Source organism: Vigna angularis, chromosome 6 (genome assembly GCF_016808095.1).
Source record: "Vigna angularis cultivar LongXiaoDou No.4 chromosome 6, ASM1680809v1, whole genome shotgun sequence".
Classification (NCBI taxonomy): Eukaryota; Viridiplantae; Streptophyta; class Magnoliopsida; order Fabales; family Fabaceae; genus Vigna; species Vigna angularis.
The window spans coordinates 12,239,583-12,311,671 of NC_068975.1; positions in this window are offsets into that span (position 1 = coordinate 12,239,583).

Sequence of the window (72,089 nt, forward strand, 5' to 3'; positions counted from 1 at the left end):
GAACCATCATATGAATTGGTAGAAGATTGAGTTACATCTTGTTTGCTTGAGGACAAGCAAAGTTCTAAGTTTGGGGTTGTGATAACAGATGAAAAACTGTTATTTTTATGCTTGAAATTGATACTAAAAGCAACCTTTAACACTTAGAAACTAGCTTGAAATCATGCTTTTGTTCATATTTTCCGAAATAAGAGAGCTGGACAGGTTTATGCTTGATTTTAGTGTTTTTGTGTAGGTTTTAAGGTGAATTTAGTGAAAGAAGTGAAGAAGGAGAGAGATTGAATCAAAAAAGACATCAAAAAGTGCAAAAGGAGAAACCGCAACTGCCGCTCAACGGCAGTTTATCGCTGAGCGGCACTCAGGAGCTCACGGGGGATCCGCTGAGGGGCAAAATGGCCGCTGAGGGGAAGAAACCAACTCATGCACTTACCGTTGAGCGGTACTTTACCGCTGAGCGGTACTTTACCGCTGAGCGGCACACTTATGGGCTTGGGCCTAAATTTTCTGTAATTTTAGAATAGTATATAAGCTTTAGGACGTCCTAGGGTTTGTATCTTTGGCTGGGACAAAGCAAACACTCTCTTTTCCACCCCTTTGAAGGAGGATCTTGGATGCTCAGGCTACCTTTTCACCTTTCTAGGGTTTTATCTTTCATTCTTTCATTATTATTCATCTAGTTTCACCATGAATATGGTGAACTAAACCTTGTATTGTTGTTGGGGAATCAATGTAGTCTTGTGAAACTCTCATATATGGAATTTTTTTTTACATCTTATATTTAAGACCTATGCTTTCTTTCATCATTAGTTAGGGTTTTTCCTCTTTGCTCAATGCTTGCTTTGTTTAACTCATTCAATGCATGATTATTGATTTTGTCGATACGGTAACGTACGGGGAAGTCTAGATCCGGGGAATTTCTCCCAATAGTATATTGGTTGCCGTTAAGCTCCTGCACTAAAAGAACTAATTATTAGGAATGCTAGGAATCGTATGAACTCGTAATTAGGGATAGGCCTTCTTGCAAGGTAATTTAGAGAGTGGCATTAACAATGATGAAAAGAATGTTGAATTCCTAAAGTATATGAGAGTGGATAAGATGAAATTGATAACCCCAACAACATACTCATCAATATATTCCATTGAAGTGTTTGTATTTTGTTTTAGCCATTGATCAAATTCATGCATACATGTTTATTTTCTATTTTGCATATTAAACTCCACTTATTTCGTTCTTAAGTCTTAAATAATCAATAAATCACATAACTAAACTAGGTCGTGAGTCCTTTGGGAGAACGATACTTGGTCTTACCGAGTTTATTACTTGAAACGATTCGGTCACACTTGCTAATTGTTAAACAACTTTATGACGCCGTATTTCGGTGTTCATAAATTTGTCATCAGACACATATAGGTAAATCTAGAACTGGGGAAATTCTCCCGAAAGCAATATTGCCTAGACATAGGGATTGGAGGATTGCTTTCCTTTAAGCTTTTGTGTGAATGTAATGCATGAATAATTTCTAGGAAGACTACACATTGTAAACTAGTGATTAGGAGTAGGCTTTCTTCACCGAGACATCGGTTTTAAGGTAAATTAGAAAGTGGCATTAACATTAATGAAGAAAGATGAATTCTTGAATACATGAGAGTGGATAAGATGAATTGGAAACCCCAACAACATATTCATTCATATTCTACATCAACCGTTTTTGCATCTTTCTATTCCATTGATCAAAACTTTGCATTCATGTTTATTTTTCGTAATTCAACAACAATGTTTTTGTTTACAAGTCTAATTTAATCAACAAATCACATAACTATTTAGGCCGTGAGTCCTTTGGGAAACGATACTTGGTCTTACCATTTTATTATTGCTTGATACGATTCGTTACACTTGCTGAGTGTTAACAAGTTTTTGGTGCCATTGTCGGGGACTCGTGGATTAACTATTCTATTTGTGTGATTATTGATTAACTTTGACTTGATTTTTATCTTTTTTATCTTTCTATCTTTTTGTTTTATCTTTCTATCTTTTTTATTATCTTTTTAGTTTATCTTTCTATCCTTTTTTTTTATCGTGTTATCTTTTTAGTTTATCTTTTCTATCTTTTTGTGCTAACAATTGTTTCTAGGGTTTTGTGTTCTTGTGTATGCAGGACATAATTCGGACTAGGAGCAAGAAAGCTTCAAAACCTCTTCTTGAAGGATTGGATGAAAGTAGAAGGAGAAAGAGGATTCGAACTTCTAGAGAATTATTTCCTTCTCCGGAAACACTTCTACAACCCTCACCACAAAGATCCAACTAGAGTACGAAAGATATGGCCAAAGAGAACAATGTTAGACGTACTCTGGCGGATTATACCACAATTGTTGGCCCTCATCACTTTAATAGCATTGCTAGGCCAAGGGTCAATGCTGCAAACATGGAGGTGAAACCGACATTGATACAATTGGTAAAGAGCAACCAATTTAATGGGCTATCACATGAAAGTCCATATGAGCATCTAACCACATTCAATGAGATTTGGAACACTATGAAGATCAATGGTGTGCCGGATGAAGCTATAAAACTTAGTTTGTTTCCTTTGTCATTGGGAGGCAATGCTAAGTTATGGTTGAATTCTTTTCCAGAGGGTAGCTTTGTTGAATGGGAAGCAATGGTTTCAAAGTTTCTAAACAAGTACTTCTCGTAGTCCAAAATCAAGTAAGGGAAGCAAGAGATTTCTTCTTTTAAACAAGGCATGGAGGAGACGCTAGGTCAAGCCTGGGATAGGTACAAGAGCTTGTTGAGAAAGACGCCTACTCATGGCTTTGACGAAGCAATAGTAGTCATTCTTTTCCTTGGAGGTCTTGGCTCACAAACCAAGTTGATGCTAGATGCCTCAACTGGAGGTAATATTAAATACAAGACTCTAGAGGAAGCCACTAAATTGATTGACAACATGGCTACTAATGATAATGAGATGCATAATGAGAGAGGAGCTCCAATTCAATAGAAGGGAGTTCTATAGTTGCAATCAAATGATGCCTTGTTAGCTCAAAATAAAATCATTACTCAACAGCTGGAAGAAGTGACAAAGAAGCTTTCTTTATTACCACAAGCGATATATAACATTTCAATGGTTCAAAAGCAGTAGAAACAGTGGCATCAACAACTTACTCCAATTGAGAAGACTACAAAGCTTGAGGAGACTTTCCAAAAATTCATGAAAATAAGCGTTTCTTATTGCATGAATGTAGAGGCGACATTTAACACTATGAAGATGCATATTGGACAATTGGTCAACAAGATGGAGGGTTGTGAGAAGAATGCAAAAGGTAATTTGAGAGAAGAGTGTAAAACCATTGTTACAAGAAGTGGTAAAGTGTTAGAGGAAAGAAAAATAGAGAGAAAAGAGAGAGAAAATGAGAGTAGGAAAGAAACACTTGAGTGGAAAGAGAGGGCTGAGGAAGAAAAAAAAGAGAGAAGAAGTAGATGAGAGAAAAAAAGAAAAAGAGAAAGAAGATGTAGATGAGAGAAAAAAAGAAAGAGATTTTGGAAAGTCACTTCCTTATCCAAAGACTTATTCAAGGAAGGAGAAAGAAAAATAGCTAGAGCGGTTCATGGAGATGTTAAAAAAACTAGAGATTACCATACCTTTCTCTGAAGCATTGCAACAGATGCCATCATATGCAAAATTTTTGAAGGAACTCCTTACAAAGAAAAGAAAATATATTGAGAAGGAGACAATTGAAGTGCAAGGTAACTTGATAACAGTTGAAAAACTGTTATTTTCATGCTTAAAATTGATACTAAAAGCAACCTTTAGACTTAGAAACTAGCTTGAAATCAATGCTTTTATCTATATTTTCAGAAATAAGAGAGCTGGACAGGTTTATGCTTGATTTGAGTGTTTTTGTGCAGGTTTTGAGGTGAATTTAGTGAAAGAAGTAAAGAAGGAGAGAAGTGGAATTATAAAAGGAAGCAAAGAGTGCAAAAAGAGAAGTCGAAGGCACCGCTCAGCGGCATTTTACCGCTGAGCGGCACTCAAGAGGTTGCGAGAGTCACGCTGAGGGGCAAAATGGCCGCTGAGGGGAAGAAACGAGTCACGCAACCACCGCTGAGCGGTAAATAGCGCTGAGCGGCACTTTTTGGGCTTGGGCTTTTGTAATCTTTTGTAACTCTAGATTAGTATATAAGGGCTTGCACGTCCTATAGTTAGGTATCTTTGGCAGGAACGAGGCAAACACTCTCTCTTCCACCCCTTTGAAGGAGGATCTTGGATGCTCAGGCTACCTCTTCACCTTTTTAGGGTTTATTCTTTCATTCTTTCATTATTGTTCATCTAGGTTCACCATGAATATGGTGAACTAAACCTTGTATGTTTGTTGGGGAATCAATGTAATCTCTTGAAGCTCTCATATATGGAATTTATGCTTGCATCTTAATCTAAGACTTATGCTTTCTTTCATCATTAGTTAGGGTTTTTCCTCTTTGCTCAATGCTTGCATTGTTTAACTCATTCTATTGCATGATTATTGGTTTTGTCGATACGGACACGTACGGGGAAGTCTAGATCCGGGGAATTTCTCCCAATATTATACTGACAATATTATATTGGTTGTCGTTAAGCTCCTGCACTCATGAACTAATCATTAGGAATGCTAGGAATTGTATGAACTATTTGATTAGGGAGAAGCCATCTAGAATGGTACATTAGAGAGTGGCATTAACAATGATGATTTGAATGTTGAATTCCTAAAATGTATGAGAGTGGATGAGATGAAATTGACCCCCAACAACATATTCATTCATATATTTCTTTGAAAGTGTTTATCTTTTGTCTTTGCCATTGATCAATTCATGCATACATGTTTACTTTTCGTCTTGCATATAAAATCCAAATATTTTGTTCTTAAGTCTTAGCTAATCAACGAATCACATAACTAAACTAGGCCGTGAGTCCTTTGGGAGAACGATACTTGGTCTTACCGAGTTTATTACTTGAAACGATTCGGTCATACTTGCCGATTGTAAAACAAGTTTGTGACATCATATTTTGGTGCTTACAAATTTGTCCATCATAACTGCAGTGCAATCATACCAAAATTACCTCTTAAGTTTAAAGATCCAAGAGATTCAAGTTGGAAGGAGAGTTGCAAGTTGGAAGGACGTTGATTGATTTGGGAGCTAGCATTAATTTAATGCTGCTTTCTATGTTCAAAAGAATTGAGGGTTTGGAACTCAAACCTACTAGAATGACAATCCAATTGGTGGACAGGTCTCTTAAATATCCGTATGGGGAAGTTGAAGATGTGCTGGTAAAGGTTGACAAATTTGTATTTCCAGTGGATTTTGTTATAATGGAGATGGAGGAGAATGGAGATGTGCCTCTCATTCTTGGGAGACCATTTATGAAGACTGCTAGAGTTTTAATTGATGTGGAGAATGGTAAGTTTAAAGTAAGAGTTCAAGATGAAGAAGTGAATTTTGATGTCTTCAAAGCCATGACACATCCTAAAGATGATAAAACATGTTTCCAATTTGATATACATGATGAAGTTTGTATGATGCAAGAAATGATGGTACGTTATTCTTCTCCATTAGAGAAAACTCTTATTGATGCTTGTGAAGACTTGAATGAAGAAGAAGAAAAATTAATTGATGAATGTATGACGGATTTGGAGACATTGAAGGAGATTCCAGTGGAGGATGCTAAGTTTGAGACGATTGATACCAAAGAAGAAGTAAAAAAGAAGAAGTTAGAACTAAAGATGTTACCATCACATTTGAAGTATGTTTTCTTAGAAGAAGATGGAACAAAGTCAGTCATCATTAGTAATTCTCTGATTCCTGAAGAAGAACAAGAAGAAAAGTTGGTAGAAACATTGAAAGCCAACAAAGAAGGCTATAGGCCGAAATAAGAGAGTTGGATGGGTTTTATGCTTGGTTGTCCTTGTTTTCAGAAATTTGGATGAATTAGATGAAAGAAGTTGAAGTAGTAAGGAGCTGGACTCAAGAAAGGAAGTGAAAGTGCTTAAAAGAAGACCCGCAGTCACCGTTGAGCGCAATTCTATTGTTGAGCGGCACTTTGGAGTCTCGCAGCCACCGCTTAGGGCCAAAACTGCAATTGAGTGTCAATTCTGAAGACCCGCACTTACCGCTAAGCGGTAAAAGTGCTGCTGAGCGCCATTAATTTGGGCTTGGTCCTATTTTTTGTAATCCTTAAGAAACAGTATAAGGTTTTAGTCGAATTAGGGTTAGTATCTTTGGACAAAAAGAGGTGAAATCACACTTTCTTCACCCCTTGGAGGAGGATTTGTGATGCTCAAGTTCTATTCTTCAACTTCTAGGGTTCTATATTTCATTCTTTCATTGTTTTTCATCTAGTTTCACCATGTCTATGATGAACTAAACCTTCATTGTTGTTGGGGAACCGATGTAATCCTTTGAAACTCTCAAGTATTGAATTGGTTCTATATTCTATATGCTTTCTTTCATTAATTGTTAGGGTTTTCCTTCTATTCTCTATGCATGCTTTGTTTAACTCATTCAATTGCATGATCATTGATGTTATTTGTATGGACACATATAAGTAAATCTAGAACTGAAGAAATACTCCCAAGAGCAATATTGCCTAGACATAGGGATAGGAGGATTGGATACATTTAAGCTTCTGTGCGAATGTAATGCATAAATAATTTCTAGGGAGACAAGACAATGTAAACTATTGATTAGGAGTAGGCTTTCTTCACCGAGACATCTGGTTTAAGGTAAATTAGAAAGTGGCATTAACATTAATGAAGAAAGATGAATTCTTGAATACATGAGAGTGGATAGGATGATATGGAAAACCCAACAACATAACCATTCATATTCTACATCAAACGTTTTTGCATCTTTCTATTCCATTGATTAAAACTTTGCATTCATTTTTATTTTTCGTAATTCAACAACAATGTTTTCGTTTAAAAGTCTCATTTAATCAACAAATCACATAACTGTTGAGGCCGTGAGTCCTTTGGGAATAGTAGGCCAATAAAATCCTGACTTGAGCAATTTTGTAGCTGTTTTCTCTCCACTAAAATTCCCCCCATAAGGTGAGTCATGACAGTGCCATAAAATTCCTTCCACCTCTTCCGTAGTCACATAGCGCCTTAGAAGGTTATCTGCCCCAATTTTGAACAAGTAAGGATCATCCCAAATAAATTGTTTGGCATCATGTACAAATTTTTTCTTTGTTGCCAATTGAGATCATCTGGGATTACTCCTGCAGTTTTGAAATTAGTCATATCAGCAAATCACGGCCTTTGTTGAATATACATGAGTGTTTCATCCGAGAAGGATTCCCAGATTTCTGCTTCCTTGCTTGTAATTTCACTATTAACCAACCGAGATAAGTGATCAACAATTAAATTTTGACTTCCTTTCTTGTCATGAATTTCCAAATCAAACTCTTGTAGTAGAAGCACCCATATAATTAATCGCGGCTTGGAATCTAGCTTGGTTTGCAAATACTTTATAGCTGCATGATCTGTGTAGATAATCACTTTAGACCCAATGAGATATGGTCTAAATTTCTCCGAGGCATATACAATAGCAAGAAATTCTTTTTCTATGGTGGCATAATTCAACTGGGTTTCATTCAGAACTTTGCTTGCACAATGAATAGTGTGAAATACCTTTTCTCTTCTCTGGCCAAGGACAGCTTCTATAGCATAATTACCGGCATCACACATCAGCTCAAAATCTTGGTTCCAATCAGGAGCTACAATTACTGGGGCAGAAATCAATTTTTTTTTCAAAATATCAAATGCCTGAAGGCATTTATCATTCATCACAAAAGGTGCGTCCTTGACAAGGAGGTTACTTAGTGGTTTGACAATCTTTGAAAAATCTTTGATGAATCTTCTGTAGAAACCAACATGACCCAGAAAGCTTCTGATTCCCTTCACATTGGTTGGTGGCGGAAGTTTTTCAATAACTTCTACTTTGGCTCTATCAACCTCAATTCCTTTGGAAGAAATTTTATGCCCCAAAACAATACCTTCTCTGACCATAAAGTGACATTTTTCCCAATTTAGAACAAGCTTGGATGGGATGCATATTTTAAGTACAATATCCAAGTTAGACAAACACTCATGAAAGGAACTGCCAAATACTGAAAAATCATGCATGAAGACCTCAATGCATTTTTCGATTAAATCTGCGAAGATGGCTTGCATGCATCTCTGAAAAGTTGTTGGAGCATTACATAACCCAAACAGAATTTTTTTGTAGGCAAAAACTCCAAATGGGGATGTGAAAGCCGTCTTCTCCTGGTCTTTTGGATCCCCCACAAAATTAATTTCTGGAGTGGGTACAGGCACCTGAGCCTGGGGATCCCGAATCTCGTCAATCGTCACACGCACGTGGTGGGGTAATATGGGAACACCATGAATAGTCTACCCTCCCTCAAGCACTCGTCCGACAACCACAATGCGTGGGGGATCCCCATCAACCAACAACTCATATTGACCGCTATACTGAGTAGGTTCTACAGCAGAGCATGATCCTCTAGTGCTGACACAAGGTGGTGTGGGAGTTTCAGTGGTCCCCATGTTGCCTTGCGTCATGGAATGCAGCTTCTCTTCAAGCGCTCTTTGTATTTCTTTTTGTTCTTGTAGCTGCTCCATGAATCATTGCTCCATTGATCTCATGCTTTGGTTGAGTCTTTCCTCCCACTGAAGATCCATCTGCCTCAGTGCCTCCTGACTGATTGATGTTGTGGTTTTCTGTGGAGGGCCAAAGTAGTCACGAAGACCAATCGCCCCAGGAACTCCATGTACACGTCCTGGGTGCTCGGGCTTTCCAATGGTCGTTGTTAGAATGTCGTCCCTACCTTGGCCAACAAATGTTCCCTGAGTCTGCTGCTCAACCAACTCATCCTGCACATAAAAAAACCAAGTTACTTAGAAGACATGTTGTAATAGATACACAATCAAACAATGTTTAGAATTTGAACTTACAATTCTTTGTGAGATCAAGGCAGCTGAGGAAGATGTCATGTTCCCATCAGATTTAGTCCGAGCAGCCTTCCACTGCTCGTACTTAGCAGGTACAGGTGCAAGGTCTGGCGACTCAAGTCCCAAGGCATCCCCTCTAGACTTTCTAATTTTCTTTTCCAGTTTTGCATAACCACCTTGTGATAACAAGTGTGGTGCATCGTTTAGCCTTTGTCTTTCTTGGGCGGCTAACCTTTTACCCTGTGAAACCATGTATATAAATAAGTGTAAAATCATAAAAACTCAATGAAAGACTTTTCAGATGTTAAGAAACATACCTTCCATTCCTTAGACTCTCTAGATGCACGAAACTGTATCCAGTCCTCCTCTGTGAAGGTATAATGCTGACATGGATTTTCATGTTGCCTGTCTCGAAAGACATATAGTCGTGTCAGCCTTGTCTTGAAATCCCTCCATCTTATCGCTATATGCGATAACACTTTCTTTCTAATTTGTATTGTGTTTGGAATATCATAATGTTGCTGTTTAAAACAAAAAACATGTTATTGATAAGAAAACATGAAAGAAATAAGTATATCAAAATTCTTTTAAGTAAACATACCTGAATATCTTGCCATAAGAGGTTCTTGTCGACCTCTGGGACGTCATGCCAAGTTGCATGAAGGATAGAGACATGGCTTTTTCCTAACTTACCCAGATAACTGCTAAACCTATCAGCATTTAGCCCTGATGCCTGACCTGATCTGGGGTCAATGTCAACATGTCTCCTCTGCCCATCCACGCGTCTGGATGTCACATCTGCCAAACGTATGACGCCTCGACCACGTCTAGTCTGTCCCGATCCTGAGTCTGAGGCCGACATACCTGAAAAGTTATACAAGGTTAGTAATAATTCAATTATGATGAACATACATATAAAGTCAATACAAAAAATATCACAACCTATTAAGATATTGTTTTTTTCCAAATCCCTTCATTGTGATCACTACGAATTGCCTGGATGACATCGGCAACGTCATCAATTGGGTCTTCAATGGGTCTAGATGCAACAGATGTTGTCTCAAGTATATCAAGAGAATCGTCATCATCATGTCCATGCATGTTTTTTCCTTCTAAAACCACTGACCATTTTTTATTCGCTGGATCATTTACGTAGAATATTTTTCTTGCTTAAATAGCCATGATAAATGGTTCATCAGTATAATTCATCTTGTTCAAGTCTACCAATGTGAAACCAAAGTCATCTGTCATGACACCAGAATTTATATCAACCCATTTACACTTGAAAACTGGGACTCTAAAAGTGACGTAATCAACTTCCCATATTTCTTGTATTATTCCAAAATAACTGATGGATGTTGTGATTGGATTTTTGTCTTTAGAACTAGCAAAGTGCACAGCCTCAGCTTGTAGTGTGACGCCACTATTTTGAACTCTACTTTTGTCATCTTCTACCTTTGTCTGAAAAGAAATATTGTTTATATAGTACCCACCATATGTAATGACATCTGTGTTTGGCCCATAAGATAACCTCAATAAACTTTCAGAAACATGTGGAGTCGCATAAATCTTTTTCTTAAACCATTGTAAGAAGGTTTTCACATGTTCATTAAGATGCCATTTTTATTTGCTGCCTTTATTTCATTAACGTGGTCAGAAATGTAAGGAATCACATCAACAGTGTTGTTTAAGATGTATAAATGAGCTTGGTCAACTTCTTTTCTGCTAACACTTTGAATTCTCACACCTTGAACACCCTTACCTTCACATTTTCCTTCATTTCTACTCTTGGGAAGACGCACGGGTTCACAAGATGTCATATAACTTGAACAAAATTCAATGGCTTCTTCTGCAACGTATCGCTCTATGATTGAAGCTTCTGGTCTATACTGATTCTTGACATATCCCTTTAAGATCTTCATGTATCTTTCAACTGGGTACATCCACCTTAAGAAGACCGGCTCACATATTCGAATTTCTCTGACTAGATGAACAATCAAATGTACCATGATGTCAAAAAAGGAAGGTGGAAAATACATCTCCAATTGACATAGTAGTCTTATTCCTTCATTTTCCAATTCATCTAAACCTCGAGGGTCAACAACTTTCTTGCAAATGGCATTAAAGAACAAACTCAAACATCATAAAATTGATAAGATTTCGGCAGCATTTCGCATTGGTCTCCGAAATACACAAAATGAGAGTAGTCAACGATGACCACAATCAAATATGCATCCGAAGAACAACACAAATACTAAACCGAAATTTTATCAATCTTATCCATAAACTCCAACTTACATGTTATTGCAAATTATGAAAATTAATTTTCTCAAACTGTCCAATCGGACAATTCAAAATTTAGCACAAACGATTAAAAGATTAATCGTTTGTGTTAAATTTCAAACAGGAACTAAGTGTCACTCAATGATTTGATACTTATAATCTAACATGACAATTATAATAACACAACTAATACATGCATATTCAAAACCCAATAACACATGCAGACCTTAAAGTCAAAAACATGCATACACAAAACCCAATAACATGCATACAAAAAAATTATCAACGAAGAAGCTAACCTGAAAAGCAGATTCCAAATGAAATGGAGGGAACTCGAGGAGGGCACGACCTAAAACGTAGGCCAAAAATAGTCAAAAACGCCGCCCAAGAACACGCAAGAAACTACACCAAAACGCACCGAAAACGATTTTTAATCGGTTCAAATCAAAGATATTTCATCATAGAACAATTTAATCAGATTAAAAGTAAATTTAAACGGTCCAAAAGAGCGAAAACGCACCTGGAAATGCAGTGCCGCAGAGTGAAATCGCGGGGAAGACGATGAACAGTGAGTGTAACTCCTCGCGGGTTCGCCATTTTAGTATAAATGGCACTAGACGTCGGGTACTGGGGGGCCCCTCTAACGTACGTTTAAGTGGCTGAAACAATTAACTCTTCAAGTACCCTGTCAGCCGCTTAAACGACCATTGTGGAGGGGCCCCGACGTCTATAATATTATACACGTCGAGGCCCCTCCAACGGACGTTTAAGAGGCTGAAACAATTAACTCTTCAACTTCCCTGTCTGCCGCTTAAACGTCCGTTGTGGAGGGGCCCCAACGTGTATAATATTATAGACGTCAGGGCCCCCCTAACGGACGTTTAAGTGGCTGAAAAATATAAACTCTTTAACTACCCTATCAGCCCTTTAAACGTCCGTTGTGGGGGGCAGACGTCTATAATATTATAAACGCCGGGGCCCCTCTAACGGACGTTTAAGTGGTTGAAAAAGTTAACTCTTCAACTACCCTGTCAGCAACTTAAACGTCCGATGTGGGGGGGCCGGACGTCTATAATATTATACACGTCGGGGCCCCCCACAACGGACGTTTAAGTTGCTGACAAGGTAGTTGAAGAGTTAACTTTTTCAACCACTTAAACGTCCGTTAGAGGGGCCCCGACGTTTATAATATTATAGACGTCCGCCCCCCACAACGGACGTTTAAAGGGCTGACAGGGTAGTTAAAGAGTTTATATTTTTCAGCCACTTAAACGTCCGTTAGGGGGGGCCCGACGTCTATAATATTATACACGTCCGCCCCCCCCACAACGGACGTTTAAGTTGCTGACAGGGTAGTTGAAGAGTTAACTTTTTTAGCCACTTAAACGTCCGTTAGAGGGGCCCCGACGTTTATAATATTATAGACTTCGGGGCCCCTCCACAACGGACGTCTACAGTCCCACTTATTTACGGATATGCCACCAGTCAATTATTTACGTTGGTGTTTTTGTGGACGGACGTCTATTGGGTGACGTTAAAAGGCCAATTCTGCACTAGTTTGGCTATATTTATAATTTGCACAGTCACACAAAAGGCTGTAAACAAAAGTAAAGTGGCTGTAAACACTGGAATTTTTGCTGCCATGGTGGAATTAATCAAGTGGATGATGTTCTGAAGTGTTCACTCCTTTCACTATCTCTCCTCCACATGGATTCAAGATTCATACACTCTTTCTTCACTTATCAACTATCTAGTTTTCATTTGAGAAGAAAAAGAAAGAGTTATTTTAGATGGTATGATTGACGTCATGAATTTTTGTTTAATAATTATATTTTCTTTTCTTGGCAAGATGACATGGTTCTTTGTACTTTATTTGTCCAAGCTAGCTTTTAATTTTTGCAAATGTTGCTTTAGGTTAGCATTCCAGCATGGTTTATTGTGGATACTAGGCTTGAAAGCTTGTTAGGTTATTTGGACTCACCCCACTGTTTTTCTGCAGAAATGTATTATGCAGAAATGTATTATGCAGAACTTAGCATTGTCGGCAAGCCTGAAGATATAAAATCAAACTTTAAACAATTTTTAAATAATTAACATTTTGTTTAATAATTTTAGAAATTCTCATTCACAGATTTTAAACTATGATTTTGCTATCAATTTAATCATAAAGAAATAATTAAATACAATTAAACACCCATTTTCACTCTCCGAGAATGTATTTGTTTACTGTGTCTGACTTAGTGTTTAGGACAATTATTTTTCATATCTTATTTGTAATATGATTTTTTGGTGATAAAGTTTACTTGTGAGTATAGGTATCAAATAAAAAAAGGCTAAGGGTTTGATGAAAATGGGGTCACTTCTAATATGGTTCCTAACCTCTGTCCACCATCCCTCAAGCATATGAAGTTGTCATGGAGGATGGAAAGCTTTTCTACAAGCAATCAGGAGAACTCCTAACACCATTGCAACATAAGAGGTCAATTTGACTCAATCTAAGAGTTGCATGACAATGATCAAGTACAAGATAAAGAATCCTTTAATTTGCTTCATTCTTATTGTAATTATTAGTATTAGAAACATCCAGACTTTAGTTATTAATATGTTTGTGTACTTAGATATTTGAATTTTATAGTATGTGAACTTTATGCGTGAAATTATTGTTTTGAGTTTCTTAGGTTTTGTGGTAATATGGAAAAACTTGATTGCACTTTCCTTGGGTGCTTGTTCTTTAGTCAGAGATGAACTTTCACCTTATTGAAGTTATATGTATTGGATGCGTGAGGTATAAAAATAAAAAAAGACCCTATTGCCTCGGTTCAGGTCCAAACCGAGGCAGTAGAGTTGGACATATTACCTCGATTCAAGGGGAACCGAGGCATAAAGTCCTGCGAAAAAAAACTTAAAAAACAAATTGCATCGGTTGCCTTTGAACCGAGGCAAAATCCTACACTTTTATGCCTCGGTTCGGAACCGAGGCAAAAAGGAGTAGCCTTTTTGCCTCGGCTGGATATGCCTCGGTTCAGGAATCGCTGCCTATGAACGAAAAGAGCCGCTATCGTTTCCCCTGATTGCACTAGTGCATAGACAATACCAATCATCAAAAGTCAAGCTTTTTCATCATCATTCATCAAGAATCAAACTTTTGAGAGATTAAAACACTAGATGGCATGACTTACCTTGTTGAAGTCAAAGGATGAGTAGATAATGCTGAAACAAATGGAAGAAATTTGAACTTCTAGCAGCCACACACTCCAAAACCCCAAACTTGAATGGTTGAATGGTGCAAAATGGGTGAGAACTAGGGTTCTTGGTGGAAGAATGAGGGGGAAAGTGAGGAGAGAACTTAGGACGAGTGTTTAGGGAGGCTAAAGTTGAAGAACTCTGAGCAAGAGGGCTTGGGCGAAACCATAGGGTATAAAAAACGGAAGTGGGCCGAAATCTCGCTTAAGCCCTCTTAAAAGCCCAATTCTGCAGATTGCGCCGCTCGGGCACCCCTCAGGGGGCGCTTGAGCGACACGCAACAGTTTTCTCCCTTTGCGTTTTGGCTTGTTTTGGGTATTCTTGGCCATGGGTTCTCATATTCAACTTAGAATTTTCAAGGTTATTTTCCCTATGTCTCACAACAACACTCAAGTCAAAAAATTAATCTCTCTCCACCCCTCAAACATTTAGTTATTACAGACTATGAACACTGGAATCAAGCAAACACAAACTAAAAAGAAACAAAATTCAAATGTCAAAAATCCAAACTAAAAAGACAAAATAAAAGTTTTTAAAACATTGGGTTGCCTCCTAGTAAGCGCTTCTTTAACGTCACTAGCTTGACCCAATAAGCTCATGTCACATCTTTGATCTTGGTGTCATCTTTTCCTTCTCCACACCAACTGATCTTCAGTAGCTTCCTGTTCACCTAGTTGATTCTCTTGGAAATTGGAGATTCAATCTCTATTAGTCCATCAATTCTGAGTTCTTTCACAACCCACAACTTTTTGTTGAATTTCACTGGAATGCCTTGTTTAAGTTCTTCATGTTTCTCCAAGGAGTCTTGATGAACACTTTTTCCTTTGCTGTCTTTTTCTTATTCCTTTACCTGTGACAGAAAACACTTTTTATCTTTCTTGCCTGGCTTGGCAGCTTTAGTACTAGTCTTTGATGCATCTCCACATGCAGCTTTGAGACTAGTCTTCTTCACTTGGATTTGCTGCTCAACATTGAAGACATTGAAAATCACCTCCTCTTCTTAGTCTTTAAGTGCTATAGTTACATCATCAACATTGATGATCACCTTGGCCGTTTTCATGAATCTTCCAAGAATTATAGGGATCTCCAAATCTTCCTCCATCTCCATTACTACAAAGTCCACCAGGATCTGAGGTTGTCAGTTTGAACCATCACATCTTCCACGACACCATAGGGCTTTTTGGTGGATCCATCCGCCATAAACAAAGTCATCCTTGCAGGCTTGACTTCAAGACCACCAATCTTTTCAAGAACTGATAAGGGCATCAAATTGATACTGGACCCTAAATCAATTAGGGCTTTCCCTATTTTATGGCTCCTAATAGTGCAAGGAATGGTGAAACTTCCAGGATCTTTAACCTTAGGAGGAAGTGCCTTCTGCCAGATCACACTACACTCTCCTTGTACCTCAATTGTTTCCTCCTCTAAATATTTCTTTCTTTTGAAGAGTGTTTTCAAAACCTTAGCATATTCAGGAATCTGCTGCAATGCTTCAGTCACAAGAATTCTAATCCCCAATTTTCTGAAGATTTCTTCAAAGCACCTTAATTGCATCTCTTTCTTTTCTCGAACACTCCTCAGGGTGATGAAGATTTTTCTCAATTTTTTCTTTTTTTTCTCTCAACCTCTTCTTTTTATTTTCTCTCTTCTTTTACAATCTTTTCTTTTTCTTTTCTCTCACCTTCAATTTTTCTCTCTTCTTTTTCTTCTCTCTCTTTTTTAACTCAACTTTTTATTTTCTCTCTACTTATTTCTCTTTCTCCCTCTCATCTTTTACGCTCACAATAGCCTTGCATTCTTCCTTGGGGTTAACTTCAGTATTAGCCCCGAAACTTTTGATAGGTATCTCTTCCAACTTCTTGGCTATTTGACCAACCTGCATCTCCAGATTTCTAATAGCAGCTTCTGATTGGAGAGAGTTGCCTGAGCGCCGGATGCACGACGCTTGGGCCTCATTTCTGAAGCTCGAAGCTTAAGCGTCCTCTGCAAGGCTTGAGCCTGGAAGACCACCGCTCGCCGCCCCGGCGCCCTAAGTGGGGCGCTTGAGCGCCGCTGACTCGGGCTTGGGCTTTGGTTCTGTTCTGTCTCCGCTCTATTTAAAGGACCCAGGAGTCCTCTACTTTTAGGGTTTTGCTATCTCATGCTTTCCCATTATTCATCTAGTTTCTCCATGTCTATGGGGAACTAAACTCTATTTGTGAACCTTGTGAACTCTCATGTATTTGAATTGATTCTTAATTTCATATGTTTTTTCATTAATTGTTAGAGTAATTCATCTATGCTTATTACATGCTTTGTTTAAATCATTCATCGCATGATTTATGAATTGCATGAGTGTCGGAAGGTTCCTTACAATTCAGGTTCTTGTTGAATTCTCCCAAGAGTAATATTTCTCAAGGATGAGGGTATGAGTCTTCGTCGTCTTAAGCTCTTGATCTTCACATTTAATTACTAGGAATGCTAGGAATTGCATGAACTGGTGGTTAAGGACAAGCTTATTCGCCGAGGGATCGGGTTTAGGTGATTTAGTGAGTGACGTTAACATTAATGCATAAAGAAGAATTCTTATATACATGTGTGGGAACTTGGTGAAATCTAACCCCAACAACATACTCATCTCATTATAAACAACATCCGTTCATCTTTGTGTTACTTTGCTATTAATCAAACTGCATTCATATTTAATTTTTTGTCTTTGCATCTTAAACCAATGATCTCGTTTTATTTAAGTCTTAGTTAATCGAGTTATGACACAATTGTCTAGTGTGGAGAGTCTTCAGGGATACGATACTTGGTCTTAACATTTTATATTACTTGTGCGATTTGGTACACTTGCCAATCCATCAACAAGTTTTTGGCGTTGTTGCCGGGGACTCACGGTTTAAACTGTTCTATTTGTGTGATTCTTAATTAACTTTGACTTTATTTTTATTTTTATTTTTTATTTTTGTCTTAATTTTTAAATTTGAGTTTAGTGTCATTTGTTTTTTTTCTGTACTAAAAGTATTTTCTAGGGTTTTGTGTCTAGTGTGTGTAGGATGAAATACAAACAAGCTGATTTCCACCACAAGTGGAGATCTCACTCTAACATGGGATCAGATCAATTTGGACAAGCTGCCAGACAACAACAATGACAACAACAACCTTCCCTCTCAAAAAGAATTGCTAAGACGGATGACACCCTTCAATAGTTAATGCAGGTGTCTGATTCTCATCTTAAAAATAATCAAGCAGCATTCAAGAGGATGGAAAAGCAGCTTTGTCACATAATTCAAAAGCTGGATGATCTGGGGAGTAACATGAAAGCTAACTCTAGAGAAGAATGCAAAGTTTTTGTTACTAAAAGTGGAAAAGTTTTAGATGAGAGAAAAATAGAGAGAAAAGAAAACGAGAGGTTGAGTGAAAAAGAAAAAGATGAAAATGAGAGGGAAAAAGAAGAGAGTGAGAGAAAAGATGAAGAGAGAGAAGAAAAGAAAAAAAGAGAGGAAGAGAATGAGAAGAAAAAGAAAGAATGTGATAACAGTTGAAAAACTGTTATTTTTAGACTTAATTTTGACCTTAAAGACAACCTTTATGACTTAGAAACTAGCTTGTAATCATGCTTTTCCTTATGTTTTGGAAATAAGAGAGTTGGATGGGTTTTACGCTTGGTTTTCCTTGTTTTTATAGGTTTTAAGATGAATTGAATGGAAGAAGGGAAGTAGTCAGAAGTTGGACTCAAAAAAGGAAGAAAAAGTACATAAAAGAAGAGTCACAAGTACCGTTCAGCGCCACTTTTACCACTAAGCGGCACTTTGAAGTCCTGTAGTCAACGCTGAGGGGCAAAACTACAACTGAGCATCAAATTGAAGAACCGCACTTATCGTTGAGCGGTATTAGGCCTTGGGCCACTTTTCTGTAATTTTTAGAAGGCTATATAAGGTTTTAGCCAAATTAGGGTTAGTATCTTTGGACAGAACGAAGCAAAATCACACTTTCTTCACCTCTTGGAGGAGGATTTTCGATGCTCAAGATCAATTCTTCAACTTCTAGGGTTCTATCTTTCATTCTTTCATTGTTTGTCATCTAGTTTCACTATGTCTATGGTGAACCAAACCTTCATGGTTGTTGGGGAACCGTTGTAATCCTTTGAAATTCTCATGTTTTGAATTGATTCTTTATAATATATGCTTTCTTTCATTAAATGTTAGGGTTTTTCTTCTATATTCTATGCATGCTTTGTTTAACTCATTCAGTTGCATGATCATTGATTTTATTTGTATGGACACATATAGATAAATCTAGGCTTGAAGAAATTCTCCCAAGAGCAATATTACCTAGACATTGGGATAGGAGGATTGGTTGCCTTTAAGCTTCTGTGCGAATGTAATGCATGAATAATTGCTAGGGAGACAAGACAATGTAAACTAGTGATTAGAATTAGGCTTTCTTCACCGAGACATCGGGTTTAAGGTAAATTAGAAAGTGGCATTAACATTAATGAAGAAAGGTGAATTCTTGAATACATGAGAGTGGATAGGAGAACTCGGTAACCCCAACAACATACTCATTCATATATTTCAATCACGTTTTGCTTCTTTTGTCCAATTGATCAATACATGCATTCATATTTACTTTTTAGTATTTGCATTTAAATCTCAAAGAATTGGTTTTTCAAGTCTTATTTAATCAAGAAACCACACAATTGTTTAGGCCGTGAGTCCTTTGGGAAACGATACTTGGTCTTACCATTTTATTATTACTTGATACAATTCGGTACACTTGCCAAGGGTTAACACATATGAAAAACCCCTTCCTTACCCAAGCCTACTCGGATGACTCTTCAACTAGCAGATAGATTTTTGAAATATCCTTATGGGGTAGCTGAAGATGTGCTTGTAAAGGTAGATAAATTTTTATTTCTACTGGACTTTGTTATCATGGAGATTGAAGAGGATGTGAATGTACCTCTTATTCTTGGGGGACCTTTCGTGAAGACTGCAAGAGTTTTGATTGATGTGGAAAATGACAAGCTGAAAGTGAGAGTGCAAGATGATGATGACAAATTTATGAACACCGAAAAACGGCGCCAAAAACTTGTTTAACAATCGGCAAGTGTGACCGAATCGTATCAAGTAATAAAACTCGGTAGGACCAAGTATCGTTCTCCCAAAGGACTCACGGCCTAGTTAGCTATATGATTTGTTGATTATTTAGGACCTGTTATCAATTGGTTGTAGGTTTTTAATGCAAAAGACAGTAATTAAACATGTATGCATGAATTTGATCAATGGAAAAGAGGAATACAAACACTTTAATGAATTAGATGGATGAGTATGTTGTTAGGGTTATCAATTTCATCTTATCCACTCTCATATACTTTAGGAATTCATCATTCTTTTCATCAAATGCTAATGCCACTCTCTAAATCACCTTGCAAGAAGGCCTATCCTTAATTACGAGTTCATACAATTCCTAGCATCCCTAATAATTAATTCTAAAGTGCATAAGCTTAACGGCAACCAACCCTCATATTCCTATGCCTAGGCAATATGCTATTGGGCGAAATTCCCCGGATCTAGATTTCCCTGTACATTCTCATATCGACAAAATCAATAATCATGGCATTGAATGAGTTAAACAATGCAAGCTTTAAGCAAGGAGGAAAAACCCTAACTAATGATGAAAGAAAGCATGTATCTTAAAATAAGATGTTAAAACATAAATTCCATATATGAGAGTTTCACAAGACTACATTGATTCCCCAGCAACAATACAAGGTTTAGTTCACCATATTCATGGTGAATCTAGATGAACAATAATGAAAGAATGAAAGATAGAACCCTAGAAAGATGAGAAAGTAGCCTAAGCATCCAAGATCTTCCTCCAAGGGGTGGAAAAGTGTGTACTTGCTTTGTCTCCAGCCAAAGATACAAACCCTAGGAAGACCTAAAGCTCATATACTATTCGTAATATTACAGAAAAGTGGGCTTAAGCCCAAAAGACCACCGCTCAGCGGTAAACTGCCGCTGAGCGGTACTTGCGGCTTCTCCTTTTGCACATTTTGAGTTCTTTTCTGATTCCATCTCTATCCTTCTTCACTTCTTTCACCAAATTCACCTTAAAACGTGCATAAAACACTGAAATCAAGCATAAACCTGTCCAGCTCTCTTATTTCCAAAAATATGAACAAAAGCATGATTCCAAGCTAGTTTCTAAGTGTTAAAGGTTGCTTTTAGTATCAATTTTAAGCATGAAAATAACAGTTTTTCAATTGTTATCAGATGAAGAAGTAAATTTTGATGTTTTTGAAGCCATGTCTCACCCAAAGGATAACAAGGAATGCTTTCATCTTGATCTTCTTCATGAAATTTGCATGATACAAGAAAAGAAAGCAAGTAATATTTTTTCTTTGGAGGAGATGCTAGTTGACACTTGTGAAGAATTGAATGAAAAAGAAGAGGAAGAATTGAATGAAAAAGAAGAGGAACTAATTGATGAGTGCTTGACTGATTTGGAAGAATTGAAAGAAGATCCGTTGCAAAAGACAAAAGAGATCAACACAAAAGAAAAAGTCAAAGAAAGCAAATTGGAGTTGAAGATGTTACCACCACACTTGAAATATGTGTTCCTAGAAGAAGGTGGGAATAAACCAGTTATCATCAACAGTTCTCTCTCTCCCAAAGAAGAAGAAAAGTTGGTTGAGATACTAGAAGCCAACAAAGGCGCTATTGGATGGTCAATCTCAGATCTCAAAGGCATTAGGCCAACATATTTCATGCACAAAATATTCATGGAAAATGATTACAAACCAGTTGTTCAACCACAAAGAAGGTTGAATCCAGTGATGAAGGAGGAGCTGAGAAAGGAAGTGCTAAAGTTACTTGAAGTTGGCATTATTTACCCTATTTATGACAGTGCATGGATAAGCTCAGTACAGGTGGTACCAAAGAAAGGTGGGATGACAATTATTTATAATGAAAGAAATGAGCTCATACCCACAAGGACTACTATTGGATGGAGGATGTGTATCGACTACAAAAAGTTGAACAATGCCACTAGGAAGGATCACTTTCCCCTTCCTTTCATGGATCAGATGCTGGAGAGATTGGCAGGTCATACTTTCTATTGGTTTTTGGATGGATATTCTGGATATAATTAAATTGTGGTGGATCCAAAAGACCAAGAAAAGACGGCTTTCACTTGCCTATTTGGAGTCTTTGCTTACAGAAAAATGTCGTTTGGGTTATATAATGCTCCAGCCACTTTTCAGAGATGTATGTAGGCAATCTTTGCATACTTGATAGAAAAATGCACTGAAGTCTTTATGGATGATTATTCTGTGTTTGGCAGTTCCTTCCATGAGTGTTTGTCTAACCTGGATGTTGTACTTAAAAGATGCACCCAATCCAATCTTGTTCTTAATTGGGAAAAATGTCACTTTATGGTAAAGGAAGGCATTGTTTTGGGTCATAAAATTTCTTCCAAAGCAATTGAGGTTGACAGAGCCAAAGTGGAGGTCATGGAAAAACTTCCACCACCAACCAATGTGAAGGGAATCCAAAGTTTTTTGGGTCATGCGGGTTTTTACAAAAGATTCATCAAAGACTTTGCAAAAATTTCCAAACCACTGAGCAACCTCCTTGTTAAGGATGCACCATTTGTGATAGATGATGAGTGCCTTAAGGCATTTGATGTTTTGAAGAAAAAATTGATTTCTGCTCCAGTAATATTAGCTTCTGATTGGAACCAAGATTTTGAGCTGATGTGTGATGCCAACAATTATGCTATAGGAGCTGTTCTTGGCCAGAGAAGAGAGAAGGTATTTCACACTATTTATTATGCAAGCAAGCTTTTGAATGAAGCCTAGTTGAATTATGCCACCACAAAGAAAGAATTTCTTGCTATTGTGTATGCTTTAGAGAAATTTAAACCTTATCTCATCGGGTCTAATGTGATCATCTACACAGATCATGTAGCTATAAAGTACTTGCTAACCAAGCCGAATTCTAAGCCACGATTGATTAGATGGGTGCTTTTACTACAAAAGCTTGATGTGGAAATCTGTGACAAGAAGGGAAGTGAAAATGTAATTGTTGATCACTTATCTCGGTTGCTTAACAGTGAAGTTATAATCAAGGAAGCAGAAATCTGGGAATCCTTCTCTGATGAAACACTTATGTATATCCAACAAAGGCCATGGTTTGCTGATATGGCTAATTTCAAAGCTGCAGGAGTAATCCCAGAAGATCTCAATTGGCAACAAAGAAAAAAAAAATTTACATGATGCCAAGCACTTTATTTGGGATGATCCTTACCTGTTCAAAATTGGAGCAGATAACCTTTTGAGGTGCTATGTGACTAAGGAAGAAGTAAAAGGAATTTTATGGCACTATCATGACTCCCCTTATGGGGGGCATTTTAGTGGAGAGAGAAGAACTGCAAAAGTACTCCAGTCAGGATTTTATTGGCCTACTCTGTTTAAAGATGCTCATAATCATGCCAGAAACTGTGATAAGTGTCAAAGGACGGGGAATATCTCCAGACGTCATGAGATGCCACTACAAGGCATACTAGAAGTTGAAGTTTTTTATTGCTGGGGCATAGACTTTGTTGGACCTTTTCCACCATCTTTCAATAATGAATATATATTGGTGGCACTGGATTATGTGAGCAAATGGGTGGAAGCCCTGGCCTGTCCCAGGAATGATTCTAGAACTGTTATTAAATTTCTGAAAAAGAAAATCTTCTCCCGGTTTGGAACGCCCAAAGTACTCATTAGTGATGGAGGATCTCATTTTTGCAATTTTCAGCTGGTAAGGGTACTCAAGCACTATGGTGTGAAACACAAAGTAGATACACCTTATCGTCCACATACAAACGGGCAAGCAGAGGTTTCAAATAGGGAGATAAAAAGGATTCTAGAAAATACAGTTGCCCCATCAAGAAAGGATTGGTCTCAGAGGTTAGATGATGCTCTTTGGGCATATAGAACTGCAATGAAGACAACAATTGGATTATCTCCTTTCCAAATGGTCTATGGAAAGGCATGTCATCTTCTGGTGGAGATGGAACATCGAGCTCTATGGGCCTTAAAATTCTTGAATTTTGATCCTTATGACAGTGCTGAAAAGAGAAGAAGGCAACTTATTGAGCTTGAGGAGATGCGGTTGCATGCCTATGATTCTTCAAAGAATTACAAAGAAAAGGTGAAATTTTATCATGACAAGAAACTGGTGAAGAAAGTTTTTAATCCAGGACAATGGGTGTTGTTGTTCAATTCAAGACTAAAACTTTTCCCTGGAAAGTTGAAGTCCAAGTGGTCTGGTCCATTTATGATCAAGAATGTTCTTCCACATGGAGCAGTTGAGCTAACAGATCCTTCCTCTGAAGATCCACAAAGAAGTTGGGTTGTTAATGGACAACGTCTCAGGCATTATTTTGGTGGTGAGGCGAAACGCCTCTCCACAGTCATGGAGTTGGTTAATCTAGATTGAGTTTAATGGTGTCAAGCTAGTGGCGTTAAAGAAGCGCTTACTGGGAGGCAACCCAACTTTCTAAACTTTTCTTTTTAATTATTTATTTTGTATTGTACTTTGCTTTAATGGACTACACTGCTTTGTTTCAACTGTGATTGTTTTGTGATGAGTATTGCTTTATGATATTCCAGTGTGGAAGTTTTGGGCTTCAGAGTTTTTTTGTGAATAATTGCTATTAGATTGGAAGCATGAATGATTTTTCCCAAATTTGCTGTGATTGAACTACATGCTTGCAGGTTTCATATGATCAAGGCCATCTTTTATTTTCCCTAATTCTTTTAGCCTTCACATGATTTTATCCTTTGAAAAGAAAACAATGTGTCTTACACTTTGAACCTTGAGCCTTATGCATGTTGAGAAAACCCTTTGTGAAAATATTTACCTTGAGTTAAGCTGAGAACATTTGTGAGGTATTGATAAAGGTTCAAGTTTGGGGTTGCTGGGAAAATTGAAAAGAAAAAACATTGAGCTAAGTAGTGAAAAGCAAAAGAAAAAGAAAAAGAAAAATGAAAAGAAAAGAAAAGAAAAGTTCAGTGCAAAACAAAGATGGGAAAAAGAAAGAGATTTTGTACTTGAATGATGAAATCATAAATGTCTCTCTTAACTCAAGGATTTTGCTGACTAGAAAAACCAATTTCCTTCTTAGCCCAGCCAAGTTACAAGCCAGAAAAAGTCCTTGTGATGAATACTTGCTTGTGAGTATGTTTGATTGTGGTTAAATGAAAGGCAAAGTTAATTTGTATGACATTGTGATAGTAGAGTGAAAAAGACACCAACACCTCACTATACACCTGTGAGTTGAGTGATACACTTTTGAGTGCTTGAGTGAAACACTTTCTTTGGTGAGGAGTAGTTCTTTGAATTTCTGATTACATCTTTGCTTGGTGTATTGATCATTCTTAAGGATAACATCTGTTGAAGGATATGAGAATCACATTGATTTTGATTGAATTAAGTCATCTGCACATATGCACATTAATATGTGTATGTTGAGTTGATAAAAGTTATTGCTTGTATGAAAAAGTTTTTGAAAAAGGTTGAGTCATTGTAGTTGTTGTCTGAAAAACTGAGTTACAATCTATTTTGCTTGAGGACAAGCAAAGTTCTAAGTTTGGGGTTGTGATAATGGTTGAAAATACTATTATCTGTGATGTAATTTTGATACTAAATGCACCCTTTTCTGCTTAAAAACTTGCTTGGAATCATGTTTTTCTGTTTTTCAACTATCTTATTCACACAACTTAACAGAAAAACATGATTCCAAGCAAGTTTCTAAGCATAAAAGGGTGCATTTAGTATCAAAATTACATCACATATAACAGTATTTTCAACTATTATCAGATATTTCCCCCCTTAAATGAATACATGTAAAACATTTCAATAACATACAATGCTCCCCCTGTCATTATTGATTTTTCAATCTCAAAACACATATGCACAATGTAGTACTCAGAGTGTATAGCAGATCATCTAAAAGCATAGTCCAGCATTGTATCAGACCAAAAGTGTTAGCAAAATGTGAAGATGAAGTTTTGATGATGTACAAATCAAGTCAAGAACAACCAAGACTCATGAAGAATGATCTTTTGAAGACTTGTAACCTTTTGTAATAATTGTATAAACATAGGAGAATTAGTAGTTTTATGTATGTATTCAAAAGTGATGTAAAAATAAATCAAAAGTAAAATTATGTGCAGTGTTAATCGATTAACAGAGGGTGTTAATCGATTAACGTTAATCGATTAACAGAGGGTGTTAATCGATTGTTCCAGAGACGAATGGAGAAGCACAACATTTCGGTGTTAATCGATTAACAAGGGGTGTTAATCGATTAACGTTAATCGATTAACAAGGGCTGTTAATCGATTAACAAGGTGAACGTTTGAAAAACTAGCCGTTTTTAGAGCCGTTGAAGTATCCGTTGGGTTGTTAATCGATTAACCACTGTAGCTAATCGATTAACACTGTCAGAAAGTCTAAAAGCGAAAATGGAGGAGCCTTTGGATGAGTCTATAAATAGACTCTCATTTTCTCTCAAGAAAAACTCTTCCCTTGTGCTCAAATACTCTGAAACTCTTGAGAATTGTGTGCTCTTGCTCAGCTAAGGAAACTTTGTCTGTAGAGTTGGTGAAATACTGCTACGGTGATAGAGGAATAGCTGGTTCATCCTTGGTGTATCTAAGGAAGTGTTTGGAAGAGGAATTCATCCTTCGTGAAGTATTCGGAGGAAGTGTTTCATCCTTTGTGAAGATTCAAAGGAGGTGTTGTTTCATCTCTTGTGGCTTCAAGAGAGGTGTTTTCTAAACTTTTACAAATTGTATCTGTGTGATTGTAGTTTGTAATAGTTTTGTGATTAGTGAAGTGTTTATCTTGTTTTGAGATAAGCGACTGGACGTAGGATTGGTAAGATCCGAACCAGGATAAAATCATCTGTGCAAATTTCTCTCAACCTTACTCTACTTTATTGTCTTTATTATCTGCTAAGTAAGTTTAATTGAGTAGAAATTTTTAAGGCACACGTTTTTAGTAAGAACCAATTCACCCCCCCTCTTGGTTTGTTATTCCACGCTAACCATTCCGCTGCAGCCGCTCTGACAATTGGTATCAGAGCTTGCTTTGATAGTCATTCAAATGGCAGGATCACATCAAACCTTTGCAGAGGGTGCATCAATCAATAGACCACCACTATTCACAGGTGAAAATTACGCATTCTGGAAGGTAAGAATGCAAATTTTTATGGAATCTATTGATATAGATATTTGGGATGCTATTGTATCTGGTCCTTTTGTTCCAATTAACAATATGCAGGAACCAAAGCCCCGTGACCAATGGACTGCTGAAGATAAGAGAAAATTTTGTAATGATGTAAAAGCTCGTAATATTATTTCATCTGCTCTAACTGTTGACGAGTTTTACAGGATTTCTATTTGTAAAACTGCACAAGATATGTGGGAAGTACTTAGAGTAACCCATGAAGGTACAGATGATGTAAAGAGAGCTAGAAAGAATACCTTAATCCAGGAATACGAGATGTTCAGAATGAAGCAAGGGGAAACAATAGTTGATGTTCAAAAACGCTTCACCAACATTGTTAATCATCTCATTGGACTGGGTAAGTCATTTGATACTGATGAACTTAACATTAAAATCTTGAAATCTTTAGACAGGTCTTGGCAACCAAAAGTGACTGCAATTTCTGAGTCACAAAATCTCAACACAATGACCATGGCTGCATTATTTGGAAAATTGAGGGAACATGAACTAGATCTTGGAAGACTTGATGAAGAAGAAGCAAAAGCCAAAAACAACAAGAAGAGTTTGGCATTAAAGTCGGAGGTTGAAAGAAGCAAAGGTAAATCAGAAGATGAAGACTCAGACGAAGAAGAAAATTTAAGTCTTATGATCAAAAGGTTGAACAGGTTCATGAAGTCTAAAGGTAAAGGAAGATTTAGATACGAAAAGAAAGATAATCAAGCATCTTCCTCAAATTACCGATGTTATGGCTGTGGAGAAAAAGGGCATCTAAAAGCAGACTGCCCAAATCAAAAGAAGGGTGAAGACAAGAAGGAGAAAAGATTCTTCAAGAAAAAGAAGGCCTACATTGCCTGGGAAGACGACAATGAGACCATTTCAGATTCAAGCGACTCAGATGAAGAAGCAAACATCTGTTTAATGGCAGATGATGATAACGTCAGCCAAGTAAGTAGTTCACACTATTCTGATAATGATAGTCATATGGATGAAGATGAACTGCATGATACTTATGCTGCTTTATTAGTAGAATCTGAAAAATTAGATATAGCTCATAAGAAATTGAAAAAGGACTTCAAAAAGTTAAAATTGAATTTTGAAAATATTCTTGAAGAAAATGAAAATTTGAAATCTACTTCTGAAAATTTCTCTAAGATAAATGATAATTTGAAAACTGAATTTACAAATTTGTCTGAAGAAAATAGAAGTTTGAAAAATAAATTTTTATTTCAAGCAGAAGAAATTAGAAATTTAAAAAGTAAAGTTTTATATTATGAAAAAGAAAAATATATTGCTAATAATGAATGTGAATCTTGCATAAAATTCAAATATTTTTCTGAAAATACAACCACTGGAGAATGTAGTAAAAATAATGAAAATAAGGTTGTTAAAAATAAGTATGTTCCTAAAAATAAACATAATCATAGAACCCGTAGAACTTGGGTAGAAAAAGGAACAATTTATAGGAACACAAATGTTGCATCATGCTTTTATTGTATGAAAAAGGGTCATACATCTAACAAATGTAAAATTAAGCATTATGGTGTTCCAAGTGGTAGATATGTTTGGGTTGTAAAATGATTTTAATCTTTTTAAATCTAACCCAAAGGACCCATACAAAGTAGTTGGGTACCTAAATAGCTTGTTCTTTTTATGTTGTAGGAATTATCAAAACCAAGGAAGTATATGTGGTGTCTTGACAGTGGATGTTCAAAACACATGACCGGAGATAAAAAGAAATTTACAAGCTTCCGGAAAAAGGAACGAGGCTTTGTCACCTATGGTGATAACAACAAAGGAAAAATCCTTGGAATTGGAGATATTGGAAGTGAAGATACCTTGATGTTCAAAGACGTGCTATATGTGGAAGGATTAAAGCATAACTTAATTAGCATTAGTCAATTATGCGATAAAGGATTCAAGGTAACCTTTGAACAAAATTCTTGCACTATTTATAAAAATGATTCTTCTGAAATTGCTTTGAAAGGAATTAGGCATAACAATATTTATTTGATTGATTTAGAAAATGCATCAAATAGGAATATTTCATGCTTAGTAGTAAAAGAAGAAAATCCACGGTTATGGCATAAAAGAGCTGCACATATTCATATGCAACAATTGAATAAACTCATTTCTAAAGACTTAGTAATTGGTCTACCAAAACTAAAATATGTGAAAAATAAATTGTGTGATGCATGTCAAAAGGGAAAACAAGTGAAATCATCTTTTCATTCGAAAAATGTTGTTTCTAGTTTAAAACCCTTAGAACTTTTGCACATGGATTTATTTGGTCCCTCTAGGATAAAAAGTTTTGGAGGAAATTATTATGCTTTAGTTATTGTGGATGATTATTCAAGATATACTTGGACTTTCTTTCTTACTCTTAAAAGTGAAGCTTTCAAAGAATTTAAAAAGTTTGCAAATTTAGTTCAAAATGAAAAGGACTTGAAAATAAAGGCTATTAGAAGTGACCATGGAGGTGAATTTCAAAATGAATCTTTTGAAACTTTTTGTGAAGAATATGGCATTTCTCATAATTTTTCTGCACCTAGAACTCCTCAACAAAATGGAGTTGTAGAAAGAAAGAATAGATCCTTAGAGGAACTTGCTAGAACTATGTTAAATGAATATAGTGTTCCTAAACAATTTTGGGCTGATGCTGTGAGTACTGCATGTTATGTATTGAATAGAATGCTTATTAGGCCTATTTTGAAATGTACTTCTTATGAACTTTTTAAAGGTAGAAAACCAAATGTTTCACATTTAAGAATTTTTGGATGCAAATGTTTTATCTTAAATAATGGAAAACAAAATTTAGGAAAATTTGATTCCAAATCCGATGAAGCTATTTTTCTAGGATATTCTCTAACTAGCAAAGCTTATAGAGTTTTTAATCGGAAAACACTTGAAATAGAAGAATCTGTGCATGTTGTCTTTGATGAAATTGTGGACCTTGAGGTAAAACCTCTTGAGTCAGATGAATCAGATGCAGGTGAAAATGAAGACTTGCAAAAGACAACCAATGAAGAGAAAATGAATAATCCTCAAGATGATGAAGATCTAAACAAAATATGGCAACAACCTAGAGGATTATCATTGGACAACATCATTGGCGACATATCAAAAGGGGTAAACACTAGAAGAAATTTAGTTAATTTTTGTATGAATGTAGCTTTTATGTCGCAGATTGAACCTAAGAACATTAAGGAAGCTCTTCAAGATGAACAATGGTGTATAGCAATGCAAGAAGAACTCAACCAGTTTGAAAGAAATCAAGTTTGGGAATTGATTCCTGGAGAAGATACTCATCAAGTAATTGGAACAAAATGGGTATTCAGAAACAAACTAGATGAAGATGGAAACATCACCAAGAATAAAGCTAGGCTTGTGGCTCAAGGATATAGTCAAGAAGAAGGTATAGATTATGATGAGACATATGCTCCAGTTGCCAGGTTAGAGGCAATACGCCTACTTCTTGCTTATGCATCTATAATGAAATTTAAATTATTTCAAATGGATGTTAAAAGTGCATTTCTAAATGGTTTTATAAAAGAAGATGTGTATGTTGAACAACCACCCGGTTTTGAAGATTTTAAATTTCCAAATCACATCTATAAATTAAAGAAAGCACTTTATGGTTTAAAACAAGCACCTAGATCTTGGTATGAAAGACTTAGCAATTTTCTGTTGGAAAATGATTTTAATAGAGGAAAAGTTGATTCCACTTTGTTTATTAAAAGAGTCGGAAAACATATTTTGATTATTCAAGTATATGTTGATGATATCATCTTTGGATCAACTAATAAATCTCTTTGTGAGGAATTTGCTAAGACTATGCAGGGTGAATTTGAAATGTCTATGATGGGAGAATTAACATTCTTCCTTGGTCTTCAAATTAAGCAAATGAAGGAAGGTACGTTCATTTCTCAAACTAAGTATTGTAAAGAAATTCTTAAGAAGTTTGAAATGGACAATGCAAAGGAAGCATCTACACCTATGGGAACCTCTTGCTATCTTGACAAAGATGAGTCAGGTAAAGAGGTAAATCAAACTAAATATAGATGTATGATAGGTTCTCTGTTATATCTCACTGCTAGTAGACCAGATATTATGCAAAGTGTCTGTGTGTGTGCTAGGTATCAATCTAGTCCTAGAGAATCTCACCTTACTGCAGTTAAAAGAATATTGAAATATCTTAAGGGAACTGCATCCTTTGGTTTATGGTATCCATCTGGAACGGAACCTAGTCTTGTAGGTTTTTCAGACGCAGATTATGGAGGTTGTAAGATAGATAGAAAAAGCACTAGTGGAACATGTCATCTTCTAGGTAGTTCCTTAGTTTCTTGGCATTCTAAGAAACAAGCATGTGTAGCCTTATCTACTACTGAGGCTGAATATATTGCTGCAGGAAATTGTTGTGCGCAAATTTTATGGATGAAACAGCAATTAGAAGATTATGACATTCACTTAGATCATATACCACTTAAGTGTGATAATACAAGTGCAATAAACCTTACAAAGAATCCCATAATGCACTCTAGAACAAAGCACATTGAGATTAGGCATCACTTTCTTAGAGATCATGTGCAAAAGGGAGATTGTGAGATAAAATATATTGATACTCAACATCAATTAGCTGATATTTTCACCAAAGCATTGCCTAAGGATAGGTTCTATGAGCTTAGAAGAGATCTAGGAATATTGAAAATCTTTTAAAATTGGACATAGGTAAAAATTTGACGTTTTTCGGAAATCAGCGTCAGTTAATCGATTAACACGTCCTGTTAATCGATTAACGTTAATCGATTAACACACCCTGTTAATCGATTAACACACGTTACAGCCTGAAAAATTTTTAAATTTCTAGCCGTTGCAACGGCTAAAAACGGCCATAAACGGCTCTTTAATGCTTCTGAACGTTGGAGGAGCCTTTTTAAGCCTATTTATACCTCTCCAATCCTTCATTACACATTACCATTCACTCTTCTACTCAAAATCTCATCAAATTTCCTTGCTGCCCAACTTTTGGTGCTGTCCAAAATTTATTACTGTCCCATTTTTTTCTTATTGCTGTCCACTATACTTTCACACTCCCATGGCTGAACCATCCAGAAGGAGAAGAAGAAGAAGCTATGGCTCTGAAAGTACTCCTCCCGCTCGCGGTCCAAATATTCATGGTTGGATCTCCGATGAAGGAAGACATGACGAATATTTGCAATGGTGGAAAGAACGCAAGATTCTTCGCCAAAAATTTGTAGATCTCAATTGGTTTGCGGTACATCAATTTCAATTCTCTCAACAATTGATGGAGCAAGGCGTCCAGTACCTACTGCAACTTCAAGGGCGCTATTACCCAGATTTGGTACGAGTATTTTACTATAATCTGAAGTCCCAAAACGGTATTGTTCATACTCGCGTTAAAGGGGTAGATATTATTTTAGATAATGATATCTGGACCAATGTTGCTCATCTTTCCCTTTTTGAAAATGCCATGCATGTGCCCAATGATTTTGGTGAGTTTAACAAAATTTTGGCATATCGCTCTTTTATGAGGAATCCTCAACAGCCTCTACCAAACCGGAGATATCTTCTAGTGGGAAATCTCAGAATGGAGGAGCGGGTACTTCATTATCTCATTGTCTGGCTGCTGTGTCCCAGAGGTACAAATCTTGCTCAATGTTTTGAGACTGATTTGATGATTATGTCCGACATCACTCAACATATCAACATCAATTGGGCAAGTCTCATCTCAGATACTATGGTCCGTGCCAAGAGGTATGACAGAGGTCATCTTCCATATCCTCTCCTTGTTTCATTGATCTGTATCTATAAAGGGGTTGATGTTACCGGAGAAAAATATCTCACTGTCTTACGTACCCATCAAATTGAAGAGTCCGCATTGCATCAAATGGGTTTTATAAGACAAGAAAACCTGTTTGTTCGTGCTGAAGACGATATTGCCCAAGAAGATGATGCATCAGCTGCAGAAGATGAAGATATCCCTATGCCTCATCCAACCAATGTTGCTGGACCATCAAATCCTCCACAAGAATATAGTCTAGAAAGTATTTCTAGACAAATTGAGGCCATGGCCACTATGCAACAAACAAGGATGGATGATATGATGGCATATCACAATCTTCGCTATGATGAGATTAATACTCATCTTAAGGAGATTGATGACAAAATCGCAAAACTATATGTCCCAGATAGTGATGATGATTAGGCATTTTTATGATTATATGTTTTTATTAGTGTGTGCCCTTTATATTTGCTTGTATGCTTGTATGCTTCTTTAAATTCAATAAAAATGTGTGTTATCTTATCTTAATATTTCTATGCATCATTGCTTTTATTAAGGGGGAGTATAGCTTCTAATATATTAAGGGGGAGCACTTATACATCACTTTTTAATAATGATCAAAAAGGGGGAGAAATAAAAGCCTTTTAAAATATTTTTTCTAAGTTCACTAACAATTTTTTCCTCCTTAAGTTGTTTTCTAAATACAGATTATTACCAAAAGCTTTAAATCAAGAAGGTTTTGATCATCATCAAAAAGGGGGAGATTGTTAGCAAAATGTGAAGATGAAGTTTTGATGATGTACAAATCAAGTCAAGAACAACCAAGACTCATGAAGAATGATCTTTTGAAGACTTGTAACCTTTTGTAATAATTGTATAAACATAGGAGAATTAGTAGTTTTATGTATGTATTCAAAAGTGATGTAAAAATAAATCAAAAGTAAAATTATGTGCAGTGTTAATCGATTAACAGAGGGTGTTAATCGATTAACGTTAATCGATTAACAGAGGGTGTTAATCGATTGTTCCAGAGACAAATGGAGAAGCACAGCATTTCGGTGTTAATCGATTAACAAGGGGTGTTAATCGATTAACGTTAATCGATTAACAAGGGCTGTTAATCGATTAACAAGGTGAACGTTTGAAAAACTAGCCGTTTTTAGAGCCGTTGAAGTATCCGTTGGGTTGTTAATCGATTAACCACTGTAGCTAATCGATTAACACTGTCAGAAAGTCTAAAAGCGAAAATGGAGGAGCCTTTGGATGAGTCTATAAATAGACTCTCATTTTCTCTCAAGAAAAACTCTTCCCTTGTGCTCAAATACTCTGAAACTCTTGAGAATTGTGTGCTCTTGCTCAGCTAAGGAAACTCTGTCTGTAGAGTTGGTGAAATACTGCTACGGTGATAGAGGAATAGCTGGTTCATCCTTGGTGTATCTAAGGAAGTGTTTGGAAGAGGAATTCATCCTTCGTGAAGTATTCGGAGGAAGTGTTTCATCCTTTGTGAAGATTCAAAGGAGGTGTTGTTTCATCTCTTGTGGCTTCAAGAGAGGTGTTTTCTAAACTTTTACAAATTGTATCTGTGTGATTGTAGTTTGTAATAGTTTTGTGATTAGTGAAGTGTTTATCTTGTTTTGAGATAAGCGACTGGACGTAGGATTGGTAAGATCCGAACCAGGATAAAATCATCTGTGCAAATTTCTCTCAACCTTACTCTACTTTATTGTCTTTATTATCTGCTAAGTAAGTTTAATTGAGTAGAAATTTTTAAGGCACACGTTTTTAGTAAGAACCAATTCACCCCCCCTCTTGGTTTGTTATTCCACGCTAACCATTCCGCTGCAGCCGCTCTGACAAAAAGTATAGCAGTAATAATAGAGCATAATTGATACAATTTCAATCATTAAACATAGTTAATTCTCTTATCATCTCAGAACATAGATACAACGGATAAGCATAAACATTCACAAAATATAAAGCAAGGTTTAAAGATAACACATATCCCAAAGTTTGGAATCTTCAAACCAATTTCAAAAATAAATCGATTTGATCACACTCATAATCAATTTATTGTTGTAGCATATTATTGACTTTCTAGTTTCATCTAGCCAGCAAGTAATTTTCCTACAAAACCTTTCATGGTCTTTCTAGATCAAGCATTTTAGAATCAGTAAAATACAGAGCATTATCACAGAGAATGTATGAGTATGCAAAGATATAAATGTAACAGTAAAATGTAATACATTTGCACAGAATCTTAGTGTAATCGATTTGAGTGCTATTTGTTTTACTCCATCACAGATATAATTTTTCATACACAGATTGAGTTAAACATAAACTCTGATTTCATTGAAATTTTAATCATGGATTACAATCAGATTGAACAAAACAAAGATGGCATATAAAGCTAGCAATACAAAAGAAACACAGAAAACAAAACACATCAAAACACATTAACCCCCTAATCTGAGTTAGACATATCCATGGAATCTTCTTCAAATGATTCTTCAGAACCTTCAGATGAGTTGTTCACTCTTTGCTGTTGGAGATTATTTATCTTCCCTTCAATCCTTGTAACTCTTTCAGTTAGATGCCTGAACTGATCTACAACAAACCGTTCAAATTTTGTCTTTGGAAAGTAATTTATGCGCTCTTCATTTTGTGTAGGTGTGGTTCCAGAGTTATGAACCAAGTCTACTTCATCTTTGAAGCGCCACCCTTTTTAAGTCTTCAAGACATGGTATTCCATTTAATTATATTTGTACAATTGCAAGAGCATTTCTCTTCACCCTCAACATTCACTCCTTGAAGAGTTAGAATTCTACTAATAAGCACTGTAGAAGGCAGATAATGAGCTTGACTAAGCCCAACTTCAATCATGTGGTCTTTTAATACCTCCACCTAGTTGGGGATATCATTCTTAATAACATGTAGTAGAAAGACATCTTTAGTCGTCATTTTGTCTTGTAGTAGCCTTCCTGGTAATATTACCCATGCAAGGATATGTGCTATCATTTTATCTTCCATGTTTAATCCTTAATGTATGTAGAACCGTTCAATTTTATACCATCCAGGAAATCTTAACCAGTTTCTGTAAACATCTCTCTTTCTCAACTACATATTTGTCTTAGAGTTGCGTAGATGGGAGAATAGTCCCTCAGCTTTCAGACTGATTAGTTGCAGCCAGACATCATTGTCAATATAGATGTTGATGCCTTTTACCCTTGACTGAATGTCTCCATTAATGCTTTTCAATTTATTATAAAATACTCTCACAAGGTTGGGGTACCAGTCACCTTTCATTTGTACCGGTGTAGGGAGTCCCTGAGTTTCAATCCATTCTGGGAGTTGAAAACCCTCTTTTTCAAATAAGTCAAGCTTCAGGTGGTTATGCGGTACAACAATCTTGATTCTCTTCCCTTTGAGAAATATTTCACGTGTTTCATTATCATTGATCCATCCCGAAGGATCAACACCTCTTGCATCAACAATGGCCTTTTCTCTGTTACCAGAGTGGTGTGATGAAGAAGCCATCTGATTTTTGAGTTCTGGATAATATTTCTCAATACTAGGGTTTCAAACAGAGCAAGGACTCAAACACACTTAATGCGTACATAGCTTTTAAACATAACACTTGTAAGGGCGCGAATCAACGTCACACATAATCAAGCCCATTTAAATTTTCAGACTTAGAAAATCCATAGTAGAGATTATTAATCGATTTCATTAAAGACATAGTCACCTAGTGTATGACATAGTGTTGCCAAAAACAGAGAAACACATTCATAGAGTATAATCGACTCATTTAAGAGTAGCTCTGTAAAGCCTTGGTTGTAATACTCTGATCATTATAGTGAATTACTCTCCGATCTAAGATTGATTGGGAGGGTGATTGGATGTAGGAATTGAGGTCGAACCAGTATAAAAATTGTGTTTGTTTTTCTCTCCTTTATCTCTTTACATTTTCATTGTCATTGCATATACACATACTGTTTCATTGCACACATATTTGCGTATTACACAAGAAAGATTTCAAGAACATTATAGTTTGCGAGAAAGATTTAAAAAGTGCAAGTTTTTATAAAACACCAATTCACCCCCCTCTTGTTTTTGAGCAACAAAGTCCATCAATTCTAACAATTGGCACCAAAGTTTGTTTTCAAAAGTTATTTAAAAAATAAATCGATTACTCTCTTTGTATAATGATTACTCGATCTTGAAATGGCCTCTATTTCTCCAATACTAAGGAAGAGTGAAGTTGTTATTGACTGTGTTCATCTTACTTGCAATGGTAAATGTATCTCTATCACTAATGGGTTTTATGAGTCTTTTGAAACAGGATTATTCTGAAGTTCATTCCAAGGAAGGAAAATTGGTATCAACAGTCTGGAATCTAGAATAGAAAGAGTAGATTTGGAGGCAGAAAGATTCACTAGGTTCCTAAATAAGAAGAAGGCAAATGTAAATTAAAGTGATGATAGAAAGAAGAACAAAGACGGGGATTTACCAAGTACTGATCTCATTATGATGGCCAAGTCTGAAACAACAAAAACTAGTCTAGAACTAGAAGCAAAGGAATATATGTGATATATGGACATCGCGTGTTCACGTCACATGACAAGGGATCCAACAAAATTCACAAGCCTCTCTCACAGGACAACCGGTCATGTCACTTACGGTGATAACAACAAGGGTAAAATTATTAGTATTGGTAAAATTCAAACACCCTCAGCATATGAAATTGAGAATTTATTGTTTGTTGAAGGTTTAAAACATAATATGCTTAGTATTAGTCAATTGTGTGACAAAGGGCTGAAGATAACGTTTGAACCAAACTATTGTTTGATAAGCAATGGGTCAACAAATGAACTGTTATTAATTAGAAAGAGATACAACAACATTTATATGATTGATTTTAGAAAAACATCATTTAAGTTTGTTGTATGCTTACTATCTAAAGAGGATGATGCATGGTTATGGCACAAAGATTAGCTCACATTAATATGGGTCAGTTAAATAAACTTGTGTCTAAGAATCTTGTTATTGGGCTTCGAAAAATACGTTATGCCTTTGATACATTGTGTGACGCTTGTCAAAAAGGGAAGCAAACAAGGACGTCCTATAAAAAAAAAGGAGGTCTACCTCTTGAATTGTTACATATGGACTTTTTGGTCCCTCAAGAGTTAGAAGTCTTCGAGGAAATCTGTATGGCTTGGTGATTGTTGATGATTATTCTCGTTATACATGGGCTTTCTTTATTTCTGCCAAACGTGAAACTTTTTGGGTCTTCAAGAAGTTTGCAGCCATGATTCAAAATGAAAAGGAACTCAAAAGCAAGTCTATGAGGAGTGATCATGGCAAGGAATTTAAGAATGAGGTGTTTGAAGACTACTGTGCAGAAATAAGCAGAATGGAGTTGTTGAAAGGAAGAATAGAGTTTTGGAAGAGCGTGCAAGAAAAATGTTGGATGAGAAAGATCTGCCAAAATATTTTTGGGCATATGCAATTAGCACAACATGTTATGTGCTCAACCAGACTATAATTGAATCATGTTGAAACTCACTCCCTATGAGTTGTTCAAGGGAAGGAAGCCAAACATCACAATCATAAGAATACTTCTAGCCATTGCTTCGGTGATGAGATTTAAATTGTATGAAATGGATGTAAAGAGCGCATTTTTGAATAGGTACATTAAGGAAGAAGTATTCATTAAACAACCTCCTAGTTTTCAAGATTATGAGTATCTAGATCATGTGTTCAAATTGAAAAAGGCTCTATATGGATTGAAACAAGTGCCAAGGTCATGGTATGAACGACTAAGTTAGTTCTTAATCAAGAAAGAATTCCTAAGGGGTAAAGTTGATTCAACCCTCTTTATAAAAAATTCTGAAAAAGAAAATTGTTTGTACAAATTTATGTTGATGATATTATTTTTGGTTCAACTAATCCCATGTTATGCAAAGAATTTTCCAAGACCATGTAGGATGAGTTTGAGATGTCCATGATGGAGAACTCACATATTTTCTAGGACTTCAAGTGAAACAAGATGACAGTGGCATTTTTATTCATTAATCCAAGTACTGTACAAACTTGTTGAAAAAGTACAAAATACAAGAATGCAAGGAAGCTGCCACACTAATGGCAACCAATTGTTATCTTAATCTAGATGAAAAAGGTAATTCTGTAGACCAAAAGCTCTATAGAGGTATGATCGGATCTTTATTATACTTAACTGCTAGTAGACCAGACATCATGCCTAGTGTTTGTCTTTGTGCTAGATTTCAATCAAAACCAAAGGAATCACATCTAACATCTGTGAAAATATTTTAAAGTATCTAAAGGGAACCAAAAATCTTGGATTGTGGTATCCTAATGGTTCGAACATTTTTCTAGAAGGATATAATGATTCAGACTTTGGTGGTTGTAAATTAGACAAGAAAAGCACTAGTGGCACGTCATCTATTAGGTTGCTTTCTAATTTCTTGGCATTCAAAGAAACAGGCTTGTGTGGCATTGTCCACAACAAAAGCCGAGTACATTGCAGCTGGAAGTTGTTGTGCTTAGTCTCTTTGGATCAAGAGCCAACTAGAAGACTATGGTAAATCCCTAAATCATATTCCTCTGAAGTGTGACAATACAAGTGCTATAAATTTAACTAAGAATCTTGTGCTTCATTCCAAGACTAAGCATATTGAAATAAGGCACCACTTCATAAAAGATCAGATCCTTAAAGGTGAGATCAAAATTGAATATGTGGATACCTTACATCAATGGGCTGACATTTTTACAAAACCTCTGAATAAAGAGAGATTTTATACAATAAGGAATGAACTGGGAATTCTAGATCACAATAGTGTTAAATAGCATTGAATCAAATTTTATCAATTGTATGATAACAATTCAACTGTTCATGGTTACATCATTACAATTGCACATTCATACTTAATCTGTGTTAATGATTCTTTCTCAGTTATACTGAATATGATCTAATGCTTTATCTAGATGAGATGAAAGGATTATGCAGGTGATATCAGTCGATTGATTGTACACTGACTTAAAAAGAAAATTCAACAATACTCTGTTGCATTGAATCGATTACAGGAGAGATAAAATCGATTGTGTTTCACAAAGTTTGGTTTTAAGTATCTAACCATCAAATTACTTACAATGAGTCATTGTTTTATGATCATATTTGTGAGAATTAATCATAAATCTTAATGGTTTTAATCCCCTATGTATCAAATTGAGATTATGAATGGTTAAAATTGTCTCTGATACACTAGTACAAAAACATCGTATAACGTTGGTGTTTTTGGGCCTTTCACGTCGAATTCGAGGTCGACGTCATATCAGGAGACGTAAATTTACGTCGAACATAGAACAGTTTGACGTTCAGAGTAAATGTCGAATATTTTCAATATTCGACGTTAATAATTGTTTTTTTGTTTTTTTAAATTAATTGTGATCCTTTTTTACAGCTCTTGGAGACCTGAAAAAGCAGAAAAATAACAAATTTCAGTTTTTAATATTTTATAAAACATGAACTATGAACATATAGTGTAGTATCAACAACAAACAACAATAACAAACAACAAACAAGTTCAATCAAACAACAACAACAAACAGGTTCAACCAAACAACAACAACAAACAAATTCAACAAAAAAAATAACAACAAATAAGTTTTTCAAAACGAAAATGAAAACTAACCGTCAAAAAGTGGGTTTGTCAGAATAAAGTGTTGCCACCAGTGAGAGAGATAGCAGAACGCGCCTATAAAGGACAAGAACACGAAAATAATTGGTCAAAACAAAGGAAAATAATACCTAAAGTAGTTAATCAACATGCATTTGATAATACATACTCTGTAATATCTCTATCATACAACTCTGATACTGAAATAAGATATGCATAATGATAGGGGGAGTTTCGTATTCTGTTATATAATCTGGTCACATGTTAAAGTAGAAAGAATTTTGAATCATGTGAAGTGAGTTTTGCTAACAAGGGGAGCGTCATTTTTTTTCTATTTATATATATTGATGCATCTCTATAATGTCTCAATATCTCTGACTTTTCAATTATTTTGTCTTATGAATCCTTTTTTGCTAATGCCCAAAGGGGGAGAAATAATTGAACTTGTATGAGATAGTTGAATGTAATGACATATATCAATGTGAAACAATTTTTGTAAGCTTGATGTATAAGCTTATTATTATAAGAAGAGAGAAGAGAGAGATTGTGTTAGATTGAATTGTATTCAATATATATCCTTTCTGTTAGAGTAATCATCTAAAGAATTGTAAGTAATAAAGACTTATTGATTAACTCAATTGAGTTAAAGAATTACTAGACAACGTATCAAGTGGATATAAGGGTTTTTGTTGATAGGGTGAGCACATGTGATAGCTGAACCCAATCCCTGTTATGTTGGTTTTTGATGATGACAACACACTGATAATAACAACACATGAATGTTAATCACAACAGAAAGGAGTTTTTGTGTGTTATATCAATGCATATGCTGATTTGAAATTGCATAAAATGTGTGTAAATGAATATGTTGAACATACTAATGTGACTACATACTATCGTGTTTATGATGTGATTATATTTGTGTATGCACAATGTATGATTCTATCTTATGAATACCACATGCACAAAAAGCTTATCTGAATGACAAAATCGATTACAGTGTTGTAGTAATCAACTAAGGTCATCAGACAACTTATGGTTTTGAACTGTGGCAAAACAACTAGTTTAAATTGATTACATTAGTTATTGAATCATTAAAACTCGTGTGTTTGCATATATCTTTTTCAAATGTGTTGTGATGAGTCCTTAGAAATAAATTTTTTCAAAATTCTGTTAAGTGTTGAATCTTAATCGATTACATGCTTTATGTATTCAATTAAGTATGTTATGTTTGAAAACTGATTTCTTGCTAGTCATAACTGCTATAACAGTCATTTTTTTAAATGTGTTTGATCAGAATTGAATGAAAATCGATTACATTAATTGTGTATTCAATTGAGAGCTAAGTTTGTTGTAATTCTGTTACATCTGTGTAATGTAACCGATTACATGAGTTTAGTAATCGATTGCTTTGCGTCAGGACTAATATAAACTATATATTGACGCATTGTTTGAAAATCTGTAACGATTGATCATACTTACATTTTCATATATGATTAATTTCATTTTGAGGTTTAACAGATTACTCAAAAGCTCCAAGAATCAAGAACGAGAAGAATTTGATCATCTTGAAGCATTCTTGAGAAGCAATTGACTAGACTACATTGACTGATCGCTTTAGCACATCTGAAGGTACATTTTGATTGATCAGGAGAGAATACTTGCAATATTTAATTTGTTGTTTCCCTGGATGTGCACATCAGGAGGAAGAGTGAGGAGCTCAAGACTTTGAGAGGGGTTTCTCAAAGGGTTTTCTACAACAAGGACGGGTGGTTCTCTGTTTGCAGGTGTTGTTGTTTCTATATTTGATTGAGAGTTTGTGAGGTGTTTACATTTGAGAGTTGCCTTGTAAAGCCTTGGTTGTAATACTCTGATCATTATAGTGAATTACTCTCCGATCTAAGGTTGATTGGGAGGGTGACTAGATGTAAGCATTGAGGCCGAACCAGTATAAAAATTGTGTTTGTTTTTCTCTCCTTTATCTCTTTACATTTTCATTATCAATGCATATACACGTACTGTTTCATTGCACACATATTTGCGTACTGCACAAGAAAGATTTCAAGAACCTTATAGTTTGCGAAAAAGATTTAAAAAATGTAAGTTTTTATAAAACACCAATTCACCCCCCCCCCCCCCAATGTAAGTCCATCAATTCCAACAATTTTCTAGTGGAAACTAGGAGTGGGTGAAACTCAACTAGTCAGGGTAACAGAGGTTCTTCGTTGACTAGGGATACCAGAGTAGTGAAGAATATTACACAACCAGGAATGAGTGAAACTCAAACTAGTCACGGTAACAAAGGTTATTCGTTGATTAGGGATACTAGAAGTGGTGAAACTCAACTAGCTAGGGTAATAGAGATTATTTGTTGACTAGGGATACCAAGAGTGGTAAAGAATACTACACAACTAGGAGTGGGTGAAACTCAGTCAATGACACAATAACAGTGGTTATTGCGTTGACAACAACAATCAAGAGTGGTTAAACTCAACTAGACAATGTATCAAGAACATACTCGGAGCGTCTAGGGATACCAAGAGTGGATGAAACTCAACTAGTCAGGGTAATAATGGTTATTCATTGACTAGGGATAATAGGAGTGGTGAGAATACTCATATGTACTTCATTGAATATTTAACGAAACCCTCTAAGTTATCTTATAGGAGAATTGGATGTAGCTCAATTAAGTGAACCAGTATAAAATATCTTTTGTTAAGCTCTAATTTATAAGTTACCATTCTATCCGAAACACTATCCCTCATCATACACGTCTTCAACATGCGCCACCTATTTTAAGAATCAGTCCTTCCTAAACATTAGAAGGTTAATCTAAAACTAGAATTATAAATGCATTCATCATAATAACATTTATGAAATACGTTTCAAGAAGCTTATGAGGATCATCCAAATCATGATCTATCTATCAGTCTCGAAAAGAATGTTGAGAAACATTATTCAACCCCCTTCTAGTGTTTCCCGATCTTCAGTTTCTTGTGGTGGCCAAGCTAATGAGTGTAAGACAAAGTTACTTGTTGAGTATTTTGAGAACTATGGATCACTAGTGCAAAAATCACCTTTTATGACGGATAAAATTGACATATTATGACGGGTGGACTAGGGACATAGTTTTGGGCGTTTTAATAAGTCTGCGCATTTTATGACGTAGCAGAAAATTACGTCATAATAGGTTTAACATATTATGACGTAATTTCTGTCACCAATCATAATACGTCTAGTTTATTATGACCTCGATATTTTTACCAATCGTAATATGTTGAATGTATTATGACAAACAATTTTTCACCTAACATAATATATGGTGTTCAGAATCAACCTATTATCACGTACATTATTATGTACGTCATAAAAAATTGTTTTTAAAAGAAAAATTCATTATTACATTTGATATCGAATCAATTTATAATCAAAATAGCTTTAAACGGACAAATTCAATTGAACTAACATAATAGAATTCATTTCAGACATTAAATTGTCTAATAATACTTAATACATTATTTATCCATCAAACTATATATTACTACTAAATGGTAGCCATGTTTCTACTGACACTTAAAATAAAAGAACACCCTGCAACCTTGAATGAGCTTCCAAAGACCTACAAAAGGTAGACATTCGTTACATCATAATAATCATATAGGAAGGAAACAAAATAGAAAGGAAAACTTACCCCTCTAATATTTTTTCATGGACAATGTGTTAGCTTTTTTATGCAAGGAACATAAGAGAACGATCAGGAATAATAAATAGCAATTGCCAATGACCCTTACAAGTTAGAATAATATTAATTAAAAAACATTTAAATTAGTTATAAGAATTAAAAAATTGTGTACTTACTTATGCAAGTAAGGTGATAAATAGACCTCTTTACCCATTTTTTCAAATATATCTATTAAGTATTTTTGCAAATCATACAATTACACATAACTATGATTCTTGTCTTTGGTCATGCCAGGAGAAACCAACACAGGCCCAAGTAGGAAAAGCGGGTGAGATAAAAAGATTACCAAAACCAGCTTTACGATTCATTGAACAAACTGATCTTTCCAAAAAAATAGGTTTTTAAGATATAGAAAAGTGGCTTCATTTGATTAAGGTAAACAACCCCACCAAATAAGAATAACCTTTTGACGCAATATATCAAGTTCAGGAATAAACGGTGGAAACCTCACCCAAGCATGGGTCAAGGTAAGGGACAATCTAGACAAGCTGGGCAATCAGGACAATTTAATAGGCCACAACAACAACCATCATTATGGCAACATATGTCTACACTCACTGAAAAACATACAAAGTTGGAAGAAACTCTTAATCAGTTTATGCAGGTAACCATCTCCAATCATAGCAACACTCAAGCAACCCTTAGAAGTATGGAGATGCAAATCGGACAGTTAACTAAGAAGTTGGAAGAAAGGCCTCATAAGAGTTTTGGGGCTAATACTGAGGTTAACCCTAAAGAAGAGTGTAGAGTCCTAGTGAGTGTAGATGCTGAAAGAGTTGAGTTAGAGAAAAAAGAAGAGAAAGAAGAGAGAAAGGAACACAAAGAAAAAAGAGTAGAGGAAAAAGAAAAGAGAATAGAGAGAAAAGAAAAAGAAGAGAGAGAAGAGATAACAATTGAAGATATTCTTCCTTTTCCAACAGATTATGAGAGATTAGAGAAAGAGAGACAATTTGGGCATTTTACTGAAATATTCAAACAATTGGAGGGTGATTTACCTTTGAAGGAGATATTGCAACAAATTGCAAATTATACAAAACCCATGGAACAAGTCTCCACAAAGAAAAGACATAGAGAAGAGGAGACAAATAATTACAAAGCGGTCAAGAAGAAGCTACTCCCTCCAAAAGAGAAAGATCTAGGAAGTTTCACCATTCCATGTGTCATAGAAAAGAAAAAGGTAAATAAAGCCCTACTTGATTTAGGGTCAAGCGTTAATTTAATGCCTTATTCTTTACTTGAACAAATGGGTGATCTTAAAGTCAAACCTATAAAGATGAATTTGTTAATGGCGGATGGCTCTTCAAAGAATCCGTATGGTATAACAGAGGATGTTATGGTTTGTGTTGGAGAACTAAAATTCTTGGTGGACTTTGTGGTGATTGAGATGAAGGATGAAAGGGTTCCTATTATTCTTGGAAGGCCGTTTATGGAAACGGCTAAAGTCATCATTGATGTAGATGAAGGAATAGTGGTGTTTCAAGATCGAGGAAAAAATGAGGTTATTGATGTCTTCAAAGAGGAACAACAAACAGAGACTAGTTATAAAGCTACATGTCAGGATGTACCCATGACTAGTTCTACAAATTCAAAGCCAAGCTTCAAAGGTAAAAATTGTTTTTTGTTTCAAGATAAGGAAGAAGAACAAGATAACAAAGGAAGGACGATTCATGATGATTTAAGGCAAACACAACCCAAACCTGGTAAACATGTGAGATTCAAAAACAGGTTGTGGATTGTTAAAGACTATAAGGAAGATGAAGTGATAGAACTTGAGTCTCCACATTCAAGAAGAGTCAAAGAGGTGGACCGGAAGTAGCTAATTAGTTGGTGTGATGATAGAAAGAAAGACACCAATATTGAAGATGGAACATGAGCTTTACTGGGTCAAGCTAGTGACGTTAAAAGAGCACTTTTCTGGGAGGCACCCTAGTACTTTAAGAACATTATTTTAATTTTTGATATTTGTTGTAAATTTTGGACATTACTTTTATGTTGAAACTTTTTGGGGTTAGCATATACTGATGGATGCTAGGTGGATAAGTATCTACTGAAGGATACTAGGTTTATTAATAGGTTTGTTACACCTACTGATGGGTGTTGGTAAGGTAAAATTGCACCTACTGATAGGTGTTGGTGGATTTTGGGTCAGGCTCGTGACGTTAAACAAGCGCTACCTGGGAGGCAAGCCAGTTGATTTACTATATTTTGTTTGTTTATTTTGATTCTGCTTTAGTTGAATGATAGGGATTGAATGTATGAGTAATTGAGAACTTAAATGCATGAAGTGAGTGAGAGGCATGAGTGGAAGGCACCTAGGGTAAGCTAGGAAGAAAGAAAAACATTTCACGCAGGTGCCGCTCAGCAGAAATTTCTGCTGAGTGGTAATTATGCAGAATGGTTTTTTCGGGTTGCCCTTAGCGGGACCTGAGCCCATTAGGGTATTTTTACATCCTAGGGCGCGATTTTGTTTTCATTCTCAGATTTCTTTCCTCTCTCACACTTCTGAACACTTTTCTAAGAGTTCTATACATCTTTCCCTTCATTCCCCTTTACAAAATCCCTCTTCCACTCACTTTCTCACTAGTTTTCCATTTAAGTTTGGGGTTTAGAGAGAGCATTGTTTTTGGGGCTGAGTTCTTCATATTTGTAAAGCATTTTCTACTCATCTAGCATCTCCACCCAAGTAAGTCAAGCATTTTTCATTCTAGGGTTCTTGAAAGTATGAATTGGTATGAATTTGGATGTTCAAAGCATGATTTTTTTAGGGATTTTGAGTTCTATACATGATTTGATGAATTAATTGATGATTGAACCGATTAAAATGCTTGATTTTGGTCTGGAAGTATGAAAATTGCATGTGGGTGGAGTTAGGAAGCATTAAAAATGGATTTTTCAAAATCTGCAGAATCTGCGCTTAGTAGAAATTTCCCCTAAGCGCGATTCTGCCAGACTTGGTTTTTGGCTTTCTTTTCTTGTTGGCTTGGTGCACTGGTTGCGCTGAGGGGTTCTTTTGACCATCAGTGGTGGTTTAGCATGGTTTTAGGGTGTTGTTTATGGATTACTAATGATTAACATGTTTTGTGGTTTTGTAATTTGTGTTTGATGTAGGGATGTCATCCTCTTCAGGCAAAAGATTGAAGACCACAGCCTCCAAGAGGAAAGACAAGGAACCTGAACAACCTCATTCTAATAGGTTCCTATCTCGCAAACATGAGAAGAATTTTAAGATTGTTCAAGATAGGAGACTCCTAATGGAGAAGAAAGCTGGAATGATACCTAACATTGCTCCTCAGTTTGGAGAGCAATTGATGGGAAGAAACTCGAGGAGATTGGCCACATACCCTACACAAGCCAATATAGTAGTGGTAAAGGAATTTTACACCACCGCAAGGAGGTTGGGTGATCATCCGGCTGAGGATTACCTAAGCTATGTTAGAGGTCACGCTATTAGGTATGATCCTAACTCTATCAATAGCTTTTTGGGTACTGAATGGGTTGGAGAGCAGTGCCAATTTGCTCTCTGTATGGAGGAAGGCACTGATTTTAATGATGTGGAGAGTGTTCTATGTGTACCTGGAGGATCCTTCCAAAGGAACAGAAATGGTGCAGTGGTGAATATCAGGAGGACTGATCTGACTTTTCTTGCTAAGTATTAGATGTCATTCTCCCATGCCAACATTCAACCGTGTTCTCATGTTTCAGATATCACTCTCAGCAAGGCACTTCTCCTCTACTGTGTGCTTAGAAATATGAGCATTAACATTGGCCAAGTGATTGCCAATGAAATACAAATGTGTGCCAACACGATGAACAACAAGGCACCTTTAGGGCATCCTTCCTTGATTACACACATGTGCAAGATAGCTGGATGGATACTTCTGCTCCACCATTGGAGAGGCCGGGAAAATCCATTGATGAGGCCTATTATAGGCAGTATTGTGGAGGAGAGGAGGCAGCTCATCCAGTTCCACCACAATGTCCTCATAGAGAAAGAAGACTAGCATAGAGTCAGGCATCTGCAGAGACTTATGAGGCAGAGCCATTCCATATGAGAGACATGTACATGTCTCTTATAGGTGCACAAATGCAATCCATCCACAGAGGACAGGTGGCAACTGCTGAGATGATTATTGGGCTATATGATACACCTCCAACACACAGGTGGACTATGGCTGAATTCCACAGTGTGGTGGATTGGCCAGAGAAGCAAATCCAAGGCAACAGAGCTGGAGCAGCTGAAGCTTCAGCTATGGAGTAAGATGAAGATGATGATGATGATGCATTTGAGGATGCTGAAGATAATGAAGAGGAGGAAGATACAGATGACAGCACAGGCTGATGAGGAGCTGAGATAGCATCTACTGAATGATGCTATCAGCACTAGAGTAGGATGTTTTCTATCTTTGGTTTTGTAATTTTGAACTTATTTGCTTCTGTTTTTAGAATAGGATTGATGTACTCAATTTGAAACTCGTCTGTGTTTGATGGTTTGCTTATGACTTATTGCATGATGAGTATTGCTTGATGATGTTTGGATCTTGATTGATGATTGAGAATGTGCACATTATATGCTTATACAGGTGGTTCACGAGCTATGTGAACAAATGCATGATGTTGTGATTGTGATTATGATGTTAAGCAGGATGTTTATGTCAAATGTGAATGAGCTTATATATGAGATTTTGAGCTCCAGAGTTGCTGTTGAATATTATTACTTTGAAAGCATGAATGACTTTGCCTAGGTTTTCTATGATTGAATCACTTGCTTGTTTGAATCATATGATCAAGGACATTTATTGGTAACCCTTTTATTAGCCAGATGCATGAATTTAGCCACTAAAAGAGAGCACTAAGTGAGCTATCCTTTGAACCCTTAGCCTTGAACATGATTTGAAAACCCTTTTTGAAAAGCTTTACCTTGAGATAAGTTGAAAATATTTTGTGGTATTGATAAATGTTCAAGTTTGGGGTTGTTGGAAAATAGAAAGGGAAAATAAAAAGCATTGACCCAAAAGTTAAGCATGTGAAAAGCAAAAGAAAAAGAAAAGAAAAGCTCAATGCAAAAGAAAGTTGGGAATAATTAAGAATGGTTGTGTTTAGATGATTCTCTTAACTCAAGGGTTTTTGTGATCCAGAAAAACCAATTGTTATTGTTAGCCTAGCCACATTATAAGCCATTGAAAAGTCCTTGTGATGATGCTTGCTTGCAAGTGTTTTTTATTGTGGTTAAATGAAAGGCAAAGTTGATTCATGTGACATTGGGATAGTAAAGTGAATGAGTGAATATCTCCTATACACTTGTGTGTTTAAGTGAAACACTTTATCTAGTGAGGATATATTCCATGAACACATAATAACATCTTTGCTTAGTTAATTGATCATTCCTGAAAATAGCATTTGTTGAATATTATGTGATTGAGTGAACACTGAAAGCATGTTCACATCTTGATTGAAGTCTATTTGAAGAGAATCAGCAAGTACCGCTCAGCGTCATTTACCGCTGAGCGGCACTTTTCAAAACTCGTTGGCACCGCTGAGGGGTAACTATGCCGCTGAGGGGAAGAATTGGCAACGTGTTACTACCGGTAAGCGGTATTTACCGCTGAGCAGCACTCTTCTGGGCTTAGGCCTACTTTTCTATATTTTTAACAACTTCTGTATTTTCTGTAGTTAATTATTATAACTAGTTTTTAGTATAAATGATTATGATATCAAAAAATACTATGATTAACATTATTTGGAAAACAAATTTGACCCCTCTCATGCATTATTTCTTCGCTTTTTAGTTTTTTAACAAACGTGTGATCAATATCGAGCCACGTTGTCATTAATATGACCATAAATAATCATTAAAAACTCATTTGCATTTCTTAATTTATAACGCTTTTAATCGATTTTTTATTACTTAGAATCGATTATATTAACTTAGCAAAATTAAGAGTGGAATTATATGAATATAGAGTGGCACATCAAACTTTTTAACTTCAAGCCCTCCAAATCTCCCCTTCTTCGCGGGTGATTCAAAAGAAGAATTTTTCTGGGGAGCGGGACGTCATTTTATTTTTAAATGAATCAAACAAAATTTATTGCTTTTTTTCTAAATGATGTTTGAACGTCGAATTTGGCGGGGCTTCGACGTTCATACAAGAAGGTGGAGTGTGGAAGTTACTAAGCATAATTACACGATGTACATCATCAGTTCATCTATAAATATAACTTGCATTTCACATAATCCCTGCCTCCTGTTTCCGTATAGAACATATTAGGATTCATGTTTTTTATATCCTTGGTGTTTTCCTTTCCTTAGATTTTGAAACATGTTTGTTCTTTAAATTGCAATTTGCTCGGTTGAATTTCAAAGTGCCTCATTCATGTCTCACTTCATATGAAGGTGGCCTTTGAAATTCAAGTAAACAAAATGCTTTTTATAGTACAAAAATGATTAAGTTATCTTACTAAAAGGGAAGTGCTTAGGAAAAAGAAATATGGTTCACAATATGTTTAATGCTAAAACAATTTTGAGATCTAAAATAATTATATAAAAATGTTGTTCAACTTCATCATTTAAAATTGTTTGATTCTTTTTTAAATTGTCCATAAGTTGCACTCCTCCATTAGATTTCAGAGCTATCTTTTTTCTAAGGGAGGATACAACTTAAGGATAATTTAAATTTGGAATCAATTTACATAGTTGGCGTCGAATGTTGAGTACCCATGATGGAAAGACCTGGAGTTTATTCATTGTTCACATCCATTTTATGTGATAAAGGACGTCCTATACCCCCTTAAAACACATCATCTAAAATGAATCTAAAGATATTTATTACTTTTTCACTGAATTATGTTTTAACGTCGAATTCAGCGGGGAATTGACGTACATTTGGATCAAAAAGTACATTTCGATGAAGTACATTTGCATATATTTTGTTTTTCCCCTCTCATAGAACGTCGAAGGCAGCGTGACAGTGACGTGAAGGGAATTGCAGTATGTTGGGAGCATTAATGGTGAGCTCTTAACTTCAAATTAATAGAACATCTTATTTGATATGGCTTTGACGTTTTTTTCTTCCGCAATAGCAAAAGGTGGCGCTCTTATGATTCTTTTTTCTTTAAAATTAGACATGAAATTTTTTATTTTTAGTTCTTCCTTAATTGATTCAAGTTAGCAGTGTATTGAAATATGCACTTTTAACCAGTGATCAATTTTTGATCAATATCAGAATAGCATAATCTTCTATTCTCAACTAGATTGAGGGTTAGTCCACATACGATGCAATCAACATTCATAATTCACAAATCGTTTACCAAAATAAATCTTCATTTCATTTCAATCTAAAACCGAAAGAAATACAGAAACCATAGGTGGCTTACTAGCCATGATTACAAAATAAAAAAGAAAAAAGATAGAAAAGTAGGCTATAAATAATTATCAAGAAGATTCCATTGAATCTTCATCATCAGAATCTTTAGTATGATCTTGATCAAGAGTAGGTGGACTTCCAACAGTTTGCTCATCAATGAAGAACCATCCATTCATAGTCTTTTTTAGCCTAATAGATGACAGACTTGGTATACCAATTTCTTATGACCTTTTGCACACAATTCTTCTTTCTTTTTTAGATACATCTACTCCTTGCAGTTCCAGCACCTTGTTGATAAATACTTCATATGGCAATTTGTGTGCATAATCATCTCTTGTAGTGATCATGTGGTGTTTTAGTACCATAACCTAGTTGGTTGGGATTCTAGTCTTGATAGCATTCAACAGAAATACATCTTTTGTTGACATTATGTCCTCGTTCAATCTTCCAAGCAGTAACAGCCAAGTCAGGACATAAGCAATCATTTTCTCCTCCTTATTTAAGCCATCATGTAGGTACTGCTTATCCACCCTGTACCTTCCTGGATATCTTAAGTAGTTTATATATATAGCTCTCTTTGTTAGCCATCTGTTTGACTCAAAATCACAGATATGAGAATCCAAACCTTCAGCTTTTAGTCCAGTAATATCTAACCAAACATTATCGTCAATAATAATGTTAACACCTTTGACCCTTACGTGAATGACCCCATTTACAACCCTCAGGTTTATGTAGAAAACCTCAACCAAATCTGGATAGCAATGTCCTTTCATTTGCACAAAATCAGTAAGCCCTCGATATGCAATTCATTCTTGAAAAACAAACCCTTCTTTCTTGAACAATTCCAGTTCCAGATACTTGTGAGGAACTACATTTTGTATATGTGTCCAGTATAAAAACTTTGCTCGCATGTCTCGATCACTTATCCATCCAGATGGGCTTGCGTTTTTTGTAACCCGGGCAACCTTCTCTTTACCTCTTGATGATGACGATGGAGAAGCCATTTCTGAATAGAATTCTAGCAACGTCTTTCACAATCTCGACTTCTTAACTTTATAACTTCTCAGCTTAAAAAATACAAAGGAGACTTCGAATTGTAGAGGGCATCGACGTAATAATTGTCAGCCATAAGGCAAAGAGTTAGAAAAGGACGTCAAATTTTAAGGATATTCGACGTTTTCTTCTTCATCCTCCCGCCCTCCTATTTTTCTTTTTTCCTTTATAAAACCGATCATAAGCTCCCATTACCATTATATTTCAATTTAATATTTACATTTTAAGATAACCTCCCATTAGAAATGCAACATTACCGATATTCGAGTTTTCTTCTTCAGCGTCCCGCCCTTTTTCTGTCGTTTTGTTGGTGAAATTTAAATAGAATAAAATTTTATTTGTTTAGAATATTAATTTAATTTCGTATGGAAAATAATAATAATAATATTTTATGAGAATTGAATTTAGTTATAGATCACAATAATTAAAATCGTAATAAATATTGTTATATTATTTAAAGTAATTTGTAATGAATGTTTTAGGCTAAAGATAGGTATGATTATACTAAAAGACTTTGATTGATTTTTAAATTATAATACCTTAAGTTTGAGAAAAAATTAAGTTGACTTATAAACTAAAGGTGTTAAGATAGAATATTGTGGACAAAAATGAATATTGGTCAGATAGAAAAAAATGTTGTCAAAAAAATGTTGTCGAAGTATAATTATCCAAAAATATTTAGAAAAGTTAACAACAGAGATGCATCACACAAGGTCAAATATTGAGAAGAGACAGCGTGTATGGGGAATAGTGAGACAGATCTAGACAAAAAATTAAGCAGAATGGGATGGGTCGAAGATTAAGGCAGATTAAGTTTGATGGTGGAGACTAGTTTACCCAAAATGAATGTTCGGAGATTAAGACTAAAGGTCGAGACAAACTAACATAAGTTGAAGGTCGGAATGGGCTGGCCTGAGCAAAAGGTAGGATAGAGGACTATCTCCTGATTAATAATTAGTATAGGAAATAAAATAAATTGTATTTTTCTTATCAAAGATTAACATCTTTATGGCGAATCTTTCTTTTAGGGTTTCTTAGGTGCCTTAAACATTTATACCTATATATAGGGACACCAAATACATATGTAGACATTTGGAAGTCATAAATTTGTCTTGCAATGTTGAGAGAGGATTCTTTTGGTTCTTGGTTCTCTGATTCTTATCAAAGATTAACATCTTTGTGGCAAATATTTCTTTTAGGGTTACTCAGGTGCCTTAAACATTTATACCTATACTGTGGCGTTTCCATCTTTGTCTTATGAACCATAAGTAAAATTTTAAAAAGTCGAGACAGACGGGCAAGGCATGAAAGAGATTTGTCAGAATTCTAACACAACAAAAATTTTCTTAGGGACCAACGATATGTTAACAACTTTTTTGAAAAATTACTATCACTATTTTATTGGTTTGTATATTTGAAGCAGACCGATCACAAGTACCACATAAAACTCAATGACAATCAAAGATCAAACGAACTCTTAGAACAACTTTTATTGGCCACATTGAGATAAATTATTTTGAATAATTTAATAATTATAATTAGTTATTAGTATAAATGATTATGATTTAAAAAGTCGACAACGATCAAAGATCAAACAAACTGTTAGAACAACTTTTATTGGCCACATTGAGATAAATTATTTTGAATAATTTAATAATTATAATTAGTTATTAGTATAAATGATTATGATATAAAAAATACTATCAATAACATTATTAGCAAAATACTATGAATAACATTATTTGCATTTCTTAATTTATAACGCTTTGAATCGATTCTTTATTACTTAGAATCGATTATATTAACTTAGCAAAATTGAGAGTGGAATTATGTGAATATAAAGGGGCACATCAAACTTTTTAACTTCAAGCCCTCCAAATCTCACCTTCTTCGTGGGTAATTCAAAAGTAGACAATTTCTGGGGGACAGGACGTCAATTTTTTTTTATATGAATCAAACTCAAATTTGTTGTTTTTTTTCTGAATGATTTTTGAATGTCAAATTCGGAGGGGCTTCGACGTCCAGACAAGATAGTCAGTAAGCATAATTACACGATGTACGTCATCGGTTCATCTATAAATATTGCATCCATCACATAATCCCTTGCTTCCGATTTCCATATTGAACATATTAGGATTCATGTTTTTTTATTTCCTTGGCATTTTCCTTTCCTTAGATTTGGAAACATGTTTGTTCTTTAAATTGCAATTTGCTCGGTTGAATTTCAAAGTGGCTCATTCATGTCTCAGTTCATATGAAGGTGGCCTTTGAAATTCAAGTGAACAAAATTCTTTTTATAGTACAAAAATGATTAAGTTATCTTACTGAAAGTGCAAGGGGCACTAACAAGGAGCGGCTCCTGGCAGACTTCCAGTGGAAGGGGCACATGGACGAATCGAACATACACCAGAATGAGAGGGATCTAGAGACTATATAGGTATGGGACTATACAGTTGAAGGATAACTTAAAGGGATTGATTTGGCTACTCATATCACAAAAATGCATTTGCTTTTCGGTAGCCTAACTCATAAGAACTCCATGATTAAGCGTGCTTAGCTTGGAGTAATTTAGGGATGGGTAACCTTTTGGGAAGTTTTCTCGGAAAGTGTGCGAGTGAAGAAAAAGCACATTGAAAAGCCTCATGGTCTTGGGAAAGACTAGAGATTGTGTCAAATAATTTTTTTACTTTTTCAGTGAATGATGTTTGAACGTCGAATTCGGCAGGGATTCGACGTTCAGACAATTAATCATAAATACACGATGTACTGCTTTTATAATGATTTAGTTTTCATCAGCAGATCATCTAATTTTTAATATTTTTTTATTTTTAATTTTTAATCATTTGCTCTCTATCATGAATTCTATGTGGGTAAGGTTGATAGTATTGGTTTGCAAGCCTACTATCTACCTCATGGTGTGCGACTTGAGTTGGAGTTTTAGAACTCCTTCTTGTATGACTCCTACTTCTCTTTATTTCCTCTTGGGTTTTTTGTTGTTTCTCATTAAGGACTCTAAGTTCTTCTTCCAACTTAGCAAGATACTCTTTTCTTTCAATTCTTTCTTTTTCTTTAGAAGAGTTTCTTGCCTTTGCCAAATTTTAAGTGACTTTAGCTCTTTTGCTAAATTTTTCAAAGTGGGTTTTACATCCTCACTAGAGTCACTTCCAATTTCATAGGAATTAGTCTTAGACATCCTTAAAGGTTTTCAAAAAGATGAAATGCAACAAACAAATACTTAAATTTCAATGAAAGTTCCTTATGAGACTTAAGGAGGCAAAAGACACCCAAGTTCACTTCCAGGAAAGGGAGGTGAATCACAATGGATTTCTTAAATACCAAGCCTTTCCTAGCCAAAATTTACCTTAGGCACTCTTGAACCAAATTTCTCAAAGGGAACTAAATTTGAAATTAAAGTTGACACACACTAAGTTATCACAATTAAAGAAAGCAAATAAACTAGCTATGCGGCCTAATGATTAAGTTAGAAGAACTTTGGTTCCTCCAACCAACTAACTAAAAAAACAAAAATTACTAAGAAATAAAGGTTCTTGTTAGGAGATGGGATTGAGCACCAAAGACTCCCCCAAGACACCTAACAAGGCCGTTAGTTACAAGAGAAAAAAAAATATTACAAAGCCAAAATAATTACCACCAAATCAAAGCTACCTCCCAAAGTGTTTCTCTCCTTTCTTTTTGGCTACCACTCTAGACTTCAAGCTCCCTTTGGGTCTCCACCACCTAGAAGGCTACCTCTAAGATATTGTATCACCTCACAAAGACAACCTACACCACACAAAGTAACCAAAATCGAAATTGTGCAAGAAGAAATAAGGAATAAAAGCAATAAAAAGGTCCAAAAAACAAGAAAGACTTTGCAAAAGGAATTTAATTATGACAAAACTAAGAAATCCAAGAAGACAAGCAAGAAATTAAAGGTTACGAAAGAAAGGTTAGCACTCAAAAGAAATCCTAATGAAAGGTGCTAGAATAGATTAACAAAACAAAAATTACTAGAAGAAAAATGGGTGGTTCTTATCTTTTGGCAACTTTCAGCAGATGGGGCACTAAGGCCACTCTTTTAACATCATAGCCAAGACTTTTAGCCACTGGAAAGTGAAGATAAAAACCCAAAACAGTGAGCAAAACACGTTCCAAAACAGATTGCACAAAGACAATGGTAGTGGTCTAAGCACACTATTTTTCAGCACTTTTCTAGGCTCTCTTTAGTACTCTTTTGAGGCCTTTTGCTTAAAAGCTTTTTGCACTTTTTTTTCACTCTTTTAAGGAGAAAAAGAAGACCACCACACACTTGGAACAGAGGTGATATAAGGATTTTAAAAGCCAAAAAGACAAGAAACACAAAATAGAAGAAAATCCTACTAGAATCAAAATGGAGTTGAAAACTAAAAACATCAATAGAGAATTTTTTTTTAAGAGGTTACCAATGATCTAATGGCAAGTATGAACCCAAAACATCAAAGATAAGACCCTCAAATGGTTGTGTACGGTGCAGTATTGCAAACTAAGTTATATATTTTTTTTGAAGATTTTTCAAAGTTAATAGAGAAAATTGATAAGAAAAGAACTACACATGACTCTAGACAAACATGGATGGATTAAAAATAATTAAAATGACTCAAACAATGAAATGCACCAAATATAAATCAATAAAAGACCCAACAAAAGATTAAAAACACATATTGGAAACCTAATTGGTGAAAATGGAATGGTTCCAAAAGTAGAAACTAGAACCATAAAACACAAAAAATGAACAAGTAAAAACTAACAAAAAAGACAAGAAACGAAAGCATTAAACAACAAGAAAATAACAAAGGATCAAGACCAAGAAACTTAGCTCTTTTGAAGAACTTGGCTCTGATACCAAATGATGGCAATACTCTAGCTAGGACAAGCCAAATCTAGAAGCAACTAAGCCATGTACTCAAGATGCTCACGATTTTGATGATAGTTTGCGGAATGGTGGTGGATGAAGATAGAAGGCTCACGGTTTTGGTGTGTTGAATGGTGAAGGATCAAGTTTTTAGGTTTATCTAAGAGAGGTTGGGCCAACTCTTGGAGGAAGGTTGCTAGAGGAAGCCACTTGGGTTGCCCTAGCCTAGGGTGACCTTAGAAGAGGTTGTGTGCACAAAATGGCAGCATAACTTTACTATATTTTCCAAGGTGATTACATGATGGAGAGCACCTCTATTTATAGGCTAAGGTGTCTCAAAATGGGCTGAAACTTTAACCTAAAAGAGCCACCTTGGTTGGCTTGGAGAGCAAGGAGAAATCCTCTCCAATAAGAGAGAGACAAATGGCAAAAAAACCTCTCAAATGAGAGAGTGACATGTGGCCACTACCTATGGAAAAACTCTCCATTCCTAGAGTGACACATGGCCACTAACTAGGAGGAAAAAATCTCCAATAAGGTGCTTCCAAATGCCTTGGACGAAAATGACTCCTTGGCCTCCAAGTTTTTTCCAAAACGTTGACCCCTTGGTCAACTCACCAAAGAGGACATCCAAGCAAGGTCAACATTGGGCCTTGGCCCTTTGTTGACTTGGTTGGTCAAAACCCTATTCTTCTTGGCCCAAAATACAAGGCCCAATCAAACCTATACTACTAGGCCCAACGCCCAAATAAAATCCTACACTATTGGGCCCAAATACAAGCCCAAAACTTATTCAATGATGGCCCATGAAGAGAAAAGTTTGACTTTGACTTCACCTTCTTTGTTTGACTCCTCTTGTATTTTTTTGGCCATGCTTATTGTGATAGGACCTTTTGTGAGATGGTTGTCATCACTTATGGTGGAAACAACTCCAAGACAAGTTAAATTTATAAAGTTCACGTCGAATATTGAGTCAATTCGACGCAAAGGCCTGGTGATTGACGTCTTTTTTTTGGGATCACTGACATCCTATATCTTAGAGGATTTTAAAAAGAAATCTCCTTTTACAAAACACAACTTCTAAAATGAAGACCAAAGATGATGGAAGACATTATAACCGAAACCAGGAAGTAAAAAAAAATAAAAAAACCAAAGGAAAAAATTAACATCAATTTGGTTGCGGAAGTAATGTAGGATAGGTTTTGAGAGGGTCTACTTGATGTTCATAAGTGGTAACTTTTTCCTGTGTTTTCCCCCCATGCCTTCATGGTTAACAAAGAAATGTCTTCGTTTAGTAAAGGAAAAGAAGGAAAAGACAAGATAAAAGTTAACATGAATTTGATTACCGAAGTTATGTAGGATAGGTTTTCAAATAGTCTACTTATTTATAGACGTGAAGGGCATTGGAGTGGTTGGGTGATAACAGTTGAAAAACTGTTATTTTCATGCTTAAATTTGATACTAAAAGCAACCTTTAACACTTAGAAACTAGCTTGAAAACATGCTTTTGGTTATATTTTCAGAAACCTACGTTGGCTCCGCTGAGGGGTGCAAAGGCCGCTAAGGGGAGGAAACCAACTCACGCACTTACCGCTGAGCGGCACTATTTTGGGCTTGGGCCTAATTTTCTATATTATTACGAACAATATATAAGCTTTAGGTGATCCTAGGGTTTGTATCTTTGGCTGGGATGAAGCAAACACTCTCTTTTCCACCCCTTTGAAGGAAGATCTTGGATGCTCAGGCTCCCTTTTCACCTTTCTAGGGTTTTATCTTCCATTCTTTCATTATTATTCATCTAGTTTCACCATGAATATGGTGATCTAAACCTTGTATTGTTGTTGCGGAATCAATGTAGTCTTGTGAAACTCTCATATATGGAATTAATGTTTTAACATCTTATTTTAAGATACATGCTCTCTTTCATCATTAGTTAGGGTTTTTCCTCTTTGCTTAATGCTTGCTTTGTTTAACTCATTCATTGCTATGATCATTGATTTTGTCGATATGGGAACGTACGGGGAAGTTTAGATCCGGGGAATTTCTCCCAATAGCATATTGGTTGCCTTTAAGCTCCTGCACTTCAGAACTAATTACTAGGACTGCTAGGAATTGTATGAACTCGTAATTAAGGATAGGCCTTCTTGACAAGGTGATTTAGAGAGTGACATTAACAATGATGAAAAGATTGTTGAATTCCTAAAGTATATGAGAGTGGATAAGATGAAATTGATAACCCCAACAACATACTCATCCATATAATTCATTCCGTGTTAGTTTTACTCATTTTGCCATTGATCAAATTCATGCATACATGTTTAATTACTGTCTTTTGCATTTAAAACCTACAATCAATCGTTCACAAGTCTTAAATAATCAACAAATCAGATAACTAACTAGGCCGTGAGTCCTTTGGGAAAACGATACTTGGTCTTACCTAGTTTTATTACTTGATACGATTCGATCACACTTGCCAATTGTTAAACAAGTTTGTGGCGCCGTTTTCGGTGTTCATAAATTTGTCATCAGGTTTTTGGCGCCGCTGCCGGGGACTCGTGGTTTAACTAGTTCATTTGTTTGATTATTGATTATCTTTGACTTGTTTTCTGATTTTATTTTATTTTATTTTATTTTATTTTTCTGTTTTTATTTTTCTGTTTTTATTTCCTATCTTCTTATCTTTTGAATTATATCCTTTGATTTGTTTCTATCTATCTTCTCTATCTTTTTGTGCTAACAATTGTTTTTAGGGTTTTGTGCCTAATGTCTGCAGAATGCAATCTGGTCAAGAATTTAACTATATGGGCACTCAATTCTACCAAAGTAATCTCAACCACTGGTGGGAACCTCACTCAAGCATGGATCAAAGCCAATTTTGGCAAGCTGCCGGACCATTTGATAGGCCATCACCACAACAATGGCCGCCACCACAACAATGGCATCAACAACCCTTTCTATCAGGAAGTTTGGATAGTTTGGATGACACCCTTCAACGATTTTTGAAAACTTCTAACGCTACTCAGAAAAGCATTGAAGAATCATGTAAAAGAATGGAGATGCAACTTCGTGATATTAGTTAGAGATTGAATGATGAGGTTAATACTGAAGTTAACCCTAAGGAGGAAGGGCAACCCATTGTCACTGAAAGTGACAAGATTCTAGATGAGAAAAACTTAGAGGGAGATGAGGAAAAGATAAAAAAAAAAAAAAGAAGAGTTGAGTGAGAAAAATAAAGATGAAGAAAAAGAGAAAGAAGTGGTTGAGAGAGAAGAGAGAAAGAAAATTTGTGTGAAAATAAAGAAGTTGAAAAAAAAAAGAAAAGGGAAGAAAAAAATAAGAGAAAAGAAAAAGAGAAAATTTAGGGAGAGAAAAAGGAAGAAAAAGAAGATGAGAGGAAAGAAGAAGAAATCATATGAAAAATCCCATCCTCATCTAAAGAAGAATCATAGGAAGGAAAAGAAATTTAGGTGCTTTATGGAAATCTTCAAGAAATTGGAGATTAAAGTTCCTCTGATTGAGACACCGCAACAGGTTCCTGGTTTTATCAAATTCCTGAAGAAGTTCAGTAGAAAGAAGAAAAAGAAGAAAGAACATGATATTGGGTCAAGCTAGTGACGTTAAAAGAGCGCTTGCTGGAAGGCAACCCAGTGATTTAAGAACTTTTAATTTTTGTTTTGGTGATGTAAGTTTGAACTTTTGGGTATTTTTGTTTTTGTATAAGTTTGTTACAAGGTTTACATCTACTGATAGATGTTAGGCGGAACAGTATCTACTGAAGGATACTATGTTTGTATATACCTACTGATGGGTGTTGGATGATTTTGGGTCAGGCTCGTGACGTTAAACAAGCGCTACCTGGGAGGCAACCCAGTTGATTGCTTTTATCTGTATTGTTTGTTTTGATTCTGCTTTAGTTGCATAATAGGGTTGTGCATGAGTGATCTGAGAATTTTATTGCAGGGAGCCAGTGAGGGGTATGTTTAGGACGCATCTAGGTCAAGCCAGGAAGAAGAAGATCACTTCCCGAAAGTGCCGCTGAGCGGTAGTGTCGCAGACTGGGCTTAGGTTGCCCCTTAGCGGAACCCGAGCCCATTAGGGTGTTTTTATACCCTAAGCTGCGCCTTGGCCTCTCTTTTCATACTTTTCTCTGCACACACACTCCTACATACTCTTTCAAAGGATCTCTAAAATTTTTCCCTCATCCCTCTTGAGAAAATCTCTCTTTCACTCACTTTTTCACTAGTTCACTAGTTCCATCTAAGTTTGGGGTTGGAAGAGAGCATCATAGCTTGAAAGCATTCTCCATTCATCTAGCATCTCCACCCAAGTAAGTCAAGCATTTTTCATTCTAGCGTTCTTGAGTTGAATTGGATTGTTAAAGCATGAATTTTTAGGGGTTTTGATCTTTATGCATGATTTGGTGATTTAATTGATGTTTGAACCGATTAAACTGAATGATTGTGATCTGGAAAACTGAAAAGTGCATGTGGGTGGAGTTTGGATAAGCCAAAAGGAGCTTTTCAAAATTCTGCAGATTTACCGCTCAAGGGTAACTTGCCGCTGAGCGGCACTCTGACAGACTTGCGGTTTTTGCTGAGTTGCGTTCTAGATAGATGCACTGGTGGCGCTGAGGGGTGATTTTGACCCTCAGCGGTGGTTTAGCTTCGAAATAATGGTGTTGGATGTGTTTTACTAATGATTAACAACATGTTTGTGGTTTTGTATCTGTGTTTGATGTAGGAATGGCATCCTCTTCAGGAAAAAGAATGAAGACCATGGCATCCAAAAGAAAAGAAAAGGAACCAGAACAACCCCATTCTAGTAGGTTCCTATCTCGCAAACATGAAAAGCACTTCAAGGTGGTCCAAGATAGGAGACTACTTATGGAGAGAAAGGTTGGAATGATACCTAACTTTGCTCCTCAATTTGGAGAGCAATTGTTGGGGAATGATTGGGGGAAGCTAGCCACATACCCTACACCTGCCAATATAGCTGTGGTGAAAGAATTCTACACTAATGCAAGAAAGATTGGTGATTATCCAGCTGAGAATTACCTAGGTTATGTCAGAGGCCATGCTATTAGGTATGATCCTGATTCCATCAATAACTTCTTGGACACTGTGTGGGCTGGTGAGCAGTGCCAGTTTGCTCTCTGTATGGAAGAAGGCGCTGATTTTGATGACGTGGAGAGAGTTTTATGTGTACCTGGAGGACATTTTCAGAGGAATAGAACTGGCTTTGTGGTTAACATTAGGAGAACTGACTTGACTCCTCTTGCAAAGTATTGGATGGCATTTTCTCATGCCAACATTCAGCCATGTTCTCATGTGTCAGACATCACTCTTAGCAGGGCACTCCTTCTTTACTCTGTAATCAGGAACTTGAATGTCAATATTGGACAGGTAATAGCTGATGAGATAAGGATGTGCGCCAACACAACAAACAACAAAGCACCCTTAGGACATCCTTCTTTGATTACACACCTCTACAAGATAGTTCGAGTGGATACTTCTGCTTCACCATTTGAAAGGCCAAGGAAAGCAATTGATGAGGCCTATTACAAACAATACTGTGGAGGTGAGGAGGCGGCTCAAGCAGTTCCACCACGCCGTACTCGCAGAGAAAGAGGGCAAGCACAGAGTCAGGCATCTGCTGAGACACATGAAGCAGAACCTTTCCAGATGAGGGACATGTACATGTCTCTTATAGGTGCACAGTTACAGTCTATCCACAAAGGGCGGGTAGCCACTACTAAGATGATTGTTGGAATGTATGATACACCTCCAGCACACAGGTGGACTATAGAGGAGTTTCATAATGTGGTAGCCTGGCTAGAAGAGCAGGTACAAGGAGACAGAGCTGAAGCAGCTGAAGCTTCAGCTATGGAGATGAAAGAAGATGATGTTGATGATGATGAGGATGATGCATTTGAGGATGCTGAAGATGAGGAAGAAGAGGAGGATACAGATGACAGCTCAGATTGATGAGGAGCTGAGATAGCATTTATTGATGAATGCTATCATAACTAAAGTAGAATCTATGTTTTTGTTTGGTTTTCTAAACTTATTTATTTGTGTTGTTTAGGGTTTGATGTACTCAATTGGAAACTTTATTTGTTATGATGGTTTTCTTATGAATGTGAATGTTTGATAAGTAATGCTTGATGATGCTTTGATATGGATTGATTTTGAGATGTGTACATCACATGCTTATACAGGTGGTTCACAAGCTTTGTGAACAAATGCAAGTTATTATGATTGTGATTGTGATATTAAGCAGGATGTGTATGTCAACTGTGAATGAGCTTTTATGTGAGGTTTTGAGCTCCAGAGTTATTACTTTGAGTGTTATTACTTTGGAAGCATGAATAACTTTGCCCAGGTTTTCTATGATTGAATTACTTGCTTGTTTGCATTATATGATCAAGGCCGTTTGTTGGTAACCCTTATATTAGCCAAATTGCATGAAATAAGCCACAAAAGAGAACACTATGTGTTCTATCATTTGAACCCTTAGCCTTGAACATAAATTTAAAACCCTTGTTGAGAGTTTTACCTTGAGTTAAGTAGAAAATATTTTGTGGTATTGACAAATGTTCAAGTTTGGGGTTGTTGGAAAATAGAAAGGGAATTTGAAAGCATTGACCTAAGAGCTAAGAAATAAGAATGTGAAAAGAAAAGAAAAAAAAACAAAGCTCAATGCGAAGGAAAGTTGGGAAAGTAAGAATGATTGTGTTTATATGATTCTCTTAACTCAAGGGTTTTGTGATCTAGAAAAACTAATTTTCTTGTTAGCCCAGCCACATTATAAGCCATAGAAAAAGTCCTTGTGATGATGCCTGCTTGTGAATTTATTTGATTGTGGTTAAATGAAAGGCAAAGTCAATTCATGTGACACTGTGATAGTAGAGTGAATGAGTGATTATCTCTTATATACTTGTGTTTGAGAGAAACACTTTACCTAGTGAGGAAATATTCCATGAGCACATGAACATCTATGCTTAGTTGATCGATCATTCATGAAAAATAACATTTGTTGGATATTAAGTGATTTAGTGAACACCCAAAGCATGTGCACGTCTTGATTGAAATCTTTGTCATGAGTTTAATTGAAGTTTTTACTTATCTTGAAAAGAGGATTTTTGAATGGAGTAAATCATTGTACAAATTAGTAGAAGATTGAGTTACATTTTGTTTGCTTGAGGACAAGCAAAGTTCTAAGTTTGGGGTTGTGATAACAGTTGAAAAACTGTTATTTTCATGCTTAAATTTGATACTAAAAGCAACCTTTAACACTTAGAAACTAGCTTGAAATCATGCTTTTGGTTATATTTTTAGAAATAAGAGAGCTGGACACGTTTATGCTTGATTTCAGTGTTTTATGCAGGTTTTAAGGTGAATTTGGTGAAAGAAGTGAAGAAGAATAGAAATGGAATCAGAAAAGACATCAAAAAAAGTGCAAAAGGAGAAGCCGCAACCACCGCTCAGCGGCAGTTTACCGCTGAGCGGCACTCAGAAACCTACGTTGGCTCCGCTGAAGGGAGGAAACCAACTCACGCACTTACCGCTGAGCGGCACTATTTTGGCTTGGGCCTAATTTTCTGTATTATTACGAACAGTATATAAGCTTTAGGTGATCCTAGGGTTTGTATCTTTGGCTGGGACAAAGCAAACACTCTCTTTTCCACCCCTTTGAAGGAAGATCTTGGATGCTCAGGCTCCCTTTTCACCTTTCTAGGGTTTTATCTTCCATTCTTTCATTATTATTCATCTAGTTTCACCATGAATATGGTGAACTAAACCTTGTATTGTTGTTGGGGAATCAATGTAGTCTTGTGAAACTCTTATATATGGAATTAATGTTTTAACATCTTATTTTAAGATACATGCCCTCTTTCATCATTAGTTAGGGTTTTTCCTCTTTGCTTAATGCTTGCTTTGTTTAACTCATTCATAGCTATGATCATTGATTTTGTCGATATGGGAACGTACGGGGAAGTCTAGATCCGGGGAATTTCTCCCAATAGCATATTGGTTGCCTTTAAGCTCCTGCACTTCAAAACTAATTACTAGGAATGCTAGGAATTGTATGAACTCGTAATTAAGGATAGGCCTTCTTGACAAAGTGATTTAGAGAGTGGCATTAACATTAATGAAAAGATTGATGAATTCCTAAAGTATATGAGAGTGGATAAGATGAAATTGATAACCCCAACAACATTCTCATCCATATAATTCATTCTGTGTTTGTTTTACTCTTTTTGCCATTGATCAAATTCATGCATACATGTTTAATTACTGTCTTTTGCATTTAAAACCTACAATCAATCGTTCACAAGTCTTAAATAATCAACAAATCAGATAACTAACTAGGCTGTGAGTCCTTTGGGAAAATGATACTTGGTCTTACCCAGTTTTATTACTTGATACGATTCGGTCACACTTGCCGATTGTTAAACAAGTTTGTGGCGCCATTTTCGGTGTTCATAAATTTGTCATCATTGGGACCAATAATTGTGTGAACAAAATGTTACGTCAAATTCAGCTGGTATATATGACGTTTTAATCTTCATCCAAAAGCCAAAATTCGCTCCATTTTTTATTATTTTTTATTTTTCTATTTAAACTCTCACTTTAACGTTCAAGCCTCATAGATCTTCGACGTTTTTTTTGTCAGAAGCACCAAAGATTTTTTTACTTTGAATTATGTTTGAACGTCGAATTCGGCCGGGATTCGACGTTCATACTATTATGTTATTTGACGTTGAGCGCATGACGTTGCGCACCCTTATATACACTGAATTTGAAAATCTTATTTACACTAAGTTTTATCCATATTGGTAAACCCTAATACTGAAAAAAATTATCTGGCATCCAAATTCAAATGTTGTGGCTGTAAGAAATGCTGATCTCTGCGGGTGGATCAGTGATGAGGAGACTCGTCTAGAGTTTCTGAGGTGGACGAAGTTTAAACAAATTGTTCCTCACAAATATTTGAACCTCGGCTTATTTGAAAAAGAGGGATTTCACTTCCAAGAATGGATTGAAACTCAAGGTCTCTCTACACTGGTCCAGATGAAGCGTGATTGGTACCCTGACTTAGTAAGGGTCTTCTACAAAAATATGAGAAACATAGATGGTGTCCTTCATTCTCGAGAAAAAGGAGTAAATGTTCACATTGACAATGATGCTTGGTTTGAACTTGCAGGATTAAAAGCCGAAGGGTTATTCTCTCACTTATGGTACTCAGAAACAAACAGATGGCTGAAGAAAAAGGATGTGTACAGTAACTGGTTAAGGTTTCCTGGGAGATACACAATTGAAAGATTATATGTGCATGAGGGACTGAATAAAGAAGAAAAGATAACAGCACACATTCTTGCTTGGGTGATTTTACCTGCTAGACCTGTACAAGTACAAGACAGAATGACAACTTAAGATGTTTTTCTGCTGCATGCCATCAAGAATGATGTTCCTACCAATTGGGTGGAAGTAATAAAAGATCATATGATTGATGCAGGGACCAAACATGCACGACATCTACCATATGTTGTGTTTATCAGCAAAATCGTGACCCTTCAAGGTGTGGATGTTAGTGGTGAAAAGAAATGCTCTTGTAACTGCTCAAATGTGATAAATCGAAACACCTTGACTTCCATTGGCCTCTTGAAGACCACAAAGGGATGGTGCTTCAAGGATGAAGAGAATATGGTTCAAAGTTCTGGAAGCACACTTGCACTAAATGAAGACCGCACCAACTTCGTCCCTGAAACCAATTTTGAAAGATTTGTTGTTGAAAAACTCAAGAGACTCGAACAGAAGATAGACGCTCTGCATGAGAAAAAGAATAAAAATGATTATCCAACTGAAGATTCAAGTGAAGAGTCTAGTGAGGAGGATTCAATGGAAATATTCTGAATTAGAATAGAGGCTGAGAATTTTAGTATGGAGTCGGTTTTGTGTTTCTATTCTGTGTTTGTTTTGCTTTTAATCTGATTGTAATCACTATGAATATGAATGAAATTGTACTACTTGAAACGAAATCCAAATCTGTTAACTTATTTCTTATGTTTTCTTTAGTAGCTCTTTCATGCGTCACCATAACTTTTGTGATGACCTTGGAAGAGCTATGAGGAAACATAACAAATACGATATCATAGTGACAAGTTACAACTAAATTTTATAAGTGGAGGACTAGATCAAGGATCCGCAAGTGTATTTATAGAAATGGACTTGACCTTTGATGTCAGCTTTTACAATATGTGACGTAACATTCCTTTTTTCCTATTTTTAACTTTTAAAACGTCGACATTTTTAAGAATTCGACGTAATAAAACTTTAAGGATTTAAAAAAAAACCCATAATAACATTAAACAATGGAAAAATATGAAAATATAACCACGAAAAGTATATATTAAAATTTCAAACAGAGTTCAAACATAAAAAAATATACTAAAATATATTAAAATATTACATTAATTTCAGAAAAATAAACTAAAATGGACTCTTCTACCTAATCTGAGTCAGATGTCTCCATAGACTCATCTTCTGTTGTGTCGTCTTCATCATCAGATTCACTCGCTGAGGGAGTTATGAGAGCATTGTCTTCATCTGATTTCTTGTGAATCATGATCAGAGATTTTTCAACTTTTGAAATTCTTGTTGAAAGCCTTCGCAATTGATCCACAACAAATCTTTCAAACTCAGTCTGTGGAGTGAAGGTAGAAGGAGTTTCGTCAACATCCTTGAACACCCACCTTTTGTTTTCTTTAGACCATTACGTCTCAATGCCGCTTTTCCTATTTCATTATATTCGGTGTACCAAATTTTTTTTTCACCAGGAAGATCAACTTGATGATGCTTCAATACACAACTGATAAAAACACCATATGGCAGAATATGTCCATGACTACTTGCAATTTCAATCATGTGCTTGATAACAGTTGAAAAACCGTTTTTTTTATACTTAATTTTGATAGTCAACCAATCCTTTTTAACTTAGAAACTTGCTTTAACTCATGTTTTGGCTTTAGTTTTGTGAATAAGAGAGTTGGAGGCGAATTTAATGGTTTTGTGCTAGATTCCCTTGATTTTGTAGGCTAATTGAATGGTTTGAAAGAAGAGTTAAAGTACCGAATGATTGGAATGCAGAAAAGTCAAACAAAAACCAGAAAAGTGAACCAGTCAACCAGAAAGTCAACTAATCAACCAGAATACAGAAAAGTCAACCAGAGTGCAGAAAATGTTGCGACTGAGTGGCGCTGAGCAATAATTTCCACTGAGCGCCAGTTTTCAGGTGCCGAAATCACCGCTGAGGAGCAAAAACAGCAGCTGAGGGGAAAAATTGAAGACCCGCACTTACCACTGAGCGGTAAATACCGTTGAGCGGCGTTTTTATGGGCCTTGGGCCACTTTTCTGTAATTTTAATGGGCTTGGACCTGGTTCCTGTTATTATTATGTTCTATTTAAGGAGTTGCACGTCCCAAGGATTGTATCTTTGGCTGGGACGAAGCACAAACACACTTTTCACCTCTTGCGGGTAGAATTGGAGATGGTGACGGTTGTCCTCTTCTCTTTCTCGGGTTTTTCTATCTCTTCCATTCTTTCATTCCATTGTTCATCTAGTTCTTCCATGACGATGGAGAACTAAACTTATTTTGTTGTTGGGAATCAATGTAAATCCTTAGAAACTCTCTTGTATGGAATTTGTTCTTCAAGATCATTTTTATGATACATGCTTTCTTTCATTAATAGTTAGGGTTTTTCCTCTTTGCTCAAAGCATGCATTGTTGAACTCATTCGATGTCATGATTATTGGTTTTGTTGATATGGACACATATGGGGAAATCTAGATCTGGGGAATCTCTCCCAACAATATATTCAAACCTAGACATAGGAGTATGATAGTTGGTTGCCTTTAAGCTTCTGTTCACTATAATGCATGACTAATTGCTAGGGAGACAAGACATTATAAACTAGTGATTATGATTAGGCTTTCTTCGCCGAGACAACGGGTTTAAAGTAATTTAGAAAATGATATTAACAATTTGTTCACAAGTTTTAACTAATCAATAAATCACATAACTGTCTAGGCTGTGAGTCCTTTGGGAGAACGATACTTGGTCTTACCAGGATTATTACTTGATACGATTCGGTTACACTTGCCGAGCGTTAACAAGTTTTTAACTCCGTTTTCGAGGATTGAAAATTTGTTCATCAAGTTTTTGGCGCCGTTGTCGGGGATTCGTGGTTTAACTAGTCTATTTGCATGATTTTTGATTACTTTTGACTTAATTTTTGAATTTTGTATTTTCTGTTTTTATTTTCTATTTTTATTTTCTGTTTTTATTTTTTTGTTTTTATTTTCTATTTTTATTTTCTGCTTTTATTTTTCTGTTTTTATTTTTCTATTTTTATTTTTTTGTTTTTATTTTCTATTTCTATTTTCTATTTTTATTTCCTATCTTCCTATCTTTTCAATTATATCCTTTGATTATTTCTTCTCTTTTCTATCTTTTTGTGCTAACAAAATATTTCTAGGGTTGTGTTTCCTTATGTATGCAGGATAATATTCGGACTAGAAGCAAATGGATTTCTGAACCTCTTCTTGAAGGCCTGGACGAAAGTAGAAGGAGGAGGAGAGTTCGAACTTCAAGAGAATTATTTCCTTCTCCTGAGACACTCTTACAACCTTCACCACCAAGGTCTTACCATAGCATTGAAAATATGGCAGAGGAGAATAATGGTAGACGGAATCTTGCAGATTACACCACTGTGGTTGGCCGTCAATATTTTAACAGTATAGCAAGGCCGACGGTCAATGCTGCAAACATGAAGGTGAAACCGACATTGATACAGTTGGTGAAAAGCAATCAGTTTAATGGGCTATCACATGAAAGCCTGTATGAACATCTCACCACCTTCAATGAAATCTGTAACACCGTGAAGATAAATGGAGTGTTGGATGAAGCCATCAAGCTTAGCTTGTTTCCTTTCCTATTGGGAGGCAATGCTAATTTGTGGTTAAATTCTTTTTCAGAAGGTAGCTTTACAGAATGGGAAGTTGTGGTTGCAATGTTTTTGAACAAATACTTCCCACAATCTAAAGTCAACAAAGGGAAGCAAGAGATCTCTTCTTTCAGACAAGGCATGGAGGAGACATTAGGTCAAGCATGGGACAGGTATAAAAGCTTATTGAGAAAGACACCTATGCATGGTTTTGAAGAAGCAGCAGTAGTTCTACTTTTCCTTGGAGGTCTTGGTTCACAAACCAAGTTGATGTTAGAAGCCTCAGCTGGAGGTAATATTGAATGTAAGACTCCAGAGGAAGCAACAGAATTGATAGAGAACATGGCTGCTAATGACATTGAAATACATAGTGAAAGAGGAGCTCCTATTCAACAGAAAGGGGTTCTACAATTGCAGTCAAATGATGCCTTGCTTGCTCAGAATAAGATTATAACTCAACAGTTGGAGAATCTAACAAAGACACTTGCTCAATTGCTGAAGGAATTAAAAATTGTTGCTCAAGTTCAACAACAGATGTGTGAACTATGTGGTGGTGACCATATTAATGGTCATTGTGCTTTTCAAGTGGAGGCCCTAGAAGATGTAAATTTCATGAACAATCAATTTCCATACCGCCAAGGTAATTTCAACCAAGGGTGGAAACCTCACCCAAGCATGGGTCAAGGTCAGGGACAATCTGGACAAGTTGGGCAATTAGGACAATTTAATAGGCCACAACAACAACCATCATTATGGAAACATATATCTACACTCACTGAAAAACATACAAAGTTGGAAGAAACTCTTCACCAGTTTATGCAGGTAACCATCTCCAATCATAACAACACTCAAGCATCCATTAGAAATATGGAGAAGCAAATGGGACAAATAACTAAGAAGTTGGAAGAAAGGCCTGATAAGAGTTTTGGGGCTAATATTGAGGTTAACCCTAGAGAAGAGTGTAAAGTTTTAGTGAGTGTAGATGTTGAAAAAGTTGAGTTAGAGAGAAAAGAAGAAAAAGAAGAGAAAGAAAGAGAGGTGGTTGAGAGAGAAGAGAGAAAGAAAATTTGTGTGAAGATTGAGAAGTTGAGTAGAAAAAGAGAAGGGAAGAAAAAAATAAGAGAAAATTGAGGAAGAAGAAAAGTAAGAAAAAAGAGGATGAGAGGAAAGAAGAAAGAATCATATGAAAGAGAAGGACTTTGAGCGCTTTATGGAAATCTTCAAGAAATTGGAGATTAAAGTTCCTATGATTGAGACATTGCAACAGGTTCCTGGTTTGATCAAATTTATGAAGAAGTTCAGTAGAAAGAAGAGGAAAAAGAGGATTGAACTTGAGCTTTATTGGGTCAAGCTAATGATATTAAAAGGGCGCTTGCTGGGAGGCAACCTAGTGATTTAAGAACTTTTGCTTTTGGTTTGGTGATGTAATTACGAACTTTTGTTATTTTTGTTTTAGTTATAAATTTTTTACAGGGTATAGCATCTACTGATGGATGCTAGTTGGTTAAGTATCTACTGAAGGATACTAGGTTTGTTACACCTACTGATGGGTGTTGGTAAGAAAGATTTGCACCTACTAATGGGTATTGGTGGATTTTGGGTCAGGCTCGTGACGTTAAACAAGCGCTACCTGGGAGGCAACCTAGTTAATTTATTATATTTTGTTTGTTTGTTTTGATTCTGCTTTAGTTGCATGTTAGGTATTGAAGGTATGAGTGATTTGAGAACTTAAATGCATGAAGTGAGTGAGAGGCATG